The sequence below is a fragment of the Brachycentrus maculatus genome, unplaced genomic scaffold, assembly GCF_059751285.1.
Source record: "Brachycentrus maculatus isolate JH-2025_06_01 unplaced genomic scaffold, ASM5975128v1 h1tg000010l, whole genome shotgun sequence".
In the NCBI taxonomy this organism is placed as follows: domain Eukaryota; kingdom Metazoa; phylum Arthropoda; class Insecta; order Trichoptera; family Brachycentridae; genus Brachycentrus; species Brachycentrus maculatus.
This window is the reverse complement of record NW_028280764.1, coordinates 971959-1031844: the sequence shown is the minus strand read 5'-3', so window position 1 is coordinate 1031844 and position 59886 is coordinate 971959. Positions and strand designations below refer to the sequence as shown.

Here is a 59886-nt window from a genome sequence, read left to right as displayed (position 1 = left end):
ACGCATTAATATGGAAGAGGTGAAGATTTCTTGCATAGACAGAGTGGTGTGTGTGATGTTCCATTCTCTCTGCTTACCCACGTGGAAAGCGGCGTGATGGTTAGTTAGTTAGTTTAATTTATTATTACGCCTGAAATTTTGTAAATTGAGGGTTTCTCCCACAATAAACACTCAAATAATTTTAATGGAGGTAATTAAATGTTTATTATTTATGAAAACCATTTATTACTTGAAAAATCCTAAAAAAATATTATGTAATGACCTAAAAGTTACATATTTCAAAATCGCGGCGTTATTTCTTAATACAAAAGCTAGGTGCAAAGTGAAAGGTAAAATATCTGTTCTTATGCAAAATCCTTTTTTTCATGAATATTTTGGATTTACGTACCTATTTATGGATTATATCAATTTAATCTAAACGGTGTAAATTTCATTTTGATGTAATATTGACATGGTGTGGATTTCGAAAAAATCCTCCAACAAACCCCGTTAATTTTAAAAGCACGTACTTACCTATGTCTTATTGTTTTTTTTTGTCTACGGTTGGTAGTGCCTGGGTAGTACCACTAGTATATAATCTTTGGTAGTACCTATATACGTAAAAAAGACTCGCTCGTTTTTCTATGATAACCGGGTATAATAATAATAATAATAATAATAATAATTCGTACCAACGTACGTTCCTTCAAGTATTTTTATATTCTCGTATTGTGTTGCCTTTTCGATATATTTGTAGGTATACACGCAATTATAATATGAAAGCGATTCATTTAATCCTTTAATATTATGCAGTAACATGACTAAATATCGTGCCACACTATGCACAGCTTGATATTGTAATAATCCAATACAATATCGACTGTATTTATTACCTTCAAATTATCCAATTGAAGCGGCTTGTTCAATTTATGTAATTGATCAGCGTTAGCTTTAAAAGTTGCAAATATGACCTGTGTCAGATTCATATTTTTGGTAATATTACCTCAAGTGTTTTGGTGCCGATGTACTCCAGCAGCAGTTCATAGTCACTCCATCCATCAAGAACGAGTCGAAGATGGAAGTTATAGAGCGAGAGATGATAATCACATGAAGGATGGGGAACATTATTCAGAATTTGACCATGAAGCTATCATTGGTAATATTTGTTGTTTTTTTCTAAAGGCCTTACGAAATGGATAGTTGCACACTCACATAGATCACCAAACTGTTCACACATCACTTGTACTGTAAAAAAATATGTATACTCCTAAACTACATCCTATACTAATAAATTTTCTACAGCATTAGGAAAATGGTTCTGTTGTGCATAAAATACTCCACGGACTTTTAAGACTCCCAGACATTTAAGCCGAACAAAATTAATAAAGCAATTAACTTGCTTTTTAAAGCATGTACCAAATAAATGCCACTATTTATTTAATTAAAACCTAATTCATAAAAAATATTGGCCATCAACCCTTTTCCCTTAAAAAATATAATGAACGCAGTTAGGTAACTATTGTTTTTAACCAGAAAATTAGTTCAAAATAAATACATGGAAAATATGGGGTCTGGAAAAAATTGTTTTAAGCTGTTTAAAAACAAATTTATTTGTACATTAGCAAAATATAGGATGAACACTATATTGAGTTAATACTATTTTGTCCGAAGAAAGTTGATATGTGGAATGTCATGTTTAAATGTATTGTTTTTATTTTATTTAAAAAGGTCAATTGGAAAAATGTATTCTCTTTTAAATATAAGTATGTGTTTTGTTCATATGTTGTATTAGTAAATTTTGTAGGTACCTAATAATTTTTTTAATTTAAAATTTGGTCATTAAAACAAATTTGTATAGTTAAACACTTTTTTTATAAACTGCATCCACTGTAAGTACTTAAAAATAAAAAATAAATTAAAAAATAAATATATATATATATATATATATATATATATATATATATATATATATATATATATATATATATATATATATATATATATCCAAAGTTATTTTTTTAATGATTAAAAAAAAAACTTTAATAATATTTAATATTTTGATGATTTTAGTATTAATTAGAATGTTGTCATGTGCACCAATATGACAATGTTAATATGATTTTTGAATGAATACTAATAAAATATGTATTAAATTATTCTAGGAAGTGTTAAGGATGCTGAAGACTATGATAAGCTTCCTGTCGAAGAATCTAAGAGAAGATTGGGTATTTTACTTTTAAAAATGGATACAAATGGAGACAAATTTATTAATAAGGATGAATTAAGATCATGGATACTTCGGTCTTTCATGTAAGTTTTTATTCAGAATATCATACGTTATTAAATAAATATTGTGATTAGCATTCCACGCAGCTCAAATCAGACCAGCAGGCAGTAAAAAAATGTTTAGTTATTTTCTTCTTCAAGACTACATATATCACTAGGCAAAAACAATAGGCAGCTAGAAGTCAAGCCAACAAATTGCGCCAATTCTTGATAAATTGTAAAATGGAAGAGTCCGGATAGCTGACACTGCAAACATTAAATAAATCAAATATGTAGGTACTAAAGCCGATACAAATAAGACAATACAATCATATTCCCTATTACGACAGCCTGCAATTTAAATACTTAATATTCTACGTGCTTGTTTGATAGAGATGGCTTCCCATGTTTTTCTCTTTCTCAATCCTTCCTCTACTTTACAGGAAATTATCAGAAGAAGAAGCCAATGAAAAGTTTGAGGATGTGGATGTAGATCAAAACGGATTAGTAACCTGGAAAGAATATATATCAGAGACTTATGGATTAGAATCTGAATATAGGATTCCTGAAGAAGAAAATGACAGTGAGGAATCTGTAAGATTATTTTCTTTTCTTTTTTGTCCAAAAAAGTGTTGTCCATAACAAAAAAATATTTTGTAGCCATTGATTACTTGGTAGCTTGTCAATCTGTGGTTCCGAGGTCTCTGATCTCCTTTGTTTTTTTTTATGAAAAGACTCCTAAGCATTCCCCAAAATATTTTAAATGTTTGGATTCATCAATGCGTAACAGCTAAATTATCCTCACAAAAATAATTTTTATATAAATTAATAAAACAAAAATATAAGTGTATAGTTTTATGTTACAGTTTTTTTTCGATCAATGTATTATGTCAATACTATTTAAAATACTATTAGCTTTTGAAAATGATGAAGCTGATATTCACTAAAAAATCATTAGTATGCTGATGTTTATATGGCCCCAATACACAAACAAATAAGTTTGCAAATTAAAATGCCGGGCCATCCGGTTTATATCCCTGAATTTTGTTTACTTCCAGTGAAAGTATTTCACTGGAACTGAGAATTATGAATAAATCGGATGGGCCACTATATTATTTTGCGAATTCATTTATTATAGGCCCAATTATAAGGGTTATAATTTCTTTCAAGAATCACACAATTTTTTAATACAATATTTTATTAGGACAATGACATATTGCCTTTCTTTTTCCAGATGATATCTGAAGACAAAATCATGTTTAATGCTGCAGATGAAAATGGTGACGGCATGTTAAATTTTCAAGAATTTGTTGTGTTCTTTAACCCAGAAGAACATCCCAAGATGCATGCATTAATAATTCAACAAGCGTTAAAGGAAAAGGATTTGAATAATGATGGGAAAATCAGCTTTAAAGAATTCCTCGGTGATAAAGGTATGTTAAAATAATATGTATACCTTTTTCTGTGTACTATTTATCCTATGATTTATATTTTCTTATGTACATATATATTTTCATTAATTGATTCGGCAGTCACTTTGTGGTAAAATCTGTCCATTTTTAATTAATGTTTTACTTAGTACATACCACTATTTCTTAAAATCTACTGTGACACGTGCTTCGATGCATTCCGCATCATTTTTAAACACTGCGGAATGCATCGAAACACGTGTCACAGTAGATTTTAAGAAATAGTGGTATTTACTAAGTAAAACATTAATAAAAAATATATTTATATTCATAATAATAATAATAAAATCTGTCCAATAATAATTCAATTAAATTAAACATGTAAAATGTATTCCTCTGCACAAGATTTCCCACTGAGGAATACATTTAAAAAAATTAAAATGTTTTTTTGTTTTAAAATAACTGTATTTTATTTTATTTTGTACCTTGTTTGTAATTCTTCTGCATTATTATGTAGTTATACTTAAAAAAAAATACATTGGCAACTTTTATTTCAGGGTATGACCATGACAAGGAATGGATCTCAGTAGAAAAGGATAAATTTGATAATGAATTTGACTTGGACCATGACGGTTTTTTAAGTGGAAAAGAAATCCAAGGTTGGATGATACCCAACAATGAGTAGGCATTTTTACAACCTTATTAACAGTTGTTTTGTAGATATTCATGCTTAAGCTATTCAACATTTCTCATTCGCATATTTTCTTTCCAGTGACATTGCTGATGATGAAGTGGAACATTTGTTTAGTACTTCGGATGATGATCAGGATTTGAAATTGTCATTTCAAGAAATTATTGACCATCATGACATTTTTGTGGGCAGCGAAGCCACCGATTATGGAGATCACCTTTTAGGATCACATTTTGGTGATGAACTCTAAGAATCAACACTCTTACTGTCTACTATATTCATTATGTATTTAATTTTTACCCTATCAAAAAAAGGATTAACAGATCCCGCTCTAACTTGCCTTATTTAAGTAAAGTTTTATACAGTTTTTACTCCAGTGAAATCTCGCATTTTGAGTGAATTTATTTCTAGTCCTTTTTTACCTTTTTGTATGAATATCACATTATGTGAAACATTTGTATCTTTTTAGTTAGTCTTGTCCTAAAGAAGTATTATTTACATGTGTTGTCATATTCCCAATTATCGAATATATACATATATATTTATTTACATTGTACATTATCAATAATTATATGTTGATTGTTTTTGATCTTTGATAAAAATATACTAAATGGTTTACTCACTTTTATAAACTACAACCGATCTAACTATTCTTACATTATAATACATTTTCAATAAATGTACCGTGTTTTTGTGTCTTTTCCCACCAAAAATGTACCCACAGGGTACAGGGTATAAGTGTTTTTATGCTCTATGTGTTATATGTTATTGATCTTCTTACCTTTTTACTCATTCAAAACCGCTTACTGTCAGATGAGGTTTGATTAAAAAATTGATATCTAACAATAAAAATGATTGACTATATATTTTTTACATATTTCAAAATTTTATCATTATTTGCGGTCAACCGTTATTATAAATGGTTTTTCAGAATGAAACAGAGACAGCATCCTGTTATTGGCTAGTCTTCTAATATGTAAATAAAACAAGAATGAATCACATGTGCCATATCTACAAATGCATATGAAATACAGCCAAACTTCCATATTACAAATCGGTAAATCACAGTAAAAAAGTTGTATTAAAAATTTGTTACATAAGGTAAGTGTCTATAAAACTGACCTAGCCCCTATTGCTGACCTATTTCAAAGAAACAACAGATAATAAGACACTGGTTCAATTATTACTAATTTTTAATATTACCAACACTGCAGCCATGCTTGTGTTATGTGATGACAATGTTTTACAGTCAATATTTTGATTTTTCATATTTGAAATATCAGTTAAAGTTTGGACATCTGGCAAGTAGCGCGCGCACACGGAAAATCCTTAACAGACAAGCCTAATCTTTCAATTTTTATTTTAAAGTTGTATTATTTTTATATGATTGATATTTACTAATATTTTATATGTGTTAGTTAGTTTAGTGTATTGAATTTACAAAAAACAAAGTATTTGTGAAATAACCATATGATTGATACAATACATTTATAAAATAAAAGTTGTCAGTATTACATTCACCCGAAATTTCATTAGTTTCCTTTACTGACCTATAGGTCAGTAATGAGTAAGACGAGAGCATTTTTAAAGTTTACATAAATTTGTGAAAGTTCTTAAATACGTAAATTTCTTGCGTGCTTTGGATAGCATACAGTTTTTGGATTATGGGGGCCTAATTCTGACCTATATATTTTTGCTTGGTTTTATAATTATAATAAATAGTTTCAGCGGTCAGTAATAGAAACGAATCTAGATCAGTATTATAAACACATACTATTTCAGAAAAGGAGTTTCGTTCTGAGCCATCTTTTTGTGATTTTTCTTATGTTAAAATACAATTTATTTTTTCTTTTTTAACATAATATCAACAAAAAAAACTTTGTTTATTATCAAACATAAACTGATTCCACTATACTCGCATGAGTGATCACCTTGCCTTCATGTAAGTAACCATCGAGATAACACTGCGTCAATACAACATCAGTGCAGATGCAGTGCACCATCGGGTGCGGATAAGGGTAAGTAGAATATAAATATAAATATATATATATATACATATATATATATATATATATATATATATATATATATATATATATATATATATATATATATATATATATATATATATATATATATATATATATATATATATATATATATTTATATATATATATATATATATATATATATATATATATATATATATATATGTATATACATATCAGGCACACTACCATCATGCTCTAATGTTGCACACCCAAATGAGGTTACTCCTTGTAAACCTCCAAATCCCACGATCTTAAATGTTCTAACAGCGTTTAACTGTCCCGTTCCGAAGGGGATATCAATTTCTTTACTAGCGCTGTATCTATCTCCACAGTTTAACCATCGGCGGTAGATTCCCAAATTTCCACGCGTGTGAATCGTGTTCTCGTTACGCAAGCGTTATTTGGCAAATACAGAGTGTTTTTTTTCGTTTCTAATAAGAATTATTATTAATTTAAATTATCTACTGAAATTTCTTGGTGCAATTGCATTTTCATATTTATTTTATAAATATCTACCTTTTTACACTAATTAAATTGTCATAATTTTAATATTTACTTTACCCTAACAATGAGTGGAAAATAATTGACAGATGATATGATTGAGCAACTTCTGAGCTATACGGACACTGATGTATGTATATAAGTGATTATGAATTCCATTTAGGGTTAGAAAATAAAGATTATGATTCCGACGCCGACTCAGATAACTATATAATCCAAGAACTTGATGAATCTGACTCTAACAGCGTCAAGCCCGTACATATGGTAGACAACAGTAGAAATGAAGAAAATTTGTTCACTTCCAAATCAGGCTACAGATGGACAGATATTCCCAAACCCAAGTCCAAACTGTTCATACAACGTAATGTCATTTTTGTATTGCTTCTCGCTATCTGATTTTTTTACCATTCTTTGTTTTTTTTTTCACCATAATATACGACAAATTAGAAACCCGCTAGTATGTACCGAGTAGTATGCTTCTCTCTCTCTCTTTCTCTCCTCACCCCCTCTAACTTGCATCGTTTCCGGCCGAAGCGCCTAGTGTCCAGTGATGCTTAAACATTGGGTGGAATTGAATGTCATTTCCGCAGAGAACTTCTTCACAAATATGTTTTTTTGAAAATTATTGTTTATTGCAGAAAATTCAAATTTAAATGGAAAAAATAGAATAACAATAGCATGATAAACATTTTGACATTAGTCGAATTTGTGAAAAACCTGTATTTTTAGCATTTTACTTGGGGTATTGCCAGTACCCCCTTCGGAACCCGCGGATTGTTTTTTTTTACTCTGGACAGGAAAGATTAAGCAGTCTCTGTGTGCCAGAAGATAAAGTGGCAGAAAAGAAGAAAAAAAAACTGAAAATCACCAAGGGTCTTCAAAAAATCTTCCTCGTAAAAACTAAAATAAAATGAGTCCTGTATTGTAAAGTAGGAAGGGGAATTTTTTAGGAATTGTAATAAATCCCAAAAAGGATGGTTCCGCTTTGATCAAGGTCGTGGTATGCCTGAACTGGAAGTGCCAGAAAAACAGGATACTATATAGTATACTTCAGAAGGAATCATAAAAACAATTCCAGAACCGGTGTGACTTAATCCTAGAGGAAATTATTCCATTCCAGAATTACTTATTTATAGTGAGCTTAAAAAAATACATTAACAATACATTTTGTTTAACCAATATGTTTTTTTTTAATAAATAATAAATTGTCACATAAGTACTTACTTTTACATTTATTTCCATTACAAATACTTATATCTTACTCCAGTTTACATATGGTAAAATATATTAAAATATGAATTTAGTTGTCTTTTTCACTCATAGTCAGTAATAGGGGCAACAGCGGTCAGTATTACGAAATAATCCATTTCGAATAGGTCAGTATTGAATACAAAGCCTTTAACTGTTTATTGCGTGGATTTTAATATATGCACTTGACTTTTGACTATTATTTTTTTAACTTTGTAAGGATAAAACTATCCCATTAAAAAATAAAAATAAATTTAAAAAATTATCAAGCCGTTTTAATATTAAATAAATATTTTAAAAATATGGACCGGCTTAAGACAAAAACTAGGTCAGTATTATAGACACTTACCTTATGTGGAATACACATGTAATTTTATTATTTTTATATTTGTAAAAGGTATAACATACATATGTATTAAAAAAAATGTGCAATGAACCCTTAAATATTTTTTTTTTTAAATTATAGTTTTTCTACTAACTTAAACCCTCATACAAGGTTTTTTTTCCGACAAAGAGCAGCTAATTGTTATTTTTATTTATTACCATGACAAACAAATAGTGTACAACAATATTTTTACCTTGTTTACATACATGTTGTTTTCTTTAAGTGTTTCTGTATTGAATAAAATGATCAAATAAAAAATGTTTAATTGGTTTTCCTTTTTTTATAATTTTAGTTAATCAATCCCTTCTTTTACAACCCAGTTTAAGAGGTAGTTTAGATTATCCCATCCTGAATTTTTCGGATACAGATTAGATTTCAAAAATATCTGCTTATCTTCATCTGATTAACTCACTTAGAATCGCATGACCAAACAAAATTTATTAATTTGTGCCTTATATGGATCGTTTAAGTTGATCTTTGATTCAGATGTGAATAGATCGTACCATAATATGGTGAAAGCAAAAATTACAGGGTATTTTACATATTTTGACCTTTAAGAGCTGTTTCTATTTTTGCAGTTATGTACTTATCTTTTCTATAAAGTTTTACAGTTTTAGTGGTGTTAGGTTCCATTTTATCATAAATAGCAGTAAGTAAACCTTTGAAACTTTTTAACTCTCAACTATTTCAAGTTAACCCTTATCACAGTTTATATTCATTAAATTACGGATTTACGATGCAAATGTTGGGTAAAAAATACATAAAACTATGCAGTACATCTGGTCAGCTGCTACCAATAAACACCTGACCTAGAGTTATTATCAGTTTAACCTTCAGTTGATTGGGAATTAATTTCATCATTGTAATAGTAAACTTTTGTGAATATGCAACTGGAGTTCCTTGGCATGATGTTGATTGGGTATTCTTTGCTTTGCTTCAGCACTCATCATCTGAGATCTGGCTGCCTTATTATCTTAGATGCCCTAGTGTGCCAAAACCCACATTGGCTTCATATCATCACTTAGGGACACAAATATTAACTAAGTACCTACCTTACTTTCTTAATACATTTCATCTTCATGTATTCATTTTTTAAAGTTTCATTTGAAATCAATGTCAAAATATGTATGAGAAATTACTTTTTTAATTCTCCATTAAAAAAGATAATGATTAGAAATACCGGCGGGAACCAATGCTTTTCACTCAGCTGTCCATACACAAAAACTCAATCATTTGATATACTAAATGAGATAAACAAAATATATGAAACAAAATTAAAAACGGCAGAGTGCAACAATCCAAGAAATTCGAAGGTAAATCAGATACTTCAAGAAAATAATTGCCTATTTTGTTTTGTTTTTACAACTAAACTGACAAATTACTTATCTCCTTATTGAATGAAATACTTCTTACATCTTTAAATTTCTGCATTTGCATCAATGAACATTAATTCTCTATATATTTTTCTCGACAATCTCTGTTTCAGTAGCTAATTGAAGAAATTCTCAGAAAATGGGTTCGTGATCTTCTGGAACAAAATGTTTTATTGGTGCAAACTGTAGTATGTCTGGAAAACTCCTCAACAAATAAAATTCAATTAGAAAAGTTAAATAAAACATTCTTAAATGTATGTATTTCTTGAATTAAAAAATTATAGCACAATAGGAATTATATATTTGCCATTTCACCATGAATAGACTGAAGACCATTATGCGCCTCGTAGGTTTGGTGAATGGGCCGAAAACAATATTCAAGTTGATCCTCTTTTTTTATGCAAAATTTTGATCACCGATGAGACACATTTTGGTTAAATGGCTATGCCAATAAGCAGAATTGCGGAATTTCAAGTGGAGAAAACCCAGATTTGTCTTTGTCTTTGTCGAGACGTCCTTACATCCACTAAAGTCACTGTTTGATATTTTTTATGAGCAGGTTGAATCATCGGCCCATAGTTTTTTTTAAGACGATACCGGCTAGAATATTTTGGTCAATTCCCGTGTTGATTTGATAATAGGTTTTTTTTAAGTATTCAATAATTTAACACAAATATTATATTGTTAAATATTCTTTGGTTGAATATTAACGATATTTTTTATATTTAGCAGTGCACTTCCTGCTCTCAAAAAATTCATGTTGAGAAATGCAGCCAACCCGGGTGAGTATGAGCTTTTTGCCAATATTAAATTATTTATATGAGTAGTTTTTTTTTGGCAGTCACCCAGTGAGAGGAATGTTTCTGTTTTTCTGTCTTATTTTTATTTACAAACAAAATAAAAATAACAATTTATAATATTTTCATAATTTAAATGCGTTTATCTTCATTATTTTAGAAATTATGATAGCAATTCTCTAATTAGGTTCTGAAAGAAGGGTGGATACTTGGGTTATTAGTTGGATTCCTGCCTGTGTCAAGCTATTTATAAAGTTCTCCTTTTCTGTTGTGGTACTGAAAGAAAGGGTAGTTGATTTTTATTGGAAATATTTATTTTATTTTATTTAAACTTCATATACAGAAAAGAAATATGTACATTGTCAGGCTTATTGCTAAAAAGCAGTATCTTCTAACCAACCAAAAACAGAATAGTAATATTATTTAAAACATTTAATACCTATTTGTTTGCAATCAGAGGTAGATAGTGCTTGAACATTAAAAAAAAACAAATTACACATTACTGCTGTATTAAGCAACTACTTTACATTTTATTAAATATTGATGAAAATTACTAGTTGATAATAATAAAAAAGGCAAAGGAAAAAGGGAGTTTAGGGAAGAAGGAAGAGGGAAAACCTACTGGATGAGGTTTGATGGGCAGTTAGGATTCTGATGATAGATAGTAATGTCTCAGATATTTAATAGTAAATAAACTTATAACTCAATATATGTAACACTAGACGAAACTGCTAAGCACCAGCTCACCCCACAATTAAAATAAATATTACAATCAAATTAATTTTTCAGGCAGCAAACTTGTGTTGAAAAACCTTATCTTCCTTCGAAGTTTTCTCAGGTAAGATTAGAATTTTTATTTTCAAAATTTTAAAAACCAAATTGCTATTTCAAGATTTTGTTTTAGGAATTTCAAGAAATGCGATGTGTTCTAGAAAAAAAATTAAATGAAAAACAAAGAGAATTAAGTACATTACAAAAAATGGTAGTGTTGTTACAAGAAAAATGTCAAAATGCTATATTCCAAACGCAGTTCAAAGACGACATTATTAAGGAAATGAGAAAACAATTAAGAAGTGCTAAGCCTAAAGTAAGTTGAAAATACTGAAAAATAAAACCATACTCATACCCGATCTTGATGCAGAATTATCTACAATGAATTTACATGAACATTAGTTAATCACTTTACTGACGAATTTTGGCAAGAAAATTTGCCGTTGCAAGAAACCATCACCAACAAGTCGAAACAAGGCTGTCCGAACACCTCTCGGGTTATTCAATAAAAACAAATGGGTCAATATTTGACTCTAGCAAAACAGGACTGATGATTCGCAATACGATTTACCCGAGCAGTCCTCGGGCTTGCAAATGTAATATAAACTCCTTGCCCGAGTCACATTCAGGCTAGTCAGGGAACTGGTTAAATGATTAGTCCTACGTTTCAGTTCCCTGTCTAGGGTTACATCAGTGCGAAAATCCACCCATATGTAAACCCACCAAAATCGAACTTAGGACCCCATGAATGATAACTAGCAAACACTTTACTAGAGAAGGGAACAACTTATAATTATTTTTTAGTTTACCTCAACTATTTATTCTTTACCACACTTGGCTTCAATTTCTCAGGGATTGAAATATATTTTTTTATATCTGATTTTAATACTACCTTTACCTGTCGCACAAGACTAATCACCTTATCTTCTTGTAATGAATGCTCAAGTTAACTCTACATCTATCCGATGCAGATTTCTATGCATATTGGGTGTGCTAAGGGTTGGAAGAATATAAAAAATATTTATGAAACTTTTTCCGGTTAGATCATTTTACATATTTTTTTATTACGGGTGAACGACACCCACACCCACATATATATATATATATATATATATATATATATATATATATATATATATATATATATATATATATATATATATATATATATATATATATATATATATATATATATATATATATATATATATATATATATATATATATATATATATATATATATATATATATATATATATATATATATATATATATATATATATTTATTTATCTACTTATTATTTTTTTAACCAAACAGGTTAATAAATGCCAAAGTCAACTGAAAACATGCTGAGTCAAGAATGTAAAACAACTGTCAAGGAAATCAATTTTGACCTTTTTATGAATGTATTTACATATTATATTTTTTTATAATAGTTTTGTTTTATATATGAATTATTATGACCAATGTTTAATGTGTTTCTATATTACTTTCTTAATAAATGTTTAATGAATGTATATCTGTTATATTTACAATGAGGTTTTGATATTATATAGAATAAATATTAAACTGCAATAATAAAAAGAAAATTATTCAAAATATATTATGTTTTTTTATGAAAAGAAAGTTAAAACCATGTATGTATATACATTGTGATATGAGGAGCTTGTATAGTTATACTATCAATATTCGTAATTTGGTAGTTTAATCATATTGGAGAGATTAAATTATATTTCATAAATCATTTTTTACCCATATTAATATTTCTTCTTCATTTTTCACACCAAAAATATTTGCTCACTTCCTTTCCAGACATGACTGTTACAGTTTGTATAGAGAGTCTATTTTGGGAATGTAAACATTATTGTTTCTTTAACTGCTTGTGCGTGAGTTAGATACTTTATAGAAATGCATGGTTCTATAAATATCACGGTTCTCTCTTTATTTTTAACCCAAACTGGAGCTTCACAGATTTATTATTTGAAGTTCTAACCTTTAACTCACAAGACATTTAGTTTGTGTGCCATTATTTGTATGCAATGAATGTTTTGCAACAGCTCAGAAGTCAATTATTTGGAAATAAGGTAAATAAAAAAATATAAGTATTGTGTATAAAGTCTAGATATCCTAATTTTTTATCAAATAGTTCAAATAACCACCAAATATTTTCACTGGGAATTAAGAAATTCATTTATAATTCTAGCATATAATGCTTGTTTATTTTTGTATGTGCTAAATAAATATTCTAATTACAGAAATGGACTTGTACTGATGACATTACTGTCAGCCTAGGAAAACAAGAGATACAAGACTTAGTTTCTTATGTTGACGACTTGGAAGCTCTTAAACTTGGACATTCTTCGGAAGTTAGAAAACAATATTTTATAAGCATGTGATATTTTTTGATTATATTAATATGTGAAAACTAGGGCATGCGTAACTGGTTTTCGCTTAACTTTTTTTTAGGGGATGACTTGCAAGAAAACAAAAAATTATTCTTTACAAATTTCGTTAGGATCATATACTTTTCAGCATTTGCTGACCAGTGCTGCAGTTGAAGGGTCTGCTCTCCCAATCTAGCCGAATAGTTTTTAAATATTAATCAGCTCATTTTTCCATACCCTCAGTTCACCTGTTGTCTGTTATGGTTTCGTCAAAGCAGTTATTGATTTGAACAGTAATATCAATATAATTATTATCAGTATTTCTTTTCTTGGTATGTGGAGAAGGGTCATAATTGTTGTAGTGCTGTGTTGTGACTTGAAAATACGCAAAAGCTATCCCCGAATATCCAGCTATATACTGGATAGTCGGCGCTTCGGCTGAAAGCCTTACCAGATATCTAGTTTTGGTGTCTAACTAAATCAGTTTCTTTCATCTCTAATCTGTGATTGTATTTTTTTCTGTTATTCTTCACTTATATTTTTTCAAAAAATTAAGCACCAAGTTCTTAAATTTATTCACACTGATTTTCCGAAAAAAAGCCACCATGTATTAGTTTCGAAAATCATTGCAACACAGTCTGACCATTTCTATTTTGTCAGTGTTGAGAATAGAACTACAGAGTTTGCGTGGACATTTATTATGGCGTTTATATAGTTCATCTAACACACACATATATATATATATATATTTATTTTTTTAGTTCATTACTTGTATTTCATTGAGTAAATTATTTTGAGGACAATAAAAAAGATTAAGTTATATTGCTAGCAGTAAAAAAGGTTTTTGAGAAGAGGATGTAAAAATATCTATTTCTACTTAAAAGTCAAAGCCATAATAGTTCAAAGACTTGATGTCGCTATTTTGGTTCCAATTTGTTGTTCTATATCATAATGCACTGTCATAATTTTTCAATACAATACTTTTTGATACCTTTATAATTACCAGTATTAATGCATTATTTTACCCATTAACTGACATAATTTTCCCCTAATATTAGATCCAAGTAATATCCGAATATCTTCTACAAGTTTAATTAATAAAATATTTTATTTTAGGTGAATAAATATCAAAATGAGATACATTCGTTAAAATTTGATATGAGTGTTCTGGAAAGTCTATATAAAAACTGTTATGAAGAGGTAAAATAATTTACAATTTAAATTTTTTTAAGTAATTTAAAAAAATCATTTTATGATTTAACAATAAAAATTTCTTTCGTAATGTTAACGTGTCATTTTAATGATTCTCCGTATTACTTTGTATTTTAAGTAATCATTACTGTAATGCTTGTTTTAGATGGTCATACAAGAGAAAACAATTAATGCACTACGTCAGACCTACTTTGATTATCATGTAGATAAATTCAACATGGAATTAGATGAAGCCAATCTTCAAGCACTTTTGAGAGCCCGTACTAAAACATTAGAGTTGTGTAAGGTTAGAAGTTATGTTTTCTCACGGTTACTGATTTTTTTTTTTTATACTTATATCTTTCACTAACTGTATATATAATATGTTTTTAGGATATATTTGCAGAGTTTGAAGAAATGAAAGGAGAACTAAATGAATTTTCAAAATGTAACTATAAAAATATGGTATGTTGAGAATTTTGTGTATTTAAATTATTTAAAATAATAAATTTATATCAGGCATGTTTGATAAATAAATTTATTTTTAAATTGTAATGAATCACGGGAAAAATGAAACGAAATTGGTTGCCACTTAATGTCACATGCCTGCCCCCTGCAAAACTATCTCTATATATCTTTACAATCCTTACAAGTTAGTGACTCGTTGATTTTTAATATATATTTACGTCTTGAAACTAAAAGGGACATGTTTCTTATCTAACATACAGTTAATATCGCCCTTCATAATTTGAAATGTGTTATGAAGAATTAGAATTTTCTAATTAAGGAGTTTCTGAGATGTTCATAAAAACTATTAACCATTTTTTTAAATACATTTAATGGAATGATGTTTTTTTCTGACATCTCAAAAGATCAAGAAGAATATGATTTACGGGGAAATTTACGGGGGTTACGACCATCATTATTGCTGGTTTAAATCACTTTACATACGTGTAACATTCACCAATTCTACCCATGATTGACAACCAAATTCTTGGAAGTTCTATATACATATATGATTCAATTTCCATATTCTTCTTCATCTATGTTGAGATGTTGAAAAATAATTTAAAAAATAACTCCTATAATTGGAGATAATCCAGATTTATGAACAAGTATTTGGACACACACAAAATGTTGTAGTTGAATGATGTTGAAATTTTTACTTTTATGTTATTTAACTTATTTAAAGACGGTTAGAAAACACTTTTTTTTTAATCAAGCTTATTACGGTCATTTTATTTTGGTGGATAATTTGCTTCTAACACCCTTTATATGTTTTCAGGAAATACAAAATGATGTCCAATCAATAACAACCCAGCTATATGATCTTCAGAATGAACTGGTGAATTCCATGACATTATTTTATATTTCATAATATTAACCTGTTCAAAGTAATGCATCATATGTTTGTTTCAGAAAACATGTGATAACGCGTCTACAATTCGTAAACATAGTAATATGAGAGCCAAGACTAGTAGACACAAAATAAATCTTTTAAAAACTATTGATTCTCTAATGGTGAAAATTAAACGAAAAAAAAGTGTGTATATTTTAATAACTATCGTTATTACTAAGGAGTCTAAAATTATCTGCAGTTTTACCATAACTCATATCTAAGATTTCTGCACTTGTGTGAGTTAGAACTACCCAAATGGTTTCCGCAATAAGTTCTCTTGGCACCAATCTTGCACAGAATTTATGAAAATGATAGATAGAACCATGACTAGTGGCCAAAAAATACTCTACTCATCAGTGTTAACTTGCTGGTTTACTACAATCTCTAGAGTTTGCTGAATCTTTTCATCATTAATTAAAGTTGTTTAGTTATCTCCTCTTTGTGTTAACACTTCTCCTTCCACTAATGCATACTACTGTGTTAGAACGCTGTCCTCATATTAATTCCGATCACTGTTTTCTGTTTATTCTTGATGCTAACTGCTACCAGAGCAGCTACATTAAAAGTATCACAGCAGTTGGGAAAGTGATGTGATCATGGTCAAATTTCAATCACATTACTACAGTGGTACTGACTGTAACCATGCATGTGCAGAAAGCAGTATGATAAACATAAGGATGTGTATGTAATGGTAAAAGTGTGGATAATTTTTTAATTACTCTTGTATCAACCAATATGTTTTAAATTTTATAATACAACTGCAACATTAATTTTAAGGTATCATAAAAGCAAACAAAATAAAAATTCTCGTATTGAAAAAGAAAACCAATATGAATGAAAAAGTTTTTAAAAACATTTCTAAAGAAATTGACCTCTACAAGGAAAAGGTATTGTTATCTGGTTTTTGTTTCAAATATGCAACGAAAACCTTCTACATTCATATTTCAATATCAATTTTATATTTTTTCAGAATTCTTGTTTAGAAAATGAACTATTAACAACCAATCATAATTTGAATTCACTAAACACTTTGCTTTCTGAATGGCAAAATAAATGTGCCAATTTGACGATGCAACTGGAACCTTTAAAGGGGGCTTATAAGGAAAAAGAAAACCTATTCAAGTAAGTTAAAAAAAGTGTTTTCTTTTTTCTTACACTTCTAAATGTTTTAAAGCTAAAATATTTATTTAGGTATGTTTTCTGCATTTATGGGCTCTCTTCGATCGAGTCGAGTTGGCATAGCGACTTTCAGTCATCTCTTCTCTGTTCCAGCTCTTGTACCTCTTTATATAACCCTTTGATTTTCTTAATGTTCTTATTGTTTTTGTTTATTTAAATTAATTTTTATCTAACTCTATAGCATTTTGTACCTGCATAATAATAATTTTAACTATCTTTTAATAATATTGTTTCTTTTTTTACAATCTAACTAAGGCTTATGCAACACTGGTTCTCATGTTCTTGGATTGTTTTTTCTTTGATCTCCTATACTAATCAATATAGCTGATAGTTATCAATATTGCCTAATTTTAACAATATTTTAACTGTGTTCAAATCTTTGCGCACAAATATTGACTAACCACAAGGGGTTGTTATCAAAATTTCTACTCATATATTAACTAACTGACAATGAAGTTATTGAAATGGGAATATAGAAGCCTGAGCATTTACCTGTCATTGAAGGGTGATTTCTACAGATAAGTTTTTGAAGGATATTTTAATATGGCACACACATTTATTATCCTAAAATATTTTTGTTTGATTAAGTATATGTCATGATATGGAATTATGAGAAGTACTAATCCAGTTATAAGATAGTTTTGTATTTGATTTAATAAATTGTCCTATTATTTTTCTTTTCAGAATCAAACAAGAAACTGTACAATGGTTGGAGTTTGAATTGAATGAATCATCTAGAAATAGTTCAGAAATTTGTTGTGAGTCCAAAAAAATTATCACAAATATGAAACAATGGTTATACCTTATCAAAAAAGAGAGAAGGTTCGTATTATATTGAATGTTGGTGCTTTAAATTAGATTTAAACATGTTATCACCGCCATATCAGTCCGCTTCCGTATTGTAATGGTTAGCATGTTTAGGTACTGTACTTGAGGTCTCGGGTTCGATTCTCAGGGTGGCCAAAATATGTTTGAGGAATTTTTCACTCTAATATTTATTTAATATTCCCTGGACTGGTACCTGAAGTGCAGGATTGATCACTTTGGCTTCGTGCTAGTAACGATTATGATAACATTGTTTCAGTACAATTCAGAGCCCTGTACACTATAAGTATTTTTGTGACTTTCTTAGTCAAAAAATGGCAATTCTGAGGTTACAGACCTGGTAGATCACAAGTTGTATTGCTTAAGTCATTACAATTTAAGTGCCTTGGTAGAAATTTTCATGTCTAGATGTTAACACTTTTTTTGCAGATTTAAATATTAATAGAACTGATTTTTTTTTATTTACTTATGAAATATGTTATAACACTTTACTTATTTTTCATTCCACAATCATCATATTTTATTTTACTCATGTAATATGTGTACTTAACCGTATCGACCCTTTTTTCAGGAGTCTGATATTGAAGATAAAAGATTTACAAACCATGAACAAAATGCTGATATTGCAACAGAAATCCACTAATGTTCCTGATTCTGTACCTTTATATATGAATTAAATAGTTATTAGTCGGGTTGTGGTCCCGTGGTTATTGTCGCGGACTCTTAAGTTAGAGTTTCTCGGTTTGAACCCACTCTACCATAATTTGATACCGATTTCTAATAATGAGCCGCTTAGGCTCACAGAAATAGTATGAAATTGAAATATTTGTGTAAATAATAAAAACACAAATATTTCTCTTTTTTTTTAAAAAGTATTGTTTATAAGTTTTATATTTTTTTAATTAACCAATAAATGTAATATTTATTCCCAACAAATATTTTTTATTGTCAGAAAATTCCATGTTCTATTTATAAACCCAAAAATTCTATAACCCCTGGAGCTGTGAAAAACACAAACGGAGTTAGGAATCTGATGCGTATCATATAAAGGAAATATGGCCTGATCATTTCCACAAGGTCTTAAATCCCCCTTCTCCACCAGTCATCCCACGGAAGCTGCGTCAAGCATTCCGTGGGTTCTCGCCATACTTGATGGTCCACTGACAAAGGCAGAAATTAAAGTCGCTGTGTCGAAATTGAAAAATGGGACTCCCCTGGTGCTGACGGTATCCATCCGGAATTTTTCAAATGCAGCTTTACTGGCATTATTGGCCCTTTATACCACTTAATTTCCAGTGCGTGGGAAGAAGAGCGATGCCCAAGAGATTGAGTAAATGGGGAGATTACCGCGTTACATAAGAAGGGTGATCCATTTAACTATGACAACTACCGCGGCATTACACTACTCAGCGTACCTGGGAAGGTACTTGCCCACGTAATCTTGCAGAGAATCGAGCTCCCATTATGCAGGTGCTCAGAGAAAACCAGGCGGGGTTTCTGCCTGGTAGGTTGTGTGCGGATCAAATCCATAATATTCGCCACATTCTACAGCAGAGCCAGGAATTTAACAGTTCTCTAGCGATGTGTTTTGTAGACTACGAGAAAGCATTTGATAGTCCGTACAGGCCTACACTCTGGAAAGTGACTGGAAACTTATGGGGTGCCTACGAAATTAGTTGAGCTAATTAAGTCCCGTAATTAGTGAATGCCGTATGAGAGTTGACGATGTTGTCACGGATTGGTCTGGGGTCTCTACCGGAGTCAGACAACTTGCGCCGTTTCTCTTTATCATCCTCATGGATTTCATTCTTCAAAAGTCATTACCATCTGACTGAGGTATAACCATCTCCCCCTCCCAGAAACTCTGCTACCTAGAGTACGCAGATGATGCTGTTATAATCAATGACTCCGTCGAGGGTCTCCAATTAATCGTCGACAGGGTAAATAGGTATTCTACGCACATGGGGCTTACAATAAATGTTGCGAAAACCCATGTGTTGTGCAACAACTCATACCTAGATGCCCAACTACCCTTGACGTTGAGTAACCAGTTCATCGAAAGGGTTGAGAGTTTCGTACGTGACTAAAAATGGCAGCCTTCAAAAGGAACTTGGGAGTGAGCTTAGGGCTCGCTCGTCTGGACATCGGATTTATACTCGGTGAAGACCAAATACCGCCTATAGAATGCCTGCATCGCTCCTGTTTTCTTATATGGCTGTGAAACATGGCACCTTACAAGGCCTCAGAGTAGCCGTGTACTGAACTTTGAGAATAGGTGCCTGCGGAGAATTTTAGGCATGTAATGGTCTTTGTAAACAATGAAGAGATAAGGCGTAGGACACAGCAAATCTTGGTCACAACGTCGTCAAGAAAAAGCGATTCAGTTGGCTTGGCCATGTACTCCGCATGCCTCCCGAGAGCCTTAATCAAGCTTGCCTCTTTTACAAGGCATCAGGTTCACGCCGCCCAGGACGACCACTGCTGACAATTCGTCAGCAGTTCTCGTCAGAACTTCGGGACGCGGATCTGACTTGGGAGGATGCAAGGGAGCTGGCAGCCGACAGAAAAGCCTGGAGACAGTTTGTGGACTCCATATGCTCCACCTAGGAAGCAGATATGGTTTAATAATGATAATTTATAAACATTAGCTGACCTCTTGAATTCTTCTTCTGTAATAGGCGAGTATGTACCTGGAAATGAATTACTCATACATTTTAATATGACCTTTCTCTCCCTTACCCACTCTTATAATACCTTAAATGACCAAATCTGCATTTATTGAGAATCATAACACTAGTTTAATAATATTTGTTTTAGTTTTTACCTCTTTTTATTATTTATTATTCTGTTGTATCATCAATATTCAATTTTATGTTTACTTGTTTTGTTGTATTGATAAATAAATCAATAAGTGGTAAATTTAAAAAATATAATTTTTTTATAAAAATCATTATTTTATAACATGTTATTGGCTCCCATGGATATTGACAGTACAGGTCATCCTGTAAAAAAATCTGTAAGTGAAGACAACAGGGATGGGATAATACTACATTAATCTAATTCAGTGTCCAATTTACCACTGGATTACTAATTAAGATAATTTTAAAACAAGGCAGTTAGCGATATTAACAATAGATATGCTACCCCCTCAGAAAAACACCATTTTGTTTTTGAAAACCTATCTCTCAATTAAGCTTTAGGGGATAATACTAGTATTATGTATTATTCACTATATGTATGTAGAATTTTATTTTGTCAGGGAAAGGGGGGCCTCTTAATGTATTTGTTGCAAGAGATGTTCGTCATCCAACTGCTACGGTTAGCCACTGTCACTTTTCTATATTTACACGATTGTGAGCAGATCAGAAGGGTGTAAACCCTTAAATAAATCTCTCAGAGAATTCGTAAAAATATATAAGTTTACATCGACCACTACTCCATGTTTAACTACTCTCCCTACTCTGATGTCCTATTTACTTTCTGCTTTGACATCACTGACCATCATACTCTAAAATTCTAGACTTGCAAATCTTATCACCAAGAACAAACAGTTCCTTTTACGACCCTCGATCCAGAGTGCAGATTGTACTATCTTTTTTTAAATGCAGTGAATGGCCCTTCTCAGGACCCCAAGACTTACAACTTGGTCAGTTTGCACATTTGCGAGCCCGTTATGCTGTGCTCGTGCCGTACCCCTTATCTACCCGTACCTATGTTCATCGGGGCCCAAGCCACTTCCATGAGGAGCCCAAATCCTGGGCTGTTGCGACAGTATTTATGCAGAACAAAGGTGTCTCGAGAAATGATAATATTAAGTTTAAGTATGAAATCATTAACAATTATTTTGCATAATGTGGACGTAAACCGATAGTGAGCACTACATTAAACTGATGCAATTTTATCTTAATTGGAAATTATAAAAAAAAACAAGGGAACAAAGTAATTGCCATATTTCTTAGACCACTAAGATGCTCCTTTTACATAGAAATATTGACAAAGTTGCGGTGCATCATGAAGTTTGACAAATGTCGCTCATGGAAAAATAATGTTTTTAAAAATAATCCACTACGGTATAATTGCAGTAGGCCTGCATTTTACAGTCTGAAAAATATGGTAGTGTAATGCTTCATATTGTGTCAATAAGGATATTTTAGGATCAGGTTAACCCAGCATTAAATAAAGCCTTAATGAGTACTAACTTTTTCTCTATGAAAATGGGATTAGTATGCACATAATTACTTACCGTCAAACATTGCTGAAATATTAAATTTTCAAATCTTAAGAACACATCTTCCATTGTTTTCCATAACTTTGACAAAAAATATATATGAGTTACTAAAAATATTCCAATAACTGTAGAAATGTTTTTTTGTGGAATATCCAAGCAATGACAAAAATTTTCTATTTTCCATATTATAGTATTTAAGACTTTCTCGGGAAAAACATCATCAATAATTTTCGAATTGAGATCACTAATTTTGAGTTTTCTTATTTCTGAAACGATTGTTATAAAATCAACATTGAAAATTATAAACTTTATTACATGCGGAGTTACCACTATATGTAGGTATGTTAATTTTTGTTAAATCAGTCTGTTTTGGAATATATCTGAACAAAATGTAAAAGTTATTGCTAAATTGGACTTCAAAGTTATCAAAAATGGCTTAGATTTAAATATATTCAATAATAATCTTGTTTTAAAAATCTTTTTGAAATGAAATCAATTGAAAGTATTTTATCAATTGAAAGATAAAAGTAAAATAAAGAGAATATTATAGTACTACCAAGCATAAACTCTGTTTGAAAATTATTTTATAAGTTATTAAATGTCCTGAAAACCAATACATCTTCGGAAATCCTCATACTAATATTTAATCTCCAGATTTGGAAAAGTGTATTTAGTAAATAAATAACAATTATTATGGAAGTATTTTTTTAAACCTGTTTATATTCTCACCATTTAAATTATTGCTGTTAGTTTCTGATGATAATTTTAATATAAACCACCTTTCGTTAACACTTAAAAGTTCATTTAATTCCATGATTCTCCAAAATAAAAATAAAAAAAAAATCTATTCACAACCACTAGATGATTGCATTGAATATTAAACTTATGCAATTTGAGAAAAATAATATTATGTTCCTACAACATTTGTAATATTTAACATGAATTGCTATGACAGGGTAAATAAATATGAAACAATTGATAAAATCTTCATTATATTTAAATTTGCAATAATAGCCATCGTGTAGGTACTTCAAAATTAAATTTTAACAAATAAAATAAATTTAAGAAATTATATGCTGTTTATTTGCGAGAACAATACACGTCACATATTAAAATTTGATTTTTGCGAAGCATTATATATATACAATAACTTTGTTAAGTATTCATGTCGCTGCACTATTTTAGAATAATTTGATGCTACAAAGTCTTTGTATACAATACAGATTTACCTACAATTATAGCTTAATTCATAACTGATTTTCTCTAAAAAAAAAACCCAGGTCATGGCTAAATATTACTTAGTGAATATTTACTTTAATCATACCTTTCAAGTGGTTTGTAAAGTGAACTTGAAAAAAACGAAATTTATCACTAAAACGCGATCCAATACCCCAAAAAAGTTTGATTTGAATTTGTTGCTTCCGACCCCCCCCCCCCTTCTTCCACTCCTGACACTCTCTTTCCGTCTATTGTAGGGCCGCCCTCAACGTGGCGCTGCAGCTGGGGCGCCAAATTTATAACTTGAACTTATTTAAAACTAATTTGCCAGGGCCTCCGCTGTCGGAGGAATACTATAAATACACGTTCATTAGATTATTAAAAAGTAAAAACTTACGCTTGCAAATATAAAAGTAAAAAAAAATAGTTTCTCACAAGAACTATATTTTAGACGATAAAGTAGTTGTAGTCCATATTATAATAAATTCGTGGGAAAAATCGCAAGCCGATCTATAAGTTGTCTTTAATTTCTACGCCTCGCCTGTCTTTGCCAGTTATATAGACCCTCAGGTCGAAAGTACCTACCACTGAGAGTACTCATATAAGGGGGAAATATTTTTCGACATATCTGATATTTTTACTTTTTTAAATATATTTAATTTACTCTTTTTTTCTTCTAAATACCTTATCTTTTTTAATAAAGTCATTTTCTTGTATAGTAGTAAAAATCCGCAAATTGGACTTTTCTTAGATATCTCAATGAAGACGAATAAAACTGATATTCAGTTTTTATAAAAAAAAAGAAACCATGAAATATGTGTTATATGTGTAGGTAATATTTTTCGCGACTATTGTATACGACCCACTAAAAACAAAACCCGATATGAAGTGTGATGTGGCTTCCGTGGGACTAGACAAATTTGACTGACGCCTGGGAGTTGAGTAGTTAGCGACTGTCGGCGTGACTTTAGCCACTCGAAATCATCCATGTTCATTCTTTGGTGTTTCTCCCATATTTGCTGTGATCTTTTTGGTCCGTGTCACCCGTGAACAGTTGTTATTATATTATTGATGATATTGTTGGCCGAAATAATAACATTTGGAGAAATAACACCCGACTTAAAGCTGAAACAAGCGGTCAGCTTAATAATCTAAAGGTAGGTTAAACCTTCATTTTATTATTGCTAGTAATAGTATAAATGCGTCACAATGGGCTGATTAATCCCGCGACTTTTTTATTTTACGTTATATTACGCTCGTTATTGCCGAGCATCGAGAAATATCAATGTACGCCCTCACAATCTGTCAAATAGGCCAGCTGATCACGCTTTATTTATATTGAAAAGTCAGAGTATGCGATTCATTTGTCTCAATTCAATGTTATCTAATTATTTAAAGAGATAGCTCACAATGGTATTTGTAATCAAATGAACGCCCTAATCTCATTGCATGCGATTAATTAATCGCAAATATTTCACGATTGTTTGAACGTGTAATGTTTTTTCAAATATATATTATAATATGTATGTGACCGATTCAAAGTGAATTGAAGTATCTCTGTCAAGTGTATATTGTAGATTTGCGCTATTTTTCTTATAATTATTTCCATTCCAGAAATGGCTAACAGGGGAGGCAGTGCCCAGAGACCTAATGGAGCTCCTCAGGGCAAAATATGTCAGTTCAAATTGGTTCTTCTAGGCGAGTCAGCCGTAGGAAAGTCTTCATTAGTGTTGAGATTTGTGAAGGGACAATTCCACGAATACCAAGAGAGTACTATAGGTGCCGCTTTCCTCACCCAAACAGTTTGCCTGGATGACACTAACGTTAAATTCGAAATTTGGGATACAGCTGGACAAGAACGGTAAATATTTACTTAGTTTCATAACCAATCGAAAAAAACAATGAATATTTGGCTGATGTGGTCACATATTGACAGGTGACGTATTACTGTATTCTTATCTTAACCTGTCAACTTGAGTTTTTTCAGACAAAACTGTACTCAATGAGCAATGCCACATTTTTATGTTTGTCTTATGTCTCCAAAAACTGGACCCTAACTATATCTCAATGTATATGCCAATTCTTAGTAACGGCCCCGCACAACTGTGTTTCATGCTTAACACAAAGACACAAAGAAAAAGTTCAATCATTGGCACTTTGGTGTTAATAATTAGTATCAAAGCAATAAACAAAAAGTTCTTGTTAATTTAGCTGTTAGCAATTCCAGGATACAAATTAGACAATGTCAAGTTTAAAAAAAAACTTCTTTTTTGTTTCAAATATAATTTATCCTCCAAGTATAATTCACGTGGAATTTTTTATTCTTCTTACTTGTGCTTGTATTTATTTAATAAATCATTAACACTTCAATATTTCATAATAATAAAACTCCTCATTCCTCATTGATAACCAAGTTGTTATAATTAATTTTAAACTGTTTTATTTGGCTTTATAATATTTAAATAAAACATCACATGTTGCAAGTATTGATATTGTTTATACTTAGATGTGACACTGGGACACTTGCAAATGTGTGATTTTTTTTGTTTTCCATGATCTCCAACTGTATTATCTGACTGACTCGCAGATTATTACTAGGACTGACTAAAATTCTTCTTTTATAAAAAGAAACTCCCACTTCAAACTTCCAGAGAAAGGTTGAAGTGGGAATCGCAAGTCGGGAGACGTGAACGTGCAAACCATTTTAATACACTTATTTTTTATGGTTTTGTTTTGAGTGTCATCTCTACAATATAATTACTTATTATCATATAATGTTATCAATGTTCTTTTTGTAATATAAAAATTATTAAGAGAATGTGTGTGTGAAAATATATATTTGATATTGTAGAATAAACAAGAGTTTTTGAGTGAAGTTTAATTACATTTTGCATTCAAATTTTCTATAGATAATTTCAATGGAATTATCTTGGCTAAACTTTAATTAATTAATTTTTGCAGACTCGGGTAGTGATGACTCATCATTCAAACTTTATAATAATAAATGTGTTATCTTTAAGCGTAACCTCCTGTAAACATGGCAAATTAATGTTACGCAAGTTGCAATTGTAGCTGTTTGAGATGTGTTTACATGGTCTATTCATAGAGATATTAGAGCATGGAGATGACCAGTTTTTGAGTCACAGAATTCATTTTGAGATACTTCAGATTGGCAATTTACTAACGTATTGGTGCTGACATCTCATGTGGTACCCATTGCACCATTAACAATTGATAGAGGAACATAGAAAATTATTATTATTGGAGTTAAATTTTTACTATTTTTCACAGAATGTTAATTCTCTCCCATATTTTTCAAATGTATCTTTGAAACTATATATTTAACTTTTTTATTATACAGCTTGATTTCTATTTTGAAACTCTCCTGGCTGGCTTTCTTGAAAATGATATTTAATTGTAGTATTTGTGTTGATCATAAGGTCGTAAATATATATATTTTTTATTTTTAAAAATAATAAATATAAATAAGAAAAAGAATAAATAAGAAAGAAAAGAAAGGGGGCTTGTAGGTATTGTTTATTTATTTTATTTATTTGCCTCCATAGTGCAATAATCCCCGTGTCACATTAGCATTCATGAGGTTTGATAAGTAATATTTTGTGATTTTTCACATTTTTCACTATGACCTAGAGACAGCAACATAAAGCTGATCATGTTGTTTTATTTCATTCTAGTTATTAATTGGCCTATGCACCATTTGGAGTGAATAATGGAGATTGTAAAATAATGTTCTGTATTTCTCCTTCAGTTATATTTCTTCTAAATCTAGAAAGCCTGTATAATCTGCAGTGGTGACATTTAGATATGTGTAGATATTTTGTAACTTATATGGCTTCCAAATTTTTATAGGTATCACAGTTTAGCACCCATGTACTATAGAGGGGCGCAGGCAGCTATTGTAGTATACGATATCACCAATCAAGTAAGTTTCAATTTATTTATTATTTTACAAAATCCTACAAATAAGTAAATAACGAAGGGGACATACTAAATAAAACCCCGAACGTAATTGACACTGGTTTCTTTTTCAGTAGAAATTCTTAAAAGTAGTAATTTTAATTACTACTTTATTATAAAGAAAAATCAAATATTAATATATGGAAACAGAGCTCTCCATTGAAAACTAACTCGGTGTGATAATTTCATGTCACTACAAATTTATTTGAAATGAAAATAGTTAATATTGAAATTGCTTCAGTTTTTTTGTTTGTTATGGTTCATAATTGTTTCATTAACATATCGAACAGTAAAAGCCCTTCTAATAAAATACAAAGAACCCTATTATTTTATTTCAGAGAAGCTTAAGTCGGTTTAAGTGGCACTGAACCATGATAATTCCACAGAATCCAGTGGTTCCCGCAAAGTCTGATTAAGAAATGCAGGTTTATATTAATTATATACATTTTTAAAATTACAGGACACATTTGGTCGTGCTAAAACGTGGGTCAAAGAACTTCAAAGGCAAGCATCTCCCACGATTGTTATAGCACTTGCTGGCAACAAAACAGATCAGGCAAACAAGAGAATGGTGGAATATGAAGAGGCGCAAGCATATGCTGACGAAAATGGATTGCTCTTTATGGAGACCAGTGCAAAAACAGCAATGAATGTCAACGAAATATTTCTCGCTATCGGTAAACTATTTCATTTACATTCATTATTTTTATGATTTCCCGTGATCTGCCTGCTTAATTTTTTTTATAAAAATATATATCATTTCTATATGCATGGTTTATAAATATAATATTTTGCAAAATATTATACGTACAAAAGGTCTTATCCTCATGGAAATAACAGTGCTATTTTGGTAGCAGCAATGTGGAGAACCTTGATTAATACATATGTGCAATATCAATACTATACTTTATTCAATAAGACTAGCCAAATTGACAACTCTTCGTAGTGTAATGGTCAGCACTCTTGGCTACCGTACAGGAGGTCCCAGGTTAGATTCCCGGGGGGGGGGGGGGGTCAAATAAATATAAGTGATGTTTTCACTCTAATATTTATTCAATATTACCCATAAATGAAAGGTGATCAGTCCTGAAGCAGAGGGCTGATCACCTTTTATTCATGGGTTAAAGATCAAGATAACACTGCATTTATATAATGCAATGCCCTATACACCATCGGGTGTGGATGAAGATTTGAAGAAGAAGAAGACCATTAGACTAGTGGTCACCAACATAAGGCCTGCGAGCCGGGCCAACCGGCTAAGATTTTCATCCAGCCCCTCAAAAATTCCAGATTTCTTATAAATAACTCATACAGGGTATATCAACTTAGAATTTTAATTGAAATGTGACTGCTGTGAATTAACAACTAAAAAACAAAATTTTACCTTTTTACAGGATGTATGAACTTAAAATGTAGAATTTTGCTACTTGGTTATGAATTCACAGCAGTCATATTTCAATTCATTAATCGGGATTTGATTTGGTAGTGGAGTGGACCCAAAGTAAAATAGTTGGGTATTCGAAATAAGAATAAATTTTTCTACAAATCAAAATACTTTACGGTACATAGATGTATGAAATTTAGCAGACCTTGTATTAATTGATTTAAAACCGTTTACAGCCAAGAAATTACCAAAGAATGAACAAGGCAGTGGTGTAGGGGCCAGTGGCCAGGGCCGGCGCCTGGCCGAGGGAGAGGCCCCCAAGCAGGCTGGCAACTGTTGCAAGTGATACCCCCTCGTACAGGTATTATCTCCTATTCAAGCCACACTGCTGATAAGTTGCATTACACAGCCCAGCTGCAGTTATTGTATGTTTAGTCTCGCCTCATCTATCTGAATAATTTTCAGCAAGGAGAAAGGAACAATGGGAAGAATAGTATAAGACTGGCTCACCATCAAGCATTGGCAGGTTGAAACCACTTTTCAAGTTGCTGCATTGAAGATTTTCATATAGCAAAATATTTATATATACAAGAAAATAATGATCAAAAATGCTTTGTACATGTTATTTTTCATCCATAATTGAGTTGTAGCATTTCTAACTCGTAGTTGTTCAACAATACATATATTATTGTACTGGTTTTTTATTATTATTGCATTCCAAAAGAGAACATCAGAAGCAATGTAATCAGTGTTATTGCATATGAGCGGATTGTTTAACCTTTATAGATTAAGTGAATGTCAAATGATAATTCTGTATGCCCTTATGTTATTATTACTTGTAGAGAAATTACCGGAATACACCCTCAGCCAAACTCTTTCTTTATGAAGCTGAACATTTTTAGCAGTTCATATTTCTCAGCCGAATATAAATGTAAATTTGTTAGTTGATTGCGACTCTTATCACTATTATATCCTGTTTAATATAAATTGTATTCTGTAAATATCTTTAATCATTTAAATAGCTATTACCTTTGTATATGTAATTTTGGAAGTATGATAGTGATTATTTAAACGTATACATATATATTATGGCTTAATTATTGAATTGTATTTACACATTATTTTCATGCCTATGTGTTATAGTTTCACAATTTTATTTAATAAATAATTAATATAAATGTATACAAATAGTTTATGAACCACTGTCTATGTTACTACCTTGATAGTAACATGACTATAGATTGTAATACTTTGGTACATTCCAAATTATGCAACCCGACATTGTTTCAGTTTGTAACAGCTAATTTGTACAATTTTTATACATACATATTTGTAATTCCAGTTACTCTCTTCATAAGCGTAATATTTTGAAAGATTTATATATACTCCATTTAAAGATTGAGATTTTCTGCTTTGGAATGTACCCGAGTCAATATAGATATTAACTTAATAATAATAGTCAATGTCGAGGGTTCAATATTAACTTTTTTATCTTTAACTCGATTCGTTGCGTTTCAAAAGCGTGGAAATAAGATTTCATACATTTCTGAGAAATAGATTTAAATTATTTTGTATATCAAACATTGTTATTTTGTTCCCAGACTTGGTTGTAAAATTACAAAATTGGAAATATTACACAACACTTTGATCATTACAACTGTTTCATGGAGACTATACTTGATGCCGGTTCTCTCAACATTTACTAATAGCTAGAGCGATAGTATCCCGCAGGTATGGAGTTTGTAAAATTATCATACCTGCAGATTCCATTTAATGAGTGCAATACATAATATGTTAGAGATGGGGATTTTTATATTTAGAAAAGATAAACTTTTGACGAACAAGGATGCAAATCAAGTTTATAGGAAAATTGTATTTATTCCATGAAACCAAGCTTTTCATAAAAAATAAATGTTGTAAAGAGAAATTATTGTACTGTTTAATTTTTGATATTCTTTTATAGTATGTCGAAGATTACAGGATAATGTTGAGAATCAAATAATGATGTGTGAAGTATGTAAATAATTTGTTTCTTATGTACAATTTACTGTAAACAAAAATATCGTGAAATCTCAAAATTGTTATAAATTTGTCATTAAATATGTTGCCTTTATATATCAATAAATAATAAAAACAATCTTTTCGCTCTATCAATCCATTTTACATTATAAAATCCTATCCCTTCAGATGCAACTATCACAAATTAATAGTTCTTCAACATTATCTTGGAACTTCGTATGTAAAATAAACCCTTCGTAATATCTAGCAGTCTTCCATATTACTAGTGCACAATGCTGCATAGGCCATCAGTCGTGCGTTCCAGGTCTTGGACGTAAGAGTGAAAAGCGGAGGAGCTTAGAGCAACAACTGTGATATGAGGAGGAAAATGGAATAGTAGAGAGAAAAAGGAAAATAGCAGCAATGTCTAGAGAATTATAATATAATGGGGAATTTGAGAAATTATTGCTCCAAAAATTAAAAACAAATTTTCGAGAGAATTATAATACAATGTACTCAAATCAATGAAAGCAGAATACATATTATTATTAAAAAAAATTGTTCGCTTAAATTAAAAATATATGTCAAAAATACTAAAATTGTTTTACATACTTTGAAAGCACATCTAATAATGTTTCAAATTTAAAATAAACACAAATTTTTGTAGAAATGAAAAATGTTAATATAATTTATTATATTAACATTTAATAAATTATATAAAGTATTTATATAAACAGATTAGTGTTACAGATCAAGCTTTGTACCTAATACAGCTATTTGGCATTTATTGTGCATAATCTGCTTGTACGTAAGTAAAACAAAAAAAGAACACATGAGTCACAGTATGTATAAAATAATCAAATAATAGCAATATTGTCTATTTATAAAACTGCGAAATCGATGGGAATAAGGAAAACAAGGTTATAACAGGTAATGGAGTTGGGAGTAGATTGAGACCAAGGGAAGGATGATATGATGAACAGATAAGGTTCCAATAATAGAGAGTAATGTTAAGAGGGTTATTGGAAATGATGAATTTTTTACATATAGGGGTAATTCACTCCAGTCTGGCCACTTGGACAAAGAGTTAATGAGAAATGAAATGAAAACAGAAAGTGTTCTTTCTTGAGAAGAACGAAGCGATAGACCATAATCAGAAAGGTACATAAAGTTTTCAACAGGATATTAAGATACATTAGAGTTATGAAAAATAATTTAAAATATAGAGATTGCAGTTTTATGGTGTGATTGAAACAAACTCATGTTAGTTCAGTGAGAAGGTGATACATGGTAAAAAAAATTAAGATTAAAATTTTTGGCATCGAATTGGGAAATTGGCATCAAGATAACAAAATATTAGTGACATCTGTGTTAACAAAATCTAACTTAAATTGATGCTTATTTGAATTTTAGTGGGAAATGTCAAAATCTGTCTCAAGATTTTTTTTCTTCTATAAACTCAATGTCTGATTAAGAGTGAAGCAGACCTTGTAACTATTTTCATGGTAAAGTTATCCGTCAAACCTCTATTGCTATCGAAACTTTTTTCAAAAAACAGTTTATAATCATAGAACAAACGGTATATTAAAAATATCCGAGGGGTTTTACACATGAAGGTATTCAAAATGAGAAAAAAGATATGTACAATGCTCGGCTAACATGTTTAAAGGTTTTATATATATATATATATATATATATATATATATATATATATATATATATATATATATATATATATATATATATATATATATATATATATATATATTTATATATATATAAATATATCCACTGAACCCACCTTTCTATCGTCTTCAAAAAGAATGAAAAAAAAAACAGGTAGGTACTTATTATACGATTATAATAAGTACCTACCTAGATACTATTAATGTACTATGGTTCTTCAGATAAAATGTTTATGACTCGGTTTTTGACATATCTATGGAATGTCTGGCACAGCTTGCCGCTAGTTTTTGCGATATATTTCTTCGATTTGTCGTTTCGCAAATTTTAGGTAATTCCATATTAGTGTCCACCTAATAGAAATAAAGTTTATTTTAATCTCACTGATGGAATTATTTTAAATGATATTTTTATTTTTCCATAATAATGAAATGCCGGCAAACTTCAGAATGAAGAATGCTTCAAAAGAAAATTAATCTTTAGTTATCTTTTAGGTTTTATGGAAGAAGTCTCAATAAATATGCTTCCTAAAATGTCTCCTGTGCTACCAATGACCAGTTCTCAGATTGTGTAAGTTTGATAAGACTGCGGGAAGTTGACAGTAGTTTCAAGTATGTCCTCAAATATGGTTATTTTTATCAATTTATTGTTTACAGGAATTTTTCAAATAATGATACAAATAATAGTATCGAAATCACTGCTAAGGACGTAATTGTCAATTCGAGCGGTGGAAAACAGAACCACGGAAGCTCTAAAGTTAAACTAAAAAATATTGTAGATTATAATTGGGAACATCGTTTATATAGCGGCCAGCTTTTAGCTGTTCACACGGATGGAAATTTCTTGGCCTATGGAATAAAAGGTATTTATTTTTATTTTAAGCATAGTAATCATACAAAATGTAGGAAGGTTTGCGAATAAATAATTGCTCACAATAATGGTAAATAATAGTTTTTATGACGTATTGTCAATAAACAGTAAACATGCATTTCATAATAAATAAAAACTCTTTTATTATTATCATTAAAAATATGTATATGTATATAAACGAAGCCATTAAAAGTATTGTAAATATAATAAATAAAATATTATTTTTTACTAAATACATGATGAATTACATTATTGATTTTTTATTATCAATTTTGAATTATTCACTTGAAAAGATAAAAATGTTTTACTAACCCCTCTTACAAATACTATCATAAACCTTTTTGCGGTTTTTCGCTAGGCTTTAAACATTATTTTGTTATAAATATTTGCAGTGAGCTGTCCTTTGTTTTGTGTCTAAGACAAACTATAATAATTTGCGAAGATTTTTTTTGTTTTCAACTAAATTGAAATACAGTCGCACTCGGTTATTATGAGCACGGATATAGCGAGATCTCGGATATAACGAGGAAACATTCATTGATATTTTGGTTTATGATTTTCTACATACATTTATTTGTGATGATCAACTGTGATCGTACGAATTTTGATGAAACTGCTTCAATGGTTTTGTACTCAACAAGCACAGGATTTTCCAATTTTTATAGGAAAACTGGATTGACTGAAAAAAAAGACATGTGTGTAATGGGTGAATTGTATGAATTTTGTCTCAATTGCGACATATTGTGTTATATGACCATGTCAGATAACACGCTTCATGTGATAGGTAAGTTTAAAAAAAAACCTATTCTCGGATATAACGAGTAACGGTTATAACGAACAAATTCAGTCGGTCCCTTCATCCTCGCCATAACCAAGTTCGACTGTATTAACAAAATTTATAAATAAAGGAATTGAAATTGTCAATTTGTGGTTTTCTTTATTAAATGTGAGAGGTATGTCACACATCAGCCTTCTGGTTTTTGTCTGCTTAGTGGTTCAAACTCATTGCTATTTATGGCATATTCCACCTATTAAAATTTTAGTGCCTTCACTTGCTGGTGGCGGGACCTGGAGTGGGATGGTGCGGGTGGCGCACCGCTCATCCGAGAAGAGAGCGCTTCTCAAGGGAATGTTCGGGCAGGTCCAGGACTTGTGCTTTGCCTTCATCACCTCTCAGGTCATCCTCGCGTGCATCGACGAAGGAGGCAACATATTTATCCACAATATCGAGCTGCAGACCGAAGGCATCATGTCAGTATATATTAACATGATATACCTTACCTTGTAAAACTCTAACGGTTCAAACCTCAATTTTTCTGGCCTGAGTATTAACATTTTAATGTTTTTTTTTCTGCCTGAGGCCCAGATCTCAAGCGTTCAAATCAGAATGCGCAGAGCCGCGCTCAGGGCTGGAAGTGTCCTTACGCTTGAGTTTTTAAAACATTGTTTATTGGATATTTTTTGTTTTTTAGAATATACACAGATTTTTTTTTTGTTTTTAATTCTGTACATTTTAATAACTCTTTTCTTTTCAAAACAATATAATTCGAAGAAAAACTTATTTTTTCAATGCAAAAACGGTGTTTTAATAAAAAAATCATTTACGCAAAATTTTACCTGGATTAAGTGCAATTAAGTTGCGACTTAAATACTTGGCCTTAAAACTTAGCTTATTCTCTGTACTATTGGAATCTGAGGTAATAATCCTCAAGAAAAATATCATTTCATACATATATATGAAATGACAAAATTGGGCTGTGTTGATCTTGGCAGCTGCCATAATCAATTGAAATATATCTGCATTTTGCTTGTACTGCATATTGATTGTGGTGGTAACTTGAGCTTGAAATGTGTTTAAGCTGCATACATAAACATAACTAAGTGATAATGTTTTAACACATTAACCGCCATGTAAGCCAACGGTGGCCGACACGATATACTTGACTACGACTTGCTGACTGTCGGCCACGCGTGCTGTGGTATCTGCTATTCAAAATGTCCGACGCAATCCTTCTCTATATACCTGCAGCTTGGCCTTATATTTTCTTCATGGCAACAAAAAATATGATCATATGTGTGAAATATTTTTTTAATGAAACCCTTTTATGTAAAAGTCACACTTTATTGACAAATGAAATTAACGACAAGTAAAAATTAGAAAAGTAAAAATTAAAAAGGAGCAAACAAAAGCAATACGTGAAAGAATTTGTATCTTTGGCAAATAAAATTAAATTTACTAAGCAGCGCCGACAGGGTGGCCAACACAGCGCCACCTGTAACATTCCATTTGCGCTGTGTCATTCACATGTGACCGACGCATGAAAAACTCTATAAATCACTTAATTTTTATTAAAGTAAATTTTAAAACATGTATTTTTATCTATTCTATTAAATAAAATCTAAAACCAAAAAAACATTTTTTTTGTCTTTTTATATAAAACGATATTGGCAGTCAAAGTTTTAAATGTGACTTACTAATGTCATTTAAAGCAATGATTTTTGTCTACCTTAAATGTAAATTATGTTACCTTTTATTTTTATTATTGTAGCAATCAAGAAGAAATGCTATTATGCATAAATTACATAAAGAATAAACCTTTTTGCCCAAAATATGATAAATTACGTGTTTTATGAATGGGTATAATAATTTTATTATGGATACAAGATATAATTGGAATGTATTTTTATGATCATAAATTCTAGATAAAACATTAATTATTTATTAAATACTTTTTTCTTTCTTCTGAAAATGTAATGAGCCGCACATAGTACATATTTACTTTGTATGCAGCAACTATGTAGTTTAATAAAATTGCATATTTATAGAGCAAAAATATTTTATTATTTGTTTCAGTTGTACGTTGATGTTGAATGTCACTGGATCTAAGACTCCTCTGGGAATCGATCATCGTATAGTGTGGTGCCCGTACATACCTGACGATGAAGACTCTGAACCTGATGTTGAAGACGATGCTTCCAAACTTCTTGTAACTACCCATGGGAAAAAGGGTACATATTTTTTTAACTAGTGGTAGTACGCACAAAAAAAAGAGTCTATCTTTATTTTACAATCATAAAACAAGTGTGGTTAATCTTGGCTATATATGTATATATGTTCCAATATTATTGGGCCATTTAAATATTCCTTAAATGGGTCTAGAGATCTAATGAATTCTTTTTCATATTTTTCTGTTGATAAACTTGTGTGTCTTATATGTCCACATTAATACGGAGGATTACATTCTAAAAACTTAACAATGTATACTGCCTTTTCCTAATTGTATATCTGTGAAGGTTGGGCCATCTTACATTTACAGTTTGAATCAGCTAAGAAGAAAAACTCATGGTTTTTTTTAAAACAGTGGTTTTTTTACAAAGTTTTATTACCTTTCCATTTTATAATTTAATCATAACATGGAAAGGTAATAAGTTCATAATGAAATAAGTGATAATTTTAAAGGGAATATAATTTATTAATCCACCCTATTTATAATTTTTTTTTTGTATTTTTGTAATGAGATTTTTAATTAAATTAGAATACAATATATAACTACAGACATTTTTTTCATTAATTGATTCGGCAGTCACTTTGTGGTAAAATCTATCCATTTTTAATTAATGTTTTACTTAATAAATACGGTGTTTGAAAATGATGTGGAATGCATCGAAACATATGTCACAGTAGATTTTAAAAAATAGTGGTATTTACTGACAATTTATTTGGAGTGGCATCTAATATCTACAAATTTTCTGAATTACAAACAGTATTCTGCTCGAATCAAAACAGCAGAATCCATCTTAGTTTGAGAAATCAATTGTTACCATAGAATGTATGCAATCATATATGTACCGATAAATAAATTCTCCAAATTCCCATCGATGATGTCTTAAAAGTTCGAGTACCCCTCCATATATAAAATTAAATTGACTTGTATACCTTTTTAGCTTGTATTTGGAATGTCAAGCATATGATAAGCACTCATGGAGGAGGACCTCATGTCTTTGAGAATATATCAGACTCTTGTGTCACCATAGAGGAACATACTGAACCAATTATTGAAGCCGCATTTTCTCCCGATGGTAGCGCACTGGCTACTGCATCGCAAGATGGTTTCGTTAAGTTCTTCCAGGTATGTTAATAAATACATGCACATACATAGTTTTGCTCATAAATTAGGGAATGGAAATTTGGTCATATTTTGATATTTGGCTTTCTAAATTTCTTGTACAAAATTCCTTGTGCTCTTCCATCAGAAGTTAGGAATAGTGACAGTGAGATGGTCTTTAGAAAAACACAAAATCCGTTTGTTTGACTAATTAGTTAAATAACTTTCTTTTGCCCACAATTTTATTGCAGATTTCTTTATTATTTTACATTTCAATCCAAGCGCCTTTGAGTTAGTATTTTTTGAAAATGTGATTACATAAATTAACAAAAATTATTTGTACTGATGTTTTGTAGATTCATAAATATACTCAATCTGAGTAATTTGATAAAATATTGGCATTTGTTTTGTATTATAATTTGTTGTAATTAGAAATGTTATAATTATATTGAACATCAAATACAATCATTTTCTAGTCAGAAATTCTAAAATAGCTAGCATTACTACTTGGTGAATCAGGATAACATTACAAATCCTGATACAATTTTACAGTTTTAACAATACATAGACACAATTTCATAAATTGTGTCTCAACAATTCAGAGATATCATTATCACCAAATTACTCGTAATCTTGTGACTGACATTTGACTTTTTTTTGGATTGATCAGTTTTTTTTTTTTTATGTAGTGGGATAATGCTTTTATTAAAATTATTAAAAATATTTTTTGCTAGTAATATTATCACTGTATTATGGAGGTAAACGTATATATATGTTTATATATATATATATGTTTATATATATATATATATATATGTTTATATATATATATATATACATACATATATATATATATATATATATATATATATATATATATATATATATATATTATTATAATTTTTTTATTATTGTTATTATTTTTTAAATATTTTTTTCTATTATTTTTTTTATTGCTTCATATAGAAGGTTTTTGCGGTTTTTTGGTACATTTTAGACAAAAAACTTGTTCTTTATTGAAAATCAGTTTTAATCAAGTGTACGTTGACCATTATTATCTGTGACCTTTTGCCATTTTTTTGGGTAGCTATTTTCTATCTTCATAACTTCATCAGTGTAGAACTTCAACAAATTAGAGAACTATGTCCACAAAAAAATGTTAGCTGAAATATAACATTTTAAGCACATGTTTGTTCGAGACAATCGAGTGAGTGTTGCCCAATAAATAGGCATCAAAACCATCTAGTGGTTAAAACCGCAGAGACCTTTTATATGACCTATTATATTAAATTTATATTTATTAGTCTAATAACATGATCTTGTATTTTTAGCAAAACTTTTTACAGGTTTATGAGCACACAGATGTATTACGTTGTCTTTATACGTGGTGTCCACACGACGGAAAACCATTATCGTGCCTGTTTTTCTTAGATAGTCATGTTGCTTATAATACCGAGTAAGTGCCCTTGTAATAATACTTTATTATTATAATGCACATTGTGTGCAACTTAAAAGTAAACAACTTATTTGTGCCGCTCTTTTTACCTTTATTGGCTAGAGGCTCTAGGTTTGACTCTCACTCAGCCACAACTTGATTCTTATTAACACAAACTGCTTAAAAAAAAAATTGTGAATATAACACAATTTTTTCCTTTATTGTTGAAAAACACCTGTCAAAATATTCAAGAGGATATTTATATGTTTATTAATTGCAAAAAATGGTAATACTGATTGGCCGCCAATGTCTTCCCATCGACAGCTCTCAACCTTTTTTGTTGGGATATTTAAAAGAGGCATCTACGAATACAAGCCAAGGAATCTTTTAACCTTCCTCAGCACCTAACGGTGCATAGAGGACTGCATCTTATCGATCTGCAGTATCCTGTGCTTCAGGTACCAGCCCAGGGGATATTAAATTAATATTAGAGTGAAATTCAATTACATTTATTTTGACCCGGAATCGAACCCAGAAGCCAAATAAGCTAACCGCTACAGTACAGAGGTGAAAAATGGGCTTGAATATCTGATGCAGCTACTGTGGATATTTTGCAGATGTTATATTTTCACATACTTGTAAAGTTATTTGTGGGATAGTATGTCATTTTTTATGTATTTTTTCTTTCTTGTAGCCAGTTTTGGAAGTACGCTGTGACCGGCTGTGATAATAATTCTGTTTTGAAAATTTGGTCTTGCAAGTCATGGGTATGTTTACAAACCATCAAATTCGCCCCCGGCCCTGATACATCAGCATTGACCCTAAAAGCTGGACTCGATAAGAGTGCAGAATATCTACTTCTGTCAGACATATATCGGAGAATCCTTTTCGTTTTGAATTTGCAAACCGAGTCATATGATAATGGAGTCGGCTGTAAAAATATATCGGAATTCTTTTTGCCATACCCTATCCTGAGCTTTGGAATCGTGGATGCTGGTGAGTTTGTTAAATACACTTAGTTAATTTCTACATTTTAAAGCCAGATGTCTTAAAATTGTAACCGATTAAGTTACAGTGAAACCTCTATCTATCGTTCCTCGAATAATCGTTTTCCCGGATGTGTCGTTTATTTCTTCTATCCCGAATTCATTTCATACTAAACTAAAGCGCATCGATCGTTTCTCTACCACCATTTACTGCATTTATAGTTCAAATTAAGCTGCATTCTTGATACATTTTGTCTGTTTTTTTTACATTCTTTTCAATTTTCTTATATTCAACGGCAACGTATGGGATAGAAACTATCGAAAGCTTGCAACCGATAGCAGGAAAGGTCAATATTGATACCTGCATTTCCAGAAGTGTGCACACAATTTGAAAGAAAACTTTCTACAACGCGCATTCAATAACCGATGCTGAAAAAAATACTATTTGCAAAGCCGAAAATATGCTACATATTGACTTACAAAAATAAAACAGTAAAAATACAAATTTTGATCAATAAACTTTAGTTGTTTTCGAAATACCATTCAGGTTTGTATTTTTTTTTAAATAAATACATTTGCATCTGAAACCTGTATTCTTCTTAGAATTTCAGCCTACGAATGGTTATACAGATTGGGAGGACGGTATCTTTACTCGGTCATATCTACTTGCGTATTGACCTCTTAATCCCGTATTCATTGTTTTCCCGCATTCATAGTTTATTTTAATAGGTCCCTTTAAAAACGATAGATAGAGGTTTCACTGTATATCAATCCAGAAATATACATATACAGGTTGATCCGCGGCACCTTCTCACCATCTCTCAGAAACCGAGGTGAAGATTTGCTAAATAATGTTTAATCTATTTAAATATTTTATTGCTGATGGTTATAATTTACTAAACAAATTGGAAGCAGGTGAACTGGTTAAAATTTGTGATAAACATTAATCTTTTAAATGAAAATCTCTAATAGGGTATTTTTAGGAGAGCTTCGAAAACGAAACAGCTCTCATTAAAACTGTTTACCATTATCTCTTGATTATATTTTCATGTGGTGCTTTTAGGTCTCAAAGCCTTCAAATGTCCATCGAGCTGTTCAGACCCATATCATCAAGCTATTGTCAATAACTCTGATGATGCTTCTCCTATTGAATGTGATCTTCCTTTGGAGGTGAGATGTTCTAATTTCCTTCCTTTTAAAATTGAAATATGTCGAGTATTAAGTTAAATATGCCAAGCAGCAAGGTAAAACTAAGGAATTTTTCAGAAAAAAATTTCTATTAAAACTTAAACTTTTTAAGTAACAGATACAGTGGTTTATTTTTTTCTCTTCTTCTTCAAACCCTTATCCGCACCTCAATGGCGCATAGGGTACTGCATCATATACACAGTGTTATCTTGATCATTTACACATGAAGGAAAGGTGATCAGCCCTCCGCTTCAGGTACCAGTCCAGGGTAATATTGAATAAATATTTGAGTGAAAAAATCACTTATATTTGTTCAACCCCCCCTCCCCTTGGGAATCGAATCTAGACCTCCAGAAAGGTAGCAGAGTGTGCTGACCATTACACTATGGAGGCGGAGTTTATTTTAGTGTGGTTGAAACTTTTTAATACATACTAAGCAAGGGTATAATTTCAATCTGATGCAACTTTATATTCAGACCCTCCTCTCTAACTGGACATGCTTTTATTATTTTTTCAGTGATATATATGACAACCCCTTTGAAGTGTGTAATTTTCAATTACCTTCAATAACTGCTACTTGTGTAAAAAAAAAGACATGTAAAGTTTCATTAATTTGTAATCCTATTTTTATTCAGGATAATGATGTAGACATCTCTATTCCGGGAAGCGGTGTAGGAGACGCTCCGACAGAAGGCTGTAACATATGTGCAGTGATTCGACTCTACTTAGTCCAGCCCAAGAGTCTACAGGAAGGAACCATCACATTTACTCCTCCCACCAAATCATCCGTACAAAATTCTTCCATTATAAATCAAAACATCGATGATTCTTCTGGACTTAATAATGGTAATTAAATTATTTACAGAGTGACCGTAATTCTGTTTATGAATCAATATTTTCGAGTTGGAATTATTTGCTGTGTATCTCGTATGTAGTTTTCGTTTTTTGCATGCGATAAATTATGTACGCCCAATGGTCTTATATTTGAAAGAAACAAACCTCCAATGTGATGCGTCTCCTTTTAGAGTCTTTCACTGTCCCGTAATATTTCAATTTAACATTATTGCATAGGAAACAAACACAAGTACAAAATTTACTAAAGTATAGCCTAGATACAACAATTAATGTTTTTGTTTGTTTTTTTAATATATATTTATACTTTTGTATTGATAAATAAAGTATTAAAATAATAGAAATAAAATTAGTTCAAACCTGCTTTAACATAGCACTGACACTACGAGTAGTAAATTTATGATGAGGAAATCGAAAAATCTCAACATAGCTGAATTTGCTTTCAAACCTATGTAGTATATGAACAGGTGACAAGTGATTAGCTTCCTAGCCTATTTAGTATATGGACAGGTGACAAAGTGATTAGTTTCTTAACCTGTATATTGTATGGACAGCAACAAGTGATTGACAACTTTGTGAGGTACTTGTTGCTGAAAATTTCTGATGGATTCTCTATTCTACTAAATAACATCCTCTGCTGACAGACTAAATTAATTTTGCCACAACACTACACATGTAACATTTTTAATTGCCATGGTAGCTGATGTGATCACAAAGTATGTTTTCCATGTTTTGTACCATATCAGTTACCATTGTGACTAGAAATGTTACATGGGTATGTCATGTATGTTATTGATACAACTTGGTCAAATGATGTTAAATTTATGTTATTCTTTTGTCACGCAGATGTTGAGACATCTGTGGATAAGAACACTTCTCTTGGAAGTGCAGACAAGGCAGAAATGGAAGTGGCGGAGCAAGACAACCATATTTCTGTGACTTCTCCCCTACAGTCACACAACAACACACTTGCTCAGCAAAGTCAGCAACTGAAGAACATACTGATGCGTGCACAGGTTACTGTTTTAATTATCGTAAAACTTCACCATTAATTGATATCCACAGTTTTTTTGCCAAACGAAAGTACAAAAGGGTGATATAATGGGTTGAAGTCACTCCAGTCATAATATGTCATTGTAACAGAGCCCTGTTGTTTATTACGCGTAAAAAAGTGAACTGTTTTGAATACCATCACACTTAAGTAAGTTTGACATACATATTTTTTAAATGTATGGGTAACTGAAAGTTTCACATCCAAAATAAATTAGGTACCGGCGTGGTAAAATGGCTTCCATAGCTTCAAAAATATGTTTTAAGGAAAACTAGGCACCCATTAGTTGTTAGCGGGCGGTAAACGCAGTGCCAACAAGATAAGAATGTGTGTTCACCGCTGCCAATATACAGTGTACCGCTCGCCATTCACTGGCTTGTCAAAAGGTGCTGATAAATGTACGTTTCTTTATGGAACTCCATGTAAAAAAATTGGAACATCTAGTTGAGGCGATGCTGGTACAATTAGTGTGCGAAAATCTTTATACATTTGCCATCTATGGTAAATGAAGTTCATACTTATTGTCTGCAGGGGTCCAAATTCACCGGCTTTGTATTGCGACATGTAATTTATTAAAAATATTTCTCTATTCATAATTCTTATAAAGATAAATGAATTATTTGAAATAACAAAAAAACGTCTGTACTTAAAAAATTTAAGTATGTTTGTATTTTGTAGGTACCTTCAAGTGGACTGTTAATGAAACAGCCCCCGTCCCCTCTGTCCAGCCTTCTGCAGCCAGCTCCACCCCTTAACCTCATGACACCGGATGCATTTAAGTATGTTATCATGTTTTTTGTTGTAATAATACATAGTGCTAAAATATGGATATAATGCATTAGAAATTAGGTATAATTTTTTTAAACGTATGTATTTTTTTATTTAAAAATTTTATCTAAAATTTGTGTTGAAATATTTTTTCAAGAATGCAAATAAAAACATTGTTTTATTCAATTCACTGCTTTTGTTATTATGTCAACAAAAAATACAGATTACCTTCGAAATATTGCCGCTAATTAATTTGAGTATGGAAAATTAGTAAACAATTTTTTTTTCAAATTTATCCACAATTCCCACTCATGTTGAAATAACAAGTTTTTATAGTTGTTAAGATTATAATATGATTGAACTTGTCCGTAGTTCTCCTGCAAAGCGCGAGGAAGATGATCCGCCGATCGCTGTAACCCCCGACCCTCCCACTCCAGACATGGACATGCAGATCTGCAGCACTATAGACAATCCCACTATTGTGTCTTCCTCCGCCACAAGTGAGCAATACCGCTCTTATTGTTCAATATATTTATTTTGATAACTAATAACCAATTGTAACTTTTAAATTAGAACATTAAAAAATAGCTCTAAAATATCAACCAATTGTACAAAGAAATTTACAGCTCACATTTGTTTAAAACAAGCGATAGTTAAATAACGATTTCTTCCAAGTAATAAATTATGTCAAAAAATAGTTTCTTAGTTTTACATTTTCTCAGTATTACACCATTTTTTAACATACTTCTGTAAAACGCTAAATAAGGATTCTTCTGTAACGATAAAATTACATAAAAGAAACTTGTATTTTGTAAGTCTTACTTTTAAACTAATGACCTTTTTTCAAATCTAAATAGCATTCCCCGCCAACCCTCCGCAGCCTGAAGGGAAGTTGGCATCCGGGGGTTCCAGCCCCAGCAGAGAAGTGCAGGAGATACTTTCGCTGAAGGGGTCCGACTGCTTCTACGAGGACGAGTTGGAAGACGACTTGAATAATCCTTCCTCTCCCTTGGAGGCGAGGACTTCCCAACCCGCCGATGCAATGTGTTCTAACAATTCTAGTCAAGTCATTCACCAAGGGTTACAACTTCTCTCTGCGCCGGAAATGGAGACATTTATGGCTTCTAGAATCGACCATTCTAATTCTGTACAATCTTCAAGTGAGTCCGACTTATACTTTTTATTAGTTAGTTATTAAACTAATTATCAAATTCGGTGTAACATCTCAGCAAAGTAAAGGCATGGAAAATGAAATGACTGCCAAGTTGTAACGAGTATTTTTGTTATTTTTATACATTCTTCTATTTTTAAATGCTGTGTGGGGTTTTTCAGTTTTGTAGATGAATGATTCCAAATAAAACAAAATTTGATCACATCATAAAACAATGTTACCAAACACGAAATGCAAAGTTTTAAAAATTTCACCTGCAGCATAGCATAAATATTTTTTCTTTGATTTCAGGTTCCAATGATAAAGCAGAAAGCACCATTTGGCCAAGTATTAATATGGAGAAGATCAATGAAGCCAATCAAAGGAAGGCTAATAGTGAAAAGTCTGGTTCTATCCATAAAAGCAATAATAGTCTGAATCCGTCTAACATAAACATGGATGATAATGAAGATGACGAACTAATTTGCAATGAAATGGAAAAGGTTCATAGTGAAACCAATGGAAATAGTCTTAGCTATAAACAAAAAGATCAAATTATCAGTGAAATTTCTAGAACCTTACAGGAATTAGCAAGTGAGTTTTTATCAATAACAATTTTTTTTTACAAGCAACTTTTGTATTATTTAATAATTAAATAATTTTTTTAAGTACACACAGTAAATATATATTGTATGATAAGACCAAAATTTGCGAGGGAGGGAGATTTCTATAATCTTACCAATTGCAAAAGAAAAACTCTACACAATAATATATAATTTGTTTCAGCGGTGATAAATGAACAACAGAAAGAAATTTCAATGCTTCGTGTAGAAGTTTCCGCCTTGAGACACAACCAGAGCAGTGTGATGGCCTCTAGGATTGCTTCAGAGGAAAGTAACTCCTTACGGGTCATAGAACAGGCCTTACAGAAGAACCAAACTCACATAAAGCAACTTGTCGACACGGCTATTGCTAGCAGGTCACTTACACCTCACATTAATAACTTGTCAATCTTAATTAATACAGTAGAATCGCGATATAAGTAATCGCGATATATCGAAAAATGACGTATATCGAAAAAAAAAACAAATTTATTCCCTAAAACTAATTTTTCATACAAAAATGCATTTATATAACGAAATCCCGTTATTATGTACAACAAAATCACTTTTGTCCCGTACGAAAAAATGCCAATACATTTAAGTAAATTTATAACAAATAAAAAATGTTATGATAAAAATATTTCAAAGCCGCGCCGCCGCGGCGCCGCGCCGAAATAAAAAATGTTAAGATAAAAATATTTCAAAGCTGCGCCGCCGCACCATATGCAGATGGTTTTATGGCGATATTTAAAAGTAATTCAATACAATATCCCATCAGCTTGAGTAATTAGTAATTAGAGTCAATGAGTCAGTGAAATGATTTACTTTAGCAATAATAATTCTTTAGTTGTGTCGCCTACTTTCAAAATCCGCTAGATCCAGTTTTATAAGATTTAAAAATAAATACTCTATCGGAATGCCAGTTGTGGGTTTTATTGTTCAAAAATTTTAAATACTTGAAAACCCCGCTAAAAAATACTTAAAAACAACGTTGTATTTCAAATTCCGATATATTCATGAAACTTGCCTTCTGACCCATATCGGTCAATCAGAGAGCGGAGATAGGTCAAAAGTTAAGATGACGTCATTATCGATTTGTGTCTCGTGTTTTTTTTTGAGTACTGAAAAACTTTCCAAAAAAATGGGAAAATTCTCTATTTTATAATATTTTATATAAAGATAGACAAATCTTTGAAACATAAATGTTATCCGGAGAATTTGGATTTTTTTTCGTAAAATCGACTTATATGGATCTGGCGGATTTTGAAAGTAGGCGACATAGTTATAATCTCTCTTCTTATTTCAATGAAATTATTTCTGTAGGCCATAAAAATTCTCAAGTATATTCTCTCCCATAATCAGTCCACCTGCTTATCTCAATGGTAGACAATAATAATTCTCAAATTACAATCCATCTTTTTATCTCAATGAAATGATTCTGTTGACAATAATAATCCTCAAATTGCATCCCTCTTTTATCTACATCGTAAGGGCATTTGTCCACTACACGGAATAATTTTACCGTCCGGCAAGTCAGTTTGCGTTTTAAAACGACGATTTTACGATCGAATTTACGCGCAACGTGTTCACGCACCGATCAAGAGCTCCGATCCGAAGAAAGATGGACAAAAGCACAAGCCAATCCAAGCCAATCGTCATTTTAAAACGCTAACTGACGTGCCGGACAGTAAAATTACACGGAATTTCGGGTAGTGGACAAGCGCCCTAAGTGGGGCGTAGTGTCGGGTAAGACAATCTGCACACTATTGGACTAGCGGAGTAACGTGTTACGACGTAATACTTACAAAGCAAGCCACACGCGCAAACACAGAAACGTTTGTGTATTTTTACGATTTTATGTTAGGATTTGATTCCCGATTTTTTTACAAATTATTTATTTCCGTCGCTGCAAATGAATGACATTATGAATAACATTTACCAGACACAACATTACAAAATTGTTTTATTTCAACTTTAAATATGGCCAATAAAAGCAACTAGGAATATTAAATATGACGGACAAATTTGGACAAATACGAATTTGTCCGTTTTATACGGATTTTGAAGGAATAAAGAGATCAAACGGAATTTGAAGGATTATAACGGAATTTTAACGGATTATAGGAAATTTTTAGCGACGGCGAAAAAAAATTCATCGCGTAAATTTTGGAAAAAAAAATTTTTCGCCGTCTCGTAATTTCGCAATTTCGTAATTTCGCAATCTCAATATCGAAAACTACTCTTTGACGTCTGACAACACTGGCCGTCAGTAGCGCGCAAGCCGTTCTCGTTCTCGGCTTTGGCGGCTACTTGTGATATTATTATTATTATATTTGATGTTATTATTCTCATTTTCAGATACATATTTACCAGACCCAACATTACAAAATTGTTATATTTCAACTTTAATTATGGCCAGTAAAAGCAACTAGGAATATTTACGTTTTTCCGGTTTTAAAATCACATTCTCATATTGTGTACAAAATACATACGAGTATCATCGATTCCCGCGGCACTTTTATCACCGTAAGGTTAATAAGAAAACAAGTGAAAATATGTAGGTATTCAGTTCCCTATGGCCCCCTTCCTCCTTTGTTTGCAGAACTTGTGATCTTTTTGAAAAGCCGCGCCACATTTTTTGCAACGGCGTGCAACATATACATACTAAGTATGATTTTAAAAAAATTCGTTATATGTGGGAATTCGTTATTACGAATTAATATTTTTTGGTCCCTTGGATTTCGTTATATCGCGATTCTACTGTATAATCAAAATTAATATCCCCCTATGTATACCTTTATATTTTATTATTATCATTATAAAATTAATACCTGCGCAGCAACTCCCAATCCTTTCTCTTTTGGGCCAGCTTTAGAACTTTTTTATGGAACCGGTGAATATTGCCCTGTGAATGGGATATATCTGCCTTGAAAATCTGCATTCATATTTTAAGTTTTGACCCACTGCAAGTCAATTACTGCTTTCTAGTTGGTCCATATGGTCTGTGTCAGTTTTCACTACACAGTAACAGTTGTACATATGTAGAATCATGAGTTGATTTATAGTACAGTAGAGTCTCGATTGTTCCACCTAAACCGGCCGCGGCAAGGTCGGATAACACAGAAAATTATAAAGACGACATTGAAAATGTGGTCATTTTATTTGCATTTCGAAAACTTTTCAAATATGTACATTGTAACATAACTGAATGTAACGAACTAAAACATCAAAATGCACGTACGGAAAGTAATAAAACATGTTTTACAGTAGGTACATACTCACATACAATGCTTTGAACTACGAAACTAAACTTAAGCTTGGGTAAAAAAGTCTGTGAATGTCTTTTGAAGGAAAGAGGCACTGCCCCGGTAGGTCGGATAACTCGGAAGGTCGGATAACTGAGACTCTACTGTACTGGAAACCCTGCAACCTTTTCCTATAGAATTAGATCAGATATAAAATGTCAAATATTTGTCGGTGTCAGGGTGGAGTCGGACCGGAGCAACCGCGAGGCGCTGCTGTCGGGGGTGTCGCAGATCATGGGTGTACAGATAGCGGAGCGACTCAACGCGGCCGTGGCGCACGAGGCCCGCACGGCGCTCGTGCCCGCGCTGGAGCGCATCCTGGAGCCCGTGGCGCGCTCGCTGCAGCTCGAGCTGGCACGCACGCTGTCCACCACCGATCACCTACTCACGGAGAACATCCAGCGCCTTGTTAATAGCAAGGTTACCTATTATCTTTATCTACATATCGTTGCACCTAACTCCATTATTACAAGGAGTGAAAGCAAAAGAGGGTTAACATTATATTAACACATTTTGGATGATTGTGTTTTACGCCTGCGGACCGCTGGTGACGGAATTTGATAATTGTATACATATAATTTAGACCTTAACCCTCCCTTCCCGGTGTTGTGTACCTTGTACACATTGCTTCTAATAACCATAATATCTCTATAAATATAGTAAATACAAAGCTAAGATTTTAGGTATTCCTTCATAACATATTTGATAAAAGTTTCTAGCAGCTATGAGCAATTTTTTAACATAAAAACATGTTTTTCTGAATATATTAAATTATATGAAAGTGGAGCATGAAGTTGGCAAAAGAAGGATGAAAGTAGACTATATACAGTCGTAAAACGATCTGTCAGACGAATGTGTGGCAAAATGATATATGGTATATGTTCAAATGGTAATAAAAGAAAACAATGCAAGGCTGGAATAAGCATTATCGATAAAATCGAGAAAGGTATGTTGAAATGGTTTGGAGATGTAGAACAAATGAGTGAGAAAAGAACAGTAAAACAAATTTATGAGGTGAATGTAGTTGGAAATAGGGAGTAGAGGAAGGCCGTGGAAATCTTAGCATGATCATGAAGTAGTCAGGTCAGGAGTTGGAATAATTGGCAAGTATGTATGAGGAGATGCATGAACGTGGAAGAGGCAAAAATTATTAGCAATGTGGCATTCTATTTTCTTTGCCTACCACTGCGGGGAAGTGGCGTGATGGTTAGTTAGCCAGTTAAATGTATCAATGAAAAAATACTCTCGAGAAACCCCTTGTGTGACATTGCTTGGTAGTCAGTTCATAAAATAGATGTATATTTTCATCGATATGTTTTATCCACTATGTTTGTTGGATGTTCAATATTATAATGAATTAAAAATAAAATGACTACATATTCTATTATGTATTGCAGACTGTGATGGATAATCTGTGTTTGGCTGTCGCTCAAACTTTGAACTCTTCCACAAAGGATGCCTTCAAGGAAGCTATACAAACCTCCCTGGTGCCTAATATGGAAAAGGCTCAAGGACAAATGTTCCACCAGATCAACCAAACATACAGCAATGGGACTAAAGAATGTGAGTAGTACATGATCAAAATTAGCTTAGTTTAAGATAAAACATTATTTTCAATATGTACATGGTTATTTGATTTTTATGTTGCATATATACCAAATGACACTGTTATTTACTTATCTCAGGTAAGCTCTCAAGTATTCGAATATCCAGTCTTTACAAAACATAAAGTGTCACAGATAAGTATTACTACAAATAAGCATTACTGATACACAAATGACATTTTAAAATGTTAGAGAATTATGGCCATACCTTAAATTGTGAGCATGCTGTCAAAACTGACAAAGTAAAAAAAGTCAAAATATATACTTTGTTAATTCTGGATTCAATACAGAAAGAATTTTTTTTAGAAAAAGTACTTTTTTTTTTAAATTAGCTACAATAGTCTTAAGTCTCAACAAATTGGTTTATGTTAAATTGACAACACAATTTTACCTATTTTGCAGATCTGGCAACATTTGAAGGCTGTACCAAGCGGACGTTGGACCAATTTGTCGGATTGGACGAGAGTTGCGCACAAATAAAAACAATGGCTTCCCAACTACAACACATACTAGATCAGCAAACCAAGCAATCTATTGTCAACGCCCAAACACAGCAGACCATTAAACAACTGAGCAATACAACTAAAGATCTTCAGTCTATGATCTCCAAAACATTAGAAGGGTACTTAATATATTTTTATATTATATGTATATATGTCGTAATTATAACATGGGAAGGTAATCCACTTTAAATCTTAAGTGATTACATACATAGTTCGTTTGCCTACCATGTGTGAGATACGTAAGAGTCCGCGCAAGAACTTCTTAAACATCAAGTTAAATATATAATTTTCTTAACTGATATTTTTCTGTTTGTAGCGCACTGCAGACTCACCTATCTCCCATAAAAGAATGCATCAGAGAGCAGATCAGTACAGGAATGGCAGCGCACGCAGCGCAGCTAGAGGATAGCGTAATATCGGCTGTTCGGTCTCGCACACAGACACCCGCTCCCTCTGTTATGGATATGCAGGTTAGTAAACTGATTTTTAAAACTAACGATTTCACTGCATTAAATTCCAAAGACATTTTCAAATTTCTTTTTAGTATTTGTAAATAATTCATTTCCAAAAATGTGTACCAAATACTGGGTATATTTTCACTGTTGTATGATAGTTAAGTGGTTTTAAACATCTTTTTAAAAGTTTTGAAAAAGTTATTTTATTCATTTAAAATAAATATTCAAATATCTTTTTTTTTTTAACTAAAAAAAAAACTGTCATCAGCGATTTGATTTTAATTACATGGTCTTTCGAAATGTTCCTTTTATGAACTTTATATATATCATTTGTCAACTGCAAAACCCATCAATTTAAGAAGGATTTGTTTTCATTTGATCAAAATGTTTTATTTTAAATTTATTTATTTTAAATATCTATCTTTCCATCCTTATCAACACCATCCCACAGAAAAGACTTTGCATTGAACAGTGTCCCTTTATGTCGGCAGTCGCAACAGAACCAGATTGAGCAGCTGCTGGCATCGGGTCAGACCAATGCGGCATTCCAGCACGCGCTGAGTGCCTCGGAGCTGCGCCTCGTAGTGCACGCGTGCGCGTCTGCCGACCCGCGTCGCGTGTTCCGCCACCCATGCCCGCTCCAGCAGCATGTGCTGCTCTCCCTCATCCAGCAACTCGGCGCCGACATGACCAGCGACACGCAACTCAAGCACAGGTAGCTCGCTTTACTACTTCTCTTTATACATATTGCACTACTTTCTCTTTTCTCCTTATTCCCTCTTTTTACCACAAAGTAAATCTTCTTGAATTAAAGAAAAACTGTTACTGTAGCTTCAAATGAGCCAAATTGTCATGAATAAAGATTTCAGTGACCTAAAATCTGATGAGTCATGAGGACTTCTCGCTAGTGGTGGTAGACTTTGCGAGGTTAGTAAGGCCGTAGAAAATATGAATAAGATAGGAGACGAAATGCTTAGCACTTTAAAAGTGGAACGGTTGGTCTGGCATTCTCCAGATGCGAAGAAGTTACCAAATGAAGAATGAAGGAAGATTAGGGCACAGCATACCATCCTACCCTCACACTAAAGTTAATTTAACATAGTAAAAATTCTTCGATTGTATACTTATCTTATCATAAGCAAGGCAAATAAGCTCTTACAAAAAAATAAAATGGGCTAGATTGTCATGATCAGTTTGGTTCAAGTGATAATTTCGGAAAAATTAATAATTAATTTTTTTTTTAAATTAAAATGTTAATTTGTTTTAAATCACTATAAATATTTTATCTAAGGTTTCCAAGCTAACCGGTAGACATTATAAATCAAGTTATAATAAAATATTTAGTGATTTTGAAACAAAGTTACATTTTAATTATAAAATGGGAAATCACAAAGTTAGTGCTTCAAATATATATTTTTTTTACTTAGTTTAATTAATGATAGGGCATAAAACTTCAGTCAATATCAAATCATCTAATCTTCAAAAACACATTAAATCAATGACTATTAAAATATTCTCACTGAAAATACATTATTCTGATGTGTATATTCAGAAATAGTGATGGGCTGTCCTTCAATCTCTAAAGAATGAGTTATGGCTATTATGTACTTATGTTCCTTTTGTATTCAAATGTAAAATCGAGAAAAGATCTGGACTTCTTTAGTGTAGTTTTCAGATTTTAGTGATCACTGAATAGATAGTTCAAAGTTTGTCCCAATATTTCGGTTTCTTTTATTTTGTTTTAGTTATGTTTGTAAATTAAGTTAACATTTATTATGTTGATTTTAATTAATTTTAATTTAAACAATAATATGTGATAATCCGTGATATAATTTTGCATTGACTCGTTCTTCTAACCTGTTCTTATCTTGAATCATCGGCCATTTCAGGTATTTGGAAGAAGCTGTAATGAATTTGGACAGCAGCAATCCAGTTACAAGAGAACACATGCCGATTGTACTGAAAGAACTCCAAAAGCAGTTGTCTAGCTTCATTTCTAGCTATCCATACAACGAAGCAACCCGCAACCTGCGAGTTCTCATGTTAGCTACTGAGGCTCTCATTCGACCCGGAGACTCTGACATCATTACATGACTAAGGCTATTCTAGTCTTTTTGTTTCATGTTCAAAACACTAACCGAGGAATTTTTTTAATTGGTTGTTACAATAAGATTTAAACTGTACATATATATTAAGTTAATAAGAGTTGCTTTTCTTTTAAGAATGGAATTCTATTTTTATTTCAAATGGCCGTTAAATTTCTGTTTCACCATGTCAATTATCCTTATATAATTTTAATGCAATTTAAGTTTACACCAAGATTTCCTCGGTTGGGTGTTAATTATGTATAAGTAATTATTCCGCAATTTTATTGTGTACAAAAATATGTTTTTCTTTTCATCCCAAAAGTATTATTATATAATGAAAAATATTATGTTATGTAAAAATTATTTTGAATAGAAAATTTTTCTAAAACCATCTTTCATTTTTTTTTTTAATAATAGTTGCATAACTGGAACTTTGGAATTTTTGACTGCCTTGGCAAAAATTTATACCCTCGATGAAAAGTAAGTATAAAACCAACATTGCTAACTTACCTCTTGGGTTATAATTTATATTGTTTCTTCAACTTTATTTTGTGAGTAAAAATACTTCATAATTATTACTTTTTTAGTTGTAATAATGAGGAAACATGGATATTGTAAGTATTTCAACTCTGACTATTGCCATTTAAAAAAAAAAATAAGGATTATCAAAATAAACATAGATATTAAATCAAATAACTAAAAATAATATTGGATAATTTATGTAATACATAATTGCATCGATGCGAGTGTATCCCGGAATCTCAGCAGAAATGAAAAGCAAAGAGATTCACTGAATATGATTGAAAAATTTACAGCTTTATGTTTATGGCTTGTATTTGCAAACGATTATATTTATAAATTTTGGCCTCAGAGTTCATTTACATCATTTATGGATTTACTTAGTACTGGGACAACTGGTTAAACTTTTATTTTTTGATTTCAGTCAATGACCTCTATAGAATTTTTGCCAAATCTGTTATCCCCTATTAGCATTAGTACATTGTTTGCGAGAAACAATGTCTTTTACAGACTGTTGGTAGAGAGCAGGAGATGCTCATAAGCGTTCTATTTGCTTACTATTGGTAAAGCGCAAGACCCCAAAAAATATTTTACAGATTGGAATTGGTATACGCCCTTAATACATTATGAGAAACATAAAAAAGCCCTATTCCCCTTTATAAAAAAAAAGTATGAGAACTTCACTAAAAGTTTTACATTGCGAAGCCCAAAGCTGCCCTTCGAAAGCTGTGGCAACTACTTACTTTAATGTCGAATTTCGACTCTCAGGCATTTTTTCATAAAAGTAGCTGGAAAGTGTCTTACCTAAAAAGCTTCTTCAGTGAACAAAACTGGCACCAGTTTATTATAAAAAACAGAACCAATGAAAGATATATTTTTTAGAAATCATAAAAAATTATAAATGAGTAAAATACATTTTGGAAACAAAATAATTTATTGTACAAATGTTAAAAGATGCCATAGAACAAAATTAAAGAAGCAGGATTGCAATGACATTTTAAAAATAAAATGTGAAGAAAATGTAAGATTGTGTTGATAGAGGGATGAAAAGGAGTCACAAATTATATGATCAGATGGTTATCGTCAGAAAATTTTATCTTTCAAAAATATGTTGAAATCATGCTGCTTGTTTGAGAACCTCCTTAATATGTGCCGGAAGCTTAACTCGTTTTCGCTTTCTTACCCTCCCACTTTCTTTTTCATTGCTAGTTTTGGTGGGTTTGTCAGTTTGCTGGTGTTTTTTCTTTTTTTTCTTTAAACAAGAAAGTGGATTGGGCCCCCCTTTCCTTTTCCTCTTTGTCTTTTTAAAAGTGACTTCTTCTAGAACACCTGATTTTTCTTTTAATACATTTAAAGTCTTTTGTTGTACGGAGCTAAGCGACCCGAGGAGATTGTCCTGTTTAGCCTTGGCCAAATCGTAACTTACAGTCGAGGGCTTCTCCAAAGTTGGGGCTTTCTGGTGTAAATAAATCAGAGGTGTTCCCGGAATAGCTCTCAAACTATCCTGGAGGGCTCTATCTTGAGTAGCTACTATATAGTGAGATTTATTATCCGTCCCAATCATAGATAATAAACAATCCGCTCCTGACACGGGTTCACGGTGCCCACACTGATGAATCCCAAATTGTTTCAGTATTGTGAGAGCGCCTAATGTCTTCTTAGCAATTCGTTCAGTTTCGATAAGAACACATTTTGTAGTGAGTAGTTTTACTTCGGCCACTAAATATTTAGGCAACTGTTCCTTGATATTAATTTGCTCCTTAAATAGAATAATAATGAAGTAACACGTGAAAAAATAAATCTTAATTTCATTATATATATTTGTATCAAATCTCAACATTTTTAATGGTCGGCCACAATCAACAGTATTACATCAGTCAGTTTGAAGGGTTGCAAGATGTTTCTACTAAAAAGTTCGGAATGACATCCTGCCATTTCTGACTCTGTTCTTTTAATGTGAGATGTGAGTCCGCACTATCGGCCTCTGGATCAGGGAGTTCTTCAACGGGAACTAATATGTCATCAAATGGTAATTCGTCTTCTCTCCACGCATCATCCACCAAATCCACTAAACGAAGGTTTCTAACTACGTCACTGTCCATTGCTGAAATAATAATTTGATGTTGGAAAAAGACATATGAATACATTTTTTTTGAGGCTGATGCAAACCAAAAAAGTGTCGAGATTCGATACGTAGTTTAAAAAAAAATCTAACCTTTTTCGCGATGAAACAGAAAGTACCATCAATCAGAATTTGATAAGGTTGGTGGAATTCAAAATTATTGCAGTAAAAGCTTAAGAATCTCTGCACCTTTTTATAGCGTGCAATTTTCATTTTAAAATACGAACCCTGACAATTAGTGTTAATACACTAGAAATCAATAATATCTTGCATGAAATCTGATATCGAATAAAATCTCTGTATAAGTATTTCAAACTGAAACACGATCTTAGGTTTAAAATATTAAACACGTTTTTAAGTTTAAGCGATTTGCATGACGCAGTTTGACATTCTATCGCGGTTTTTTCCAATTCCATAGATTTAATAGGGAATTGAAACATTACATAGATTATTGAGCAGAGACTGTGAGCAAATTGAGCTTTGGAAGTACCTACTGGAGTCTTAGGTAGGAACAAAATTCCTCCGTGTTGACATAGGAATGCAGCGAAAATGGACACTGAATTATTTATACAAATCTACCATAAAATAATAGCGTACCAGGAAGAGTAAGAAATACCCGCATACCAGTAATTCGGGAACATTTTTGTGTTCAATTTGGCTGCGCGATTTTGTTGAATTGATGGAATGAAAAATTAACTCATCGGATCGTAAATCAGGCATGCCCGAGAGTACTTATTTAAAAAAATAGATTTTGGCATTATTTTAGAACAATTTATCAAAAAACTTTACTGTTTCATTTATTAAATTGTAGCTATTTATTGGTTGTTATTACTCAGAAGATTTATAAGAATTTCAAATCCATACATTATTGTATAACTTTTTAGTATTTATTGGTAATTTAAAATAAAACTACTGAATCAATAACGAACATTAATCTGATTTATTGATGAGTTTGCAATGGAATTTTAATAAAAAATAAACATTATATCAATTGCACACTTCGAAAATATATTTATTTCGGAAAATTAACAAATAAATTAGAATTTAAAAAAAATATGTAAAAAATATTTTCATTTTATAAATGTTTTATATACAAAAAACATTTATAAAATGAAATTATTTTTTTTTATGAAATACACTGCGTCAAAATATTTTAAAAAAAATAAGAGGGATATTTTATGCGTTTGTGTTCGATTTTAAAAAATATATATATACTTACCTACATTAAAAATTTACAAAACTCGAATAATTAGTATTAGCTCAACGATATACAATATACAACATACGTGTAAAAATAACTATATATAATCTTTGTACAGGTCTATCTAACTAACGCTTTTTTTTCAATTAAATGTTCTTATAAATATAAATACCAGATATACCGGGCGATATATAAGAGATTGGAAAAAGCGAAGGGAGGTACTGAAGCTGACAAATGAAAATGTTTTGGAGAACCGCGTAAATAACTAGGTAAACCCATAAGTTCTTCGAACATAGAATAAATTTCAATGTGTACGCCATGTTACTGGTGCTCGTTTAAAGTATGTAGTTGCCATTTACGACTTAGAACATGGAAATTTTGAATGATGTACCTACCATAAACCTACGTTTATCAAGAAATACACAAAAATATCATATTTTTGTGAAGTTTCAATTCCCTAAATACGTAACCTTAGGAAGTCTCCCACTCGTGTATAGGTACATAATAATATAGTAATGTGCATAATTATCTAAAATTCATGAAAAAAATTAACTTTTTTTTATTCATTAAACCTTTAAATTGTTAAAACCCTGTTAGCCGTAGAAATCAATATGTACCTACCTCCATTATAATTTCTTACACATTTAAAACATGCGTCATCTTTGGTGTAAAATGGTTCATTCCGTATATTAAATTATCAGGTCCTAACCTTACGCTGCATTCATTGAAATATTTATTAAAGTATTAAAATCTTATTAACCTTCTAAGGATAGCTCATAAACGTCATAAAAATTAATATTGAGTGTTTTATACACATGTGTGTATACATATACATTTATATATATTATATATTAAAAGAAAATTTTAAATATTTTTTTTATGAAAATTAATCAGCTTTATGTATTATTTACTTAAGTTATATGTGTATGAATTACCTTCTTTATGACATACAGAAATCATCAATTGCAATAATTAACATGTAGAGTATACATTTTTTGTTATTCGTAAAGAGTACATATGGTATAATCACATTTGTAGTTACAAAGAATTAACCTAATCGGGCTCAAAAATAAAATAAATACATACGTTGGTATATTTCGTAAGCATTACTGAAATTGTCCTAATACTCGTATATGTAATTTTTAAATAAAAACTGCGTGTGCTTGGTTGATTTGTTTATGAAATTTATTTTTTATCTGATTCTGACAAATAAGCGCAATTTAGGTAGCATTATATTTTAAGAAAATGGCACTGTGTGAATTATCAAAAATTATAATTTTTATTTTTATTATTTTTGTATTTCAGAATTAAGAAAACATCAAACCATTTTCTTGACTTGAAATATTCGCTGTGTGCATATGATTTGTTAGCAAGTAGGTACATAATTAATAAGAGAAAAGCAGTAATTGCTTGTACAAGCTGTGTTACAAAATGAATACATGTTGTTTTTTTTTACATTTAACACCTTCATATGTTCGACTTTATCCGTAAGGTGTTTTTAACATTTTTATGAACATTTTATTTAAAGATAGATAATCCATAACAATTATATAATCCACGACTGAACTAATCTAAAGATACAATAATTTATTTTATGTACTAGCGGTACAAAAAATCTCTGTATTTTTTTTCTAGGTACATTTGTACTTGATACATATATGTATATGTTCATTAGCGGTTAACAAACTTTTTCACCGATAGCAAATTGAATAGGTTATAATAAATTACCTATAATATTTTTGTAATAAATATAAATACGCTACTACTTAAAATATTTTTGGTATCTGCTAGGAAGATGATGTAATTAGAAAATACAACGAAGAACTAAAATGATTGTGTGATTTATGTGAAAATATCGACGCAGGGCTGAAATTTTAGTGAAAAGTCAGAGATACCTTTGAGTTAATGTTTTACGAAGATGGCGCGATATAAATTAACCAAAATTATGTATCATCACTAAGTATGTATAGTGTAGGTAGTGTAGATAATATTAAGTTTGAACTTTTGATTCCAGCGATTTTGAATCCGGTTGTCGATCAGAATTGTCAGAATGTAACTATTGAAATACCGAAAACAAAATTCACGAATAATATTATTTACACTACACAATGAACACGTCGACCTTTCACTGTAATTAGCTGAGG

At 31.3% G+C, this 59886-nt stretch overlaps 7 protein-coding genes and 1 long non-coding RNA gene across 14 annotated transcripts; 5 read left to right on the top strand and 3 right to left on the bottom strand.

Moving 5' to 3' along the window:
- Nucleotides 1-565: 565 nt before the first annotated feature.
- On the top strand, nucleotides 566-5330 carry LOC148313542 (reticulocalbin-2-like). The gene is made up of 6 exons (XM_088261594.1): nucleotides 566-1135; nucleotides 2142-2289; nucleotides 2688-2838; nucleotides 3479-3677; nucleotides 4211-4334; nucleotides 4426-5330. Exons 1-6 carry the CDS (start codon nucleotides 946-948, stop codon nucleotides 4592-4594), a joined length of 981 nt encoding a protein of 326 aa, XP_088117720.1. The 5' UTR covers nucleotides 566-945; the 3' UTR covers nucleotides 4595-5330.
- A 4290-nt stretch (nucleotides 5331-9620) lies between these two features.
- On the top strand, nucleotides 9621-13072 carry LOC148313541 (uncharacterized). Of its 5 annotated transcripts, none has more exons than XM_088261966.1 (6): nucleotides 9624-9842; nucleotides 10019-10156; nucleotides 10635-10684; nucleotides 11489-11537; nucleotides 11604-11786; nucleotides 12789-13072. In XM_088261966.1, the coding sequence occupies exons 1-6, from the start codon at nucleotides 9657-9659 to the stop codon at nucleotides 12822-12824; spliced, it is 642 nt and encodes a 213-aa protein (XP_088118092.1). In that variant the 5' UTR covers nucleotides 9624-9656; the 3' UTR covers nucleotides 12825-13072. The 5 variants fall into 5 exon arrangements, 3 of the variants coding, with proteins under 3 accessions (XP_088118100.1, XP_088118092.1, XP_088118085.1); XR_015837699.1 differs by having other exon boundaries at nucleotides 9625-9842; nucleotides 10016-10156; nucleotides 10632-10684; XM_088261959.1 differs by having other exon boundaries at nucleotides 9626-9842; nucleotides 10632-10684.
- A 308-nt stretch (nucleotides 13073-13380) lies between these two features.
- On the top strand, nucleotides 13381-19385 carry LOC148313540 (uncharacterized). The gene is made up of 11 exons (XM_088261946.1): nucleotides 13381-13555; nucleotides 13727-13837; nucleotides 14972-15055; nucleotides 15213-15353; nucleotides 15440-15511; nucleotides 16332-16391; nucleotides 16466-16589; nucleotides 17223-17332; nucleotides 17416-17567; nucleotides 18309-18446; nucleotides 19021-19385. The coding sequence occupies exons 1-11, from the start codon at nucleotides 13511-13513 to the stop codon at nucleotides 19124-19126; spliced, it is 1143 nt and encodes a 380-aa protein (XP_088118072.1). The 5' UTR covers nucleotides 13381-13510; the 3' UTR covers nucleotides 19127-19385.
- Nucleotides 19386-21223: 1838 nt separating this feature from the next.
- On the bottom strand, nucleotides 21224-23637 carry LOC148313539 (uncharacterized). Its single transcript, XR_015837696.1, has 3 exons — nucleotides 23407-23637; nucleotides 22693-22943; nucleotides 21224-21451 (listed from the first exon to the last, which is right to left on the bottom strand). It is a non-coding gene; the product is annotated as an uncharacterized LOC148313539 (long non-coding RNA).
- A 1231-nt stretch (nucleotides 23638-24868) lies between these two features.
- Rab5 (RAS oncogene family member Rab5) lies at nucleotides 24869-31396 on the top strand. The gene is made up of 6 exons (XM_088261577.1): nucleotides 24869-25052; nucleotides 25510-25756; nucleotides 27766-27838; nucleotides 28334-28550; nucleotides 29494-29618; nucleotides 29723-31396. Exons 2-5 carry the CDS (start codon nucleotides 25512-25514, stop codon nucleotides 29601-29603), a joined length of 645 nt encoding a protein of 214 aa, XP_088117703.1. The 5' UTR covers nucleotides 24869-25052; nucleotides 25510-25511; the 3' UTR covers nucleotides 29604-29618; nucleotides 29723-31396.
- A 1802-nt stretch (nucleotides 31397-33198) lies between these two features.
- On the top strand, nucleotides 33199-54291 carry Ge-1 (Enhancer of mRNA-decapping protein 4 homolog Ge-1). Of its 2 annotated transcripts, none has more exons than XM_088261566.1 (22): nucleotides 33199-33269; nucleotides 33433-33508; nucleotides 33595-33800; nucleotides 34852-35059; nucleotides 36663-36817; nucleotides 37754-37938; nucleotides 39246-39370; nucleotides 40044-40345; nucleotides 41399-41505; nucleotides 42159-42369; nucleotides 43222-43391; nucleotides 44105-44205; nucleotides 44567-44694; nucleotides 45052-45354; nucleotides 45657-45938; nucleotides 46131-46323; nucleotides 49431-49671; nucleotides 50649-50814; nucleotides 51258-51477; nucleotides 51675-51828; nucleotides 52305-52528; nucleotides 53703-54291. In XM_088261566.1, exons 2-22 carry the CDS (start codon nucleotides 33438-33440, stop codon nucleotides 53905-53907), a joined length of 3957 nt encoding a protein of 1318 aa, XP_088117692.1. In that variant the 5' UTR covers nucleotides 33199-33269; nucleotides 33433-33437; the 3' UTR covers nucleotides 53908-54291. The 2 variants fall into 2 exon arrangements, with proteins under 2 accessions (XP_088117692.1, XP_088117685.1); XM_088261559.1 differs by having other exon boundaries at nucleotides 33203-33269; nucleotides 39261-39370; nucleotides 53703-54288.
- Nucleotides 54292-55334: 1043 nt separating this feature from the next.
- LOC148313535 (rRNA-processing protein UTP23 homolog) lies at nucleotides 55335-56937 on the bottom strand. The gene is made up of 2 exons (XM_088261532.1): nucleotides 56635-56937; nucleotides 55335-56178 (listed from the first exon to the last, which is right to left on the bottom strand). The coding sequence occupies exons 1-2, from the start codon at nucleotides 56752-56754 to the stop codon at nucleotides 55537-55539; spliced, it is 762 nt and encodes a 253-aa protein (XP_088117658.1). The 5' UTR covers nucleotides 56755-56937; the 3' UTR covers nucleotides 55335-55536.
- Nucleotides 55335-56937, bottom strand: LOC148313536 (anaphase-promoting complex subunit 13). 2 transcript variants are annotated; one of them, XM_088261544.1, is made up of 2 exons: nucleotides 56769-56937; nucleotides 55335-56523 (listed from the first exon to the last, which is right to left on the bottom strand). In XM_088261544.1, the coding sequence occupies exon 2, from the start codon at nucleotides 56519-56521 to the stop codon at nucleotides 56297-56299; it is 225 nt and encodes a 74-aa protein (XP_088117670.1). In that variant the 5' UTR covers nucleotides 56522-56523; nucleotides 56769-56937; the 3' UTR covers nucleotides 55335-56296. The 2 variants fall into 2 exon arrangements, with proteins under 2 accessions (XP_088117670.1, XP_088117678.1); XM_088261552.1 differs by having other exon boundaries at nucleotides 56635-56774.
- Nucleotides 56938-59886: the final 2949 nt, after the last annotated feature.

Bases quoted from the DNA above. Each gene is read 5' to 3' on its own strand.
- LOC148313542 (XM_088261594.1), top strand. From the start codon at position 946: ATGACCTGTGTCAGATTCATATTTTTGGTAATATTACCTCAAGTGTTT. The intron at 2,290-2,687 runs GTAAGTTTTTAT...TCTACTTTACAG, and splicing joins TGGATACTTCGGTCTTTCAT to GAAATTATCAGAAGAAGAAG. The intron at 3,678-4,210 runs GTATGTTAAAAT...CTTTTATTTCAG, and splicing joins AGAATTCCTCGGTGATAAAG to GGTATGACCATGACAAGGAA.
- LOC148313541 (XM_088261959.1), top strand. From the start codon at position 9,657: ATGAGAAATTACTTTTTTAATTCTCCATTAAAAAAGATAATGATTAGA. The intron at 9,843-10,018 runs GTAAATCAGATA...CTGTTTCAGTAG, and splicing joins ACAATCCAAGAAATTCGAAG to CTAATTGAAGAAATTCTCAG. The intron at 11,538-11,603 runs GTAAGATTAGAA...ATTTTGTTTTAG, and splicing joins TTCCTTCGAAGTTTTCTCAG to GAATTTCAAGAAATGCGATG.
- LOC148313540 (XM_088261946.1), top strand. From the start codon at position 13,511: ATGAATGTTTTGCAACAGCTCAGAAGTCAATTATTTGGAAATAAG. The intron at 16,392-16,465 runs GTGAATTCCATG...TGTTTGTTTCAG, and splicing joins ATGATCTTCAGAATGAACTG to AAAACATGTGATAACGCGTC. The intron at 18,447-19,020 runs GTTCGTATTATA...CCCTTTTTTCAG, and splicing joins CTTATCAAAAAAGAGAGAAG to GAGTCTGATATTGAAGATAA.
- Rab5 (XM_088261577.1), top strand. From the start codon at position 25,512: ATGGCTAACAGGGGAGGCAGTGCCCAGAGACCTAATGGAGCTCCTCAG. The intron at 27,839-28,333 runs GTAAGTTTCAAT...TTAAAATTACAG, and splicing joins TATACGATATCACCAATCAA to GACACATTTGGTCGTGCTAA. The intron at 28,551-29,493 runs GTAAACTATTTC...AACCGTTTACAG, and splicing joins CGAAATATTTCTCGCTATCG to CCAAGAAATTACCAAAGAAT.
- Ge-1 (XM_088261566.1), top strand. From the start codon at position 33,438: ATGGAAGAAGTCTCAATAAATATGCTTCCTAAAATGTCTCCTGTGCTA. The intron at 37,939-39,245 runs GTATGTTAATAA...TTGTATTTTTAG, and splicing joins GTTTCGTTAAGTTCTTCCAG to CAAAACTTTTTACAGGTTTA. The intron at 40,346-41,398 runs GTGAGTTTGTTA...TGGTGCTTTTAG, and splicing joins CTTTGGAATCGTGGATGCTG to GTCTCAAAGCCTTCAAATGT.
- LOC148313536 (XM_088261544.1), bottom strand. From the start codon at position 56,521: ATGGACAGTGACGTAGTTAGAAACCTTCGTTTAGTGGATTTGGTGGAT.
- LOC148313535 (XM_088261532.1), bottom strand. From the start codon at position 56,754: ATGAAAATTGCACGCTATAAAAAGGTGCAGAGATTCTTAAGCTTTTAC. The intron at 56,179-56,634 runs GTTAGATTTTTT...ATTCTATTTAAG, and splicing joins TCTGTTTCATCGCGAAAAAG to GAGCAAATTAATATCAAGGA.